The sequence below is a fragment of the Lontra canadensis genome, unplaced genomic scaffold (genome assembly GCF_010015895.1).
Source record: "Lontra canadensis isolate GAN:19392208 unplaced genomic scaffold, GSC_riverotter_1.0 scaffold3, whole genome shotgun sequence".
NCBI classification, from domain to species: domain Eukaryota; kingdom Metazoa; phylum Chordata; class Mammalia; order Carnivora; family Mustelidae; genus Lontra; species Lontra canadensis.
Window position 1 is genome coordinate 30,934,780 of NW_022630997.1, and position 71,102 is coordinate 31,005,881.

The window sequence follows — 71,102 nt, forward strand, 5'->3', positions numbered from 1 at the left end:
CAAAATCTGCCACGCCATCACTGTGCAGCCCCAAATGAGCCAGGGTCTGGCAGGTTCAAATGAGGCTTTGAAGGATCCAGGAAGGGACCAGCAGCTTCGATAGCAAGGTGAAACCTGTTCAAATGTCTGCTCTCCCAACATCCCACTCCAGAAGCTCCCCCAGTCACATACAAAGGGTTCCTGTCTTCCTGGGCAACAACACAGAAGCCTACAGGCCAAGCCACCAAATCCTTGGCATGGATGTTGATCCGACACCTGTTAAAGCTCTCCACTGCTCAGAAAGGACACAAAGAAAAGAGTGCACAGAATGGGGTCCCCAGTAACCCCAGTTTCCCTGGGCAAGAGCAATAGGACATCAGCAAGTCTTCACAGAGTCAACTGGAGGAGAGAACGCTATGCTCAGAAGGCCATAGGTTAAACCCTGGCTCCTACTCTACTTACCCATTTGATTGCCAACTTATCACCAAACCTCAGCGCCTCCAGGTCTGAATCGTAAACATTAGGTCAAGGCTACTGCCCCTTGCTATAAAGACTGAGGGAGAAAACATGTAAAGAGTCATGAAGAGCAGGACTTGAATGCAAGTATTTCTTGGCAGGGACATTTCTGCATCATGCAGGCCTTACAGTACACACAAGGCATTTCCAAGTAGCCTCAGAGGTCCCTCCAAGCACACTGAGCACTAAGCAATTTTCTCATCCCGCCTTTTATTCAGTGATGTTATCGACTCCAGGTCTCATAATTTGAAGTCCTAAACCCCAATAGGAGGGTATTTGGAGACAGGGACTTTGGGAGATAGTTAGGACTAAATGAGGTCATGTGGGTGGATCCTCATAGTGGAATTGGTCCCCTCATAGGAAGCGGCACCAGAGCTAATTCTCGCTCGTGCTTGCTCTCTCTTCCCCCACCACGTGAGGACAGAGAGTAGGTTGCGTCTACAAGCCAGGAGGAAGGTCCTCCCAGAATCCAACCATGCTGGCCTGTTGGTCTCAGACTTCCACCCACCAGCACCCTGAGAAAACAATGTCTTTTATTAGGCCGCCCAGCAGGTGGGGTTTTGTTATGGTGGCCCAAGCAGACTGAGATGAGGAAGAAACCATTTTCTCTCACTTTAATTAGGAACGCATTCCCTGTTTCTTAAAAAAAAAAATGTAAATGTACCCAAGAACATTAAGAGAGAAATGTAGTTCTCCTTACAGAATGGCTGAGAGAGAAAATGGAACAGTGCGTGTATATTGAATAGCCAAGCTGGCTGGCAAGATGGCCACTAGCCACAGCTGGTTACTGAGCTCTTGCAATGTGGCTGGTCCAAGCTGAGATGTGTAGTAAGTGGGAGCTACACAATGGGTTTCCAAGACTTACTCCAAAAAAGAAGGCAAAATTAATCATTTTATATTGATTACCATGTCCGACTGCCAATATTTTGGATCCACTGAGCTTTAAAAAATATTAATGGAATTATTTACCTGGTTTTCCTTTTTTTCATGTGGCTATGGGAAAATACAACATTACATATCTGGCTCATATTTGTGGCTCTCATTCTGTTTCTATTGGATGGTGCTGGTGTAGAGGCTGAGGCCACAGACAAAGCCTGGGCCTTTGAGTCAACAGCTCTGTACTCCAATCCAAACTGTAATTACCAGCTTTGTCAACAAGGGCAAATGATTTTACCTCCATGACCCCAGGTTTTCCCGTGTGTGGAATGGAGATAAGGATGCATTTCACCTTGTGATGGTGAGGATCAGGAGGAGTCAGGCACATAGAAGGCCTAGCAGGAGTTGTTACCTAGGAGAAACCCCATAAATGATTGTTTCCAACTCCCTCGCTCGCAGAAAGGGAAAAGCAGGCTATCCACACTCTCTTTCTTGGCACCATGGCAGGGCTGGGGGCCTCACAAAGATGGAGCTCTGAGCAGACACAGGGAGTGAGCACAGGTTAAACCACACAGGGAAAGTCCTCAGAGTTATTCTGCATGAAAAGGTTTGAGTTTTGAGGGGAAGATTGTATTTGACTTAATCTGCTTGTGTTTCTTTAAAACATGGATTTTGTCCTTGATAAGTAGAGAATTGTGACAGATCAGTGTTGTGGCTGTGTGTTATAAAGGAGGATGGTCTCCTGCCCACCCCACCCCCCACCCCTGCTGCCATGAAGCTCAGAAGTCTCACATGGGGCTCTCAACTCCTGGTCACGGGGGCCTCACAGTGGCTCTAGGAACCACACGTGATGGCACTCCTTGGAGTCTGGAGATAGACAGCCTCATACAGCCAGTCTGCAAAATATAATTGAAATGAAATACAGTTGAGATACCCCAAATATCCCGTCATGTTTTGTCCTGGCTGTGACTCTAAGCTGGGTCTAAGACCAGGCTGGGCTGGACTGTGGCTGCCCACACTCCTTGATGTGGCAGATGGAGTCTCGAGGCCTGGGGTGTCCAGAACATGGGTGCCAACAGCTCCAGTGGCCTCATCTTAATGACTGTTTAGCTGTCCACACCACATTCTCAGAGGGAAATTGAAGAGTGGAGCTTGTCCCAAGGAAGATAAATAGTTAGGAACCAAGATTTGTGGAAATCGTTGGAGGAATGGAGTGTTTCATTGAAAAGAGTTGATAAATGTTGGAGTCACAGCATGTGAAGAAAGTTCAAGCCTCACTCAGCTGGCTCCTTTGGGTGGGAGAGTGGCCAGGAGGTGGGCTCTCTGGGAGACAGGTGATTTGCTCCAATAAGGAAGAATGTATTTATTTACTTATGCTCCCCCCCACTTATTCTTGAAAAGATTTAAAGTACATGAAAGGAGCAGGGTGTTTGCCCAAAGCAGCAAGCTGTTTTGGAGCCCTGTGTCACTGGAGACATCTGAGTGGTGGCTACGTGTGCTCCAGAGGGAAGGCCTCTGTTGTTCAGTGAGGACCTCCAGTGAGGACCTTGGCTTGTAAGTGCAGACACAACTCCTGGCAGTCTTTAGAGTGTCTCCATGGAGCCCAGAGGACCTACCTGTACCCGTTCCTCAGTATCCTAAGCATTGGAGCCCACCATCAGCACCCCCTGCATATTTGTGAAGTTAAGAAGGTGGCTTGGAACTTTCTTCTCTCCTGAAAACTACATGTCCCTTTTATAAAGTTCACTTTTCCCGTTCCTTCTCCAGACCCGAGTGACCTGAGTCTCCTGGTCCCTCTATCAGGCTCATAGAAACTCCCAGACCAGCCCTTCTTCCAGTGTCTAAACAAAAGGGAAAATTAAAACCAAGAGTGGAAAATGTGGCGCCTGGTGTGGAGGGGGGAGAGAATCTCTGATAGGTGGGGGCGAAGCCACCATGAGTGCCTGGCTTGGCCTGGATGTTGTTTTTGCCAGCCCTGCTGGACCCTGGACCAGGCAAGCCCCAGGGATGGGCTTCTGTTTGGGCAAGGTGGGAGGTGATTTCAGTGTTTTCAAAAAGCACTTGCTTCTGGCAAATAGGAAAAAATGAGTCAGACATAGCTCTTTGAACCTGGGACCCCTGGTTTGAACTTTCAGGAGACAGGAAGGCACTCTGATTGTGTGGGGCCATGCTGCGAGGCAAGACCTGCTCACATGTGTTAGCACCACAGGCCTCTCCACGGGCAGGTACCAGCACACTCAGGAGCAATGGCTTCTGGTAGAATTGTCCTACACAGGCCAAGGACCACCATCCCAGAATGCTCTTCAAGCCCTCCAAAGACCATGGCTACCCACAATTATGGATAACAGAGGAGAATGGAGAGAATGGGAAGAGGTGGAGGGGTCATTTGGCTGGTCTAGGACAAAGGGATAAGAGTTTTGTAAGCAGAGGACTTTCCCTATCCCTTTGCACACATGGAAAGTGGAATCCTAAGGTCAGCTTTTCCCACAGGAGATGAAGAACCCAGAAGTGTTCATGTCCTTTGATGTAACAGCTCCACTCTGGGAACTGACCCTAAAGAATTAAAATTGATTTAATTGTTAAAAATTAAAATACCCAAACACCAAAGAAATACAAACAATTATAAGAACATACTATGAGCAACTCTACGCCAACAAATTTGACAATCTGGAAGAAATGGATGCGTTTCTAGAGACATATAAACTACCACAACTGAACCAGGAAGAAATAGAAAACCTGAACAGACCCATAACCAGTAAGGAGATTGAAGCAGTCATCAAAAATCTCCAAACAAACAAAAGCCCAGGGCCAGACAGGGGCTTTCTACCAGATATTTAAAGGGGAATTCTACCAAATATTTAAAGAATAATTAATTCCTATTCTCCTGAAACTGTTCCAAAAAATAGAAATGGAAGGAAAACTTCCAAACTTATTTTATGAGGCCAACATCACCTGGATCCCAAAACCAGACAAGGATCCCATCAGAAAAGAGAATTACAGACCAATATCCTTGATGAACACAGATGCGAAAATTCTCACCAAATTACTAGCCAATAGGATCCAACAGTACGTTAAAAGGATTATTCACCATGACCAAGTGAGATTTATTCCAGGGCTGCAAGGTTGGTTCAACATCCGCAAATCAATCAATGTGATACAATACATTAATAAAAGAAAGAACAAGAACCATATGATACTCTCAATAGATGCTGAAAAAGCATTTGACAAAGTACAGCATCCCTTCCTGATCAAAACTCTTCAAAGTGTAGGGATAGAGGGCACATACCTCAATATTATCAAAGCCATCTATGAAAACCCACTGTAAATATCATTCTCAATGGAGAAAAACTGAGACCTTTTCCACTAAGATCAGGAACATGGCAGAGATATCCATTATCACCACTGCTATTCAACATAGTACTAGAAGTCCTAGCCTTAGCAATCAGACAACAGAAAGAAATTAAAGGCATCCAAATCAGCAAAGAAGAAGTCAAACTATCACTCTTTGCAGATGATTTGATACTATATGTGGAAAACCCAAAAGACTCCACTCCAAAACTACTAGAACTTGTACAGGAATTCAGAAAAAGTGTCAGGATATAAAAACAATGGACGGAAATCAGTTGAATTCTTTATACCAACAACAAGACAGAAGAAAGAGAAATTAAGGAGTCAATCCCATTTACAATAGCACCCAAAACCATAAGATACCTAGGAATAAACCTAACCAAAGAGGCAAAGAATCTATACTCAGAAAACTATGAAGTACTCATGAAAGAAATTGAGGAAGACACAAAGAAATGGAAAAATGTTCAATGCTCCTGGATTGGAAGAACAAATATTGTGAAAATGTCTATGCTACCTAAAGCAATCTACACATTTAATGCAATCCCTATCAAAATCCCATCCATTTTCTTTTTCAAAGAAATGGAACAAATAATCCTAAAATTTATATGGAACCAGAAAAGACTTCAAATAGCCAAAGGAATATTGAAAAAGAAAGCCAAAGTTGGTGGCATCACAATTCTGGACTTCAAGCTCTGTCACAAAGCTGTCATCATCAAGACAGCATGGTACTGGTACAAAAACAGACACATAGATCAATGGAACAGAATAGAGATCCCAGAAATAGACCCTCAACTCTATGGTCAACTAATCTTTGACAAAGCAAGAAAGAATGTCCAACAGAAAAAAGACAGCCTCTTCAAAAAATGGTGTTGGGAAAATTGGACAGCCACATGCAGAAAAATGAAATTGGATCATTTCCTTACACCACACACGAAAATAGACTCAAAATGGATGAAGGACCTCAATGTGAGAAAGGAATCCATCAAAATCCTTGAGGAGAACACAGGCAGCAACCTCTCTGACCTCAGCCGCAGCAATTTCTTCCTAGGAACATCGCCAAAGACAAGGGAAGCAAGGGCAAAAATGAACTATTGGGATTTCATCAAGATCAAAAGCTTTTGCACAGCAAAGGAAACAGTTAACAAAACCAAAAGACAACTGACAGAATGAGAGAAGATATTTGCAAACAACATATCAGATAAAGGGCTAGTATCCAAAATCTATAAAGAACTTAGCAAACTCAACACCCAAAGAACAAATAATCCAATCAAGAAATGGGCAGAGAACATGAATAGACATTACTGCAAAGAAGACATCCAGATGGCCAACAAACACAAAAAAATGCTCCACATCACTCAGCATCGGAAAAATACAAATCAAAACCACAATGAGATACCACCTCATACTAGTCAGAATGGCTAAAATTAACAAGTTAATTAAATTAACAATGACAGATGCTGGCGAGGATGCGGAGAAAGGGGAACCCTCCTACACTGTTGGTGGGAATGCAAGCTGGTGCAACCACTCTGGAAAACAGCATGGAGGTTTCTCAAAAAGTTGAAAATAGAGCTACCCTACAACCCAGCAGTTGCACTACTGGGTAATTACCCTAAAGATACAAACATAGTGATCCGAGGGGGCACGTACACCCAAATGTTTATAGGAGCAATGTCCACAATAGCCAAAGTATGGAAAGAACCTAGATGTCCATTAACAGATGAATGGATAAAGAAGATGTGGTATATATATATAATGGAATACTATGTAGCCATCAAAAGAAATGAAATCTTGCCATTTGTGACGACGTGGATGGAACTAGAGGGTATTTTGCTTAGCGAAACAAGTCAATCGGAGAAAGACAACTATCATATGATCTCCCTGATACAAGGAAGTGGAGATGCAACGTGGGGGGTTTGGGGATAGGAAAAGAATAAATGAAACAAGATGGGATCGGGAGGGAGACAAACCATAAGAGACTCTTTTTTTTTTTTAAGATTGTATTTATTTATTTGACAGAGAGAGACACAGCAAGAGAGGGAACACAGCAGGAGGAGTGGGAGAGGGAGAAGCAGGCTTCCTGCCGAGCAGGAAGCCCAATGTGGGGCTTGATCCCAGGACCCCAGGATCATGACCTGAGCTGAAGGCAGATGCTTAACGACTGAGCCACCCAGGTGCCCCCCATAAGACACTCTTAATTTCACAAAACAAACTGAGGGTTTCTGGGGGTGGGGGTGGGGAAAGGGTGGTGGGGTTATGGACATTGGGGAGGGTATGTGCTATGGTGAGTGCTGTAAAGTGTATAAACCTGGTGATTCACAGACCTGTACCCCTGGGGATAAAAATACATTATATGTTTACTAAAAAATTAAAAAGAAATTAAAATGCCCAAAGATGGTCACTGCATTATTATTTATAGCAGCCAAAGCTTGAAATGGATTAGTTAACCAACAATCAGGATTGGCTAAACTACTACATGTCCCCAGCCATTGCCTGTGATATTTAGGGAACATTTGTAAAAAAAATAAAAAAAAAATCATGATATGAAAGTGGACAATTGCGTAATCATAACTGTATAAAGAGACAAAAACACAAACAAGGAAAGTCAAGGATGGAATGCTGTCAAAATGTCATCAACACTGTGTGATAGGAATGATGATTATATTTTTTTTCTTTTGGTATTTTCCAAACTGCCTCTAATGAATGGATATATCTGATAGTTTTTTTGTTGTTTTGCAAGTAACTTTAGGCTTAAAGCAAGTCAGCAGCCTTTCCATGCCTCTGTAAATGGCCCCGTGGAGGAGGAGCTGGTAGTAGAGAAGCTTTTCAATGCAGGAATTTTGCGCGTTGATGGAGTTTGATGGAACCTGAAGACTCATAATCCATAGAATGCTTCCTGAGGACAAAAGTGCTAGTTCTACAATATGGACATTGGTAAGAGCTTCAGCTTGTCCTCCTGACAGGAGTCCCCATAAGGCCCCAGAGAAACCTGACCATTCTCCAGGGGTGATGCTTGGCCCCCATTGGCTGCCCTTCTGGGTGCCTCTGGAAACAGCCCCTGCTGGACAGACCCAGACAGTGAACTGATGTATGTTCTTAATCCATCTGATCTCACCTCTCTGTCCTCATGTTGATGGCCACAGAATGAAAAACTTCCTCACTCTTCCCATGGATCAGAGAGACACTATTGCCACATTGTCTCATTTACCATCCCCAGAGACCCTGACCATTGTTCGAGAGGAATGACAAGATGACTCATGTGTGGCAGGACTTGGCACACTTCTTTGGTTTCTTCATCACCACTGTTATTTTCCTGTTATCCCCACCAAGAGAGGATGTTTTGTCCTTCAGTTGGGTGTGCTTCCAGACCCCGCAGACGTGTAAAAAAATAATATTATAGTCCCCAAAAGAGGATCTGTCTCTTAAGGGATTAAGAGCCATCAGCAAAGCCATTAGCTACAAAATCTCCTACTGATCAATGCAAAGACTCATTTCCAACTAGGACAGCTGGAGATCTGAGCAAGTGTTGGGCCCTTTGGGCCAGAGATCATTAGAGCTGCCTACTTGGGGCATCTTTATGCTGTGAACTTGCTTCTCTTACAGGTGGGAAACTGAGGCTTGGGAAGAGGGTAGTGGCTGGCTCAAATGCCTTAGAGAAGTAGGGCAGGGTCTAAGACGTATCCTACCCTTGGCATCCTGAGGACTGAAGGGCCTCTGTTCACTTGCATGTAGTCCCGCAGGAACCCAGGGAACAGATACCTAGAACTTCATGTATCACTTCTGGATGGTGAAGTCCTTCCAGAATCATAGGCTCTTCAGAGCTCAAAGAGTTCCAGCTTTCACCCTGGAAGGTCTATCATTGGTTCCAGCCAGTGGTCCACTTACACCTTCCTTCCCTCCATGTAAGGACACATAAAGGAAAGACATTCCTTATTCCTCCATCCTTCTCCATAGTGCTCAGACCCATAAGTTCCTGTGTGGAAAAAAACTCACCTTCTGCTTGAAATCTGAAGGTGAGAGAGTTCCAACAGTGGGTCTGGAATCTGCGTCTGCCCCTGAGTAAGGGGGTAGAACTGCTGGGAGAGACACCCCTAGATGCAACCCCAGCAGATGCTGCCCTACAGTGGGTCACAGTGCCAGGACTGGGGCATGTCACGGACCTCTCCAGGATGGTGCTGAGAAGCTGGGTTATGTGTCCTTAATGGAAGGGAAAGAGCATCGCGTGAGCACCTACCATCTGGTCCCTGGCTTGGGAAGGGGCAGTGTTGCCCTTTCATTTTTATGACTAGGAGAACTCAGGCTCAGAAAGGGTAGAGGACTTGGTCAAACTACCTAGTTTGCCTGTGGTAGGGCCAGACCCAAACCCGGGAACGTTGGCCTTCAATCCCATCCTGCCTCCCCACAACCAGCTTTCTCCAGGAGCTCATCACCTCCACATTAGGGAGAAAATGATGGGCTGTCCACTTCAATCGAACATGGTGGGTAGATATGGCCTTGTGTCCACTTACTCCCCAAAATTCCAAAACAAAAAAATGGCCAAAAGGAATGAAAGCCATCCACCTATAATGGAAAAAAGAAAAAGGGATGACGATAGGTTAGAGATGTCAATATAACTGGGAAAGTTAGAAAAGTGGAAAAATAAGAAATCCGCTGATTTATCCCACAATAAAACATGGGGAAAGCTCTGGAACTGGAGGTCCTGGAAGAGTGAAGCTGGGGATGAGGAGTGGGGCTTGAGGACGGGGTACTGTGAAAACCCAGAAGGTTATCTTGTCCCATCCTTGCCCCACCCAGCACAGCCAGAGGCCCTCCCTCAGAACACATGCCGTGTCCTCTCTGGGGAAATGGAGGGGAAGCAGCTCTGAATTCAGGGACAGCAGCCACGGCCACGGACTTGGGGGAGGCCCGTGAGTGAAAGGGAGGAGACTTCTAGAGGTGAAGCTTTTCATCCTCAGCCCTTCCCCCCTCCACTTGCTCAGCCTTGGCCACCACCTGTGCCCATCCCCAGAGAGGGGATGAGGGCCCTCCTCATCTGCCCACGAGAAAGCGAATGGACTTTCTGGGTCCCCCGGGGTAACAGCCAGGTCTCTATGTGATCACACCACTTGGAAGGCCCTCCACTGGCCAGCTCCAATCCTCACCCCCCGACACACACCTTGTACCCAGAGTTTCTGATCCATTTTGGTGCCTCAGTCTGGGTGTCAATTTCATGTTTGGTTCTGATTTTAGAAAGACAAAGTTGAGTACATCAAACTCACCAGTCAAGGGCCCGCTACGGGTCCATGCATGCCCCTCTTTGTGTCAGTCTGTTTTACCTGCATCCATAATCCACAGTCTCTTTCCCCTATCCCATCCCCCCATAACAGCCGTTCTGATATGTTTAATATAATTTCTATGTTTCACCCAGTCTCTGCAGGTCTCTCCTTCCCAGAGGGCCCCAGACCACCCAGCCACCGTCATGCTCCAACAGATGGCCCTGATTCCAACATTTCCTAGAGCCCACCCTGCTGGAAAAGATCTTGTACTTTGTCTGCTTATCTCCACTGGAATAAAAGGTCATGGGATGGGACCTTCTGCTTGTCCCAAGTTTCCAAGGCCCAGCATTGGCCATGGCCAGGGGGGTTGGAGAAATCTGGCTGAATGGCCAGATACCCTCCTGCACTAAGATGTTTGCAGCCCTGAAGCTCCCCATCGGCCCCAGGCCCCCAGAAGCCTGTCCTCTGCCTGCACAAGAAGACAGAGCAAGTTCCCAGCTCTGGGTCTGCCCACCCCGCCTTCTCCACTCCTGGTCCTGGCTCAGGCTAGCCCTTTCATGAACAAATGGAAACAAGTATCTCAGGAGAGGAAAGCCATAGCCAGGGATGTTTGGGAGAGCCTGGATCCCCTTATTCTGTGGCTGGGACACACTGGGCTGGGCCTGCTGGCATTGCCCCAGGCCCTCTGCTCTCCGTGCAGGCCCAGCCAGGAGTTCCAACAGATGCCTGCAGCCACCCGTATGCCTTGTCAGACACAGATCCGCCTGGCCCCACCATAAAACCCTAACTAGGCACATAAGAGCCACTTGCCTGCCAGCCCACTGCTGGATGCCTCCGCGGGCTACGGAGGCTCTGACCAGCCCTGGAGACAGGTGGTGAGGGTCTGGGACACAGTGGCACCCAGCTCTGTGGGATCACCAGACACCTGGCACCTTGGCAGAGAAGGCTGCCAAGATAAGGCTGTGGGGGCAGTTTTTGGGAATACCACCCGACTGCCCTCTGTCCTGGAGGCAGAAGAGACCTGGCACCACCACAAGTGATTTCAGGAATTATGTGGCAAGCTTGGCACGCACCAGCAAGACACAGAGCTCACCAGACACACACACACTGTGCTTGGGAAGTTCAAGGTTGTCCAAAGTCACACAGACAGCAAGCAGAGGTTTGTCCTCTAACCTTGGCTGTCTCATAGGAATGGCCATTCTCCCTGCCTGCTCCCCGCCTTGGACCAGGCATCAGAGAACATTCTGAGGGTCTGTGAGAGGCCAGACACCCTTCCCAGTGAGAGCAGAAAGCTCTAGAATCCCAGTCCCTGATAAAGCTGTTGAGAGAGTGGATGGATGGCAAGACTGGACCCGAGTCCTGCTTCATGCCCCACTCAGTTCCCTGCCCTGCAGGAGGACCCCAGCCCCATGCCTCCACCCACAAACAGTCCTTGTGTTCCTCTGAGATGTACTGCAAAGCAGCTCTCTCTTTCAGCCAATGCCGCACGCCTCCTCCTCCTCTCCCAGTGGTCCAACTTTGTGGTCTTGGTGGCTGTGATTGTTTGAAAGGTCTGCAAAGTCAAGGGTACTCTTGCCTCTCATCTGACCCAGTTATTTGACTCTCCTGGGAAGACTATGTCTATTCCCTCCTCCGTCTCCCTGTATTCTGAACCCTTGACATGGAATGCTTTCTCTTCCTCTTTCCCTATGTTGCTTCCTTCTCAGCCCAGCCACCACCTCCTCCAGAAAGCCCTCCCAGACTTCATCCCGGCTCAGTTAGGGTCTCCCAGTGAGATATCTATGCTTGCTCCTTACTCCACACCCACCTTTGTATCCTCACCTGTGCCCCCCCCACCCCGCCAAGAGCCTTGCACTCCCTTGCTCTTTGTTTCTGCACCCCTAGAACTGCCTGCCCTGGAGTTCAGCAGATTGTAGAACTTTGGAAAACATTGCCAAATGAATGTTAAGAAGGAAAAACCTCTAAATCCCATTGAGTGCAGCGAGAGTCCAGAAGCAGGACTCCAAAGGGCCAGCTGGGGTGAGGGTAGGGCCAGCACCAACCCGAGCTGCTCGTGAGGGGCATTCTGGCACCGGTGCACCAATCTCCTTTTGTCTGTTTATGGGACCAGAGCTGGTTCTTCCCCCCAGAACCCACACTGGCAGAGGCTGCCCAGGATTGGGGGGTAAGGGGACAGCCTGAATCCTCAGGGAGCTTTGGGCCCCCCAGGATGAGGCGGGGTGGAGGGAGGCAGAGAAGACAGGCTGACCACACGGGGGGATGCCTCCTCTGCCACAGGGGTGTGTGGGCTGCCCCTTCCACGGCAGAGCTCTGCTGGAGGGCTCCATGGAGCATGGCTGCATCTCGTCCTTCCTCACAACCCTGATAGGAAGGCCTCTGTATCACCAGGGAGGACATTCAAAGGCTGAATGATGGGCTCAGAGGAGGAAATGTGGCTCAGGATGTCTGTTTCTGCCTGACCTCCGTGCCCCAGGTAAGAGATAAGGCAATGATCCCAGCCCACTGCCATACCTCACATGAGAAATTCTACCCAGACCAAACAGCAAGTGAAACAATATATAATAATACAAATGAAATAAAATACACCACACAGGAAGAAAGTGTAATTTAATATTTAACCACTAGGTGAAGGAATGTGACAGGCTTAGAAGCATCAGTGGTACCAAAAGAACCAGACCTGATTTTATAAAAAACGTAAAATGTGGTACCTTAAAAAAACAAATCCTAGCAATATCACTTTTGGGGGGGAAACAGTTTAAAATATGTGTAAGATCTGTAAATAATTTACTCTTTGATCAAATCATTCTACTTCCATAAATCTGTTATTTGGCATTATTGAGCAAATTACTTGCTGAAGCCACGATTCCAAAAGTGGGGAAAAATTTATTGCATAAAGATGTTCCTTTCAGTATTGTTTATAATTTAAAAAAACTTCAGTAATCAATAAGGGAAGATTGGTCCGCTGAACAGTGGTAAAACTAACTAGTGAAGTATGCTTTTGAAAAGTTTCTTGTGATATAAAGAATGTTTAGTGATAAAGCAAAATCCAAAGATATGAACGTAGAAGGGTCTCAGCTGTGTGAAAAGGAAAACATTCACAGAGTAGGGATGGAAGAGAATTGAACAACCTACCCACAATGACTTTGGGTGGTTCAAAAAAGGGCATTTCTTTTATCTCTGCTTTTTATATTTTCTGTGTGGTCTTCAGTGAGTTTTAAGTGTATCTATAATAAACAAGCAAACACCTTTTCTCAGCCAAGCTAAAAGGATTCTGCCCAAGTCAGCATTTCTGCTTGACAGTCTGATGCTGTGCTGAGCTGGGACCAGTACAGCCATGGGCTCAGGGACCTTGGTCACAAAGGTGCCCCCACAAGCAGGGACAGACACACAGATTTGCATCGTGCACAAAAGCAAGCACGAGTGGGCATTAAACCACACAAAGGAATACATATTGAGAAATCCTACATCTGGTGGATTTTACCTGAAGTAGATGAATGTAATAAATACTGGGGTTCTAGGTTGGGTAGAAACAAATGTTCACAAAGCAGACATCAGGGAAAAACTCCCAAGACATTACCACCAATCTTGTGGGAGGTGATCCTCTCCCGTACCAAATGTTAACTTGACTAATTTGAATTTGAGGTGAGGGCACCTCTGGGCACACCAGCACCAGGACGGCCTGTGAGTCCAGTTTGCTCCAAGGGGGACTGGCTTTCACTCTGTCACACTCAGCCCTGGCAATAGAGAAAGTGGGAGAAATTGAGGGTCTTGTAAACTGGTATAATGCGTGGAATCCGCAGCCCTCGCCAGGTGCTATGAACAGGGGAGGACAGAAGGCCTACAGTCTGAATCCTTTCCAGGGAGCAGGCAGTGGTGGTGAGGGGCAGTTCCTCATGATCTCCTTCTTGGAACCCCTGAGGCCCAGGCTGTCTGCAGTCAGTCCTCCAAGCCCCTCCTAGTCAGCCCGTCCCTGTTCACAAGCCTCCCATGGCTCCCACGTCCACAGAAGCTGCGGCCTGGCCTCGACCTGCCTTGTCAGTCCAGTCCTTCCCAACCTGTTTCACCCAGGGCTCTCCATGTCAAGCCCACCAAGCCATCTCCTCTTCCCTGAAAATAGGCATCACAGAAGAGCCCAAATGGGTGTTATCAAGAACAGAGGAAATCCTGGGAGGCAGCACCTGCAGGGGAGGCAGGGGTGCAGACAGAGCTTGGCTGGGCAGACGGGTTGCACGATGCCTGGCAATGCAGTGGGATGCTGGGGAGGAAAGAGGGGTGGCTGGGAGGCGGTGGTTTCCAACGGCACATTCACCCTGTCTCTGGCAGGCAGGCCTGAGCACCAGCATGAACACGGGGGAGCCTGGACTTAGGCTTAGTGGCAGCAGGCATGGCCTCAGCCCTTCCAGCAGGGTCTGGATCCTCCTGGGACAGGCCAGACTGGAGGGAAAGCCAAGGCTGAGTCTAGCACACAGAGGCTACCAGACCATGGGGTCTCTAGGATCTTAACTCAGCAGCCAGGGAGCCCTGGGATGGCCTGGTAAAGTCTCGAAGCTGGGAATGGGGGTGGGTGAGGACATCGGTCCCTATGAAAGGGCTGCACTGGGAGAGAAGGAAACCAGAAAGGATGACTCTGTGGCATATACTGCAGTGTCCATTTGTCTGGGGCTGAAAGATCCCTGTGGGGGGCAAGACTTTTAGTGCTAAGACTGGGAAGGTCCCGGCCAATCAACATGGTGCCCTCGTCCTGTGATAAGCCCAGAATAGTGCATATTATCTCAATTGTTATCTCTTCACAATCACCCTGTGAGGAAAGTTCATTATTATCTATACTTAACAGAAGAGGAAAGAAACAGGGCTTGCCAAGGTCCCACACCTGTTCCGGGATGAAACCAGGGGCCCGACCCTTGTCCACTGATCCCAAGGTGGTCTCTGTCTTATGGGCCATGGTGCTTTCCAGGGACCAAAATTTAAGTAAAACATGCTGAGGCCTAAGCTGAGGCCAGACGTGCATGGAAGCCAGAGAAGGGAGAGCAGGCAGCCATACCAGAGGGGCAGGCTGACCCAAGAGGTAAACTGGGCATGGGGACCTCAGGCAGCCAGGGAAGAAGACAGAGGGCAGGGACTCCTCCTGGGACACTAGGGCACCAAGGTCTCAATAGTCTCAATCCACAGGACTGCTAGCCTGGGCCAGGACAGATGCCCACATCTGCACTGGGCTGCACTAGGTCCACAGGTACTACCATCAGGGTCAGAAACAGGAAGGTCACAGAGCACATCTTTGGCCATCGTAGGGACTAACTGGACAGGAGCTTGCTCGTGCCCCCTAGAAGCCGACCTATTAAAGACAGGAAGTGGGACCTGGAGAAGGGCTGTGGGGAAAGGAAGAAAAGTCAGTAAGAGACCAAGTAGGCCCAGGAGACCAATAATATGAGTCCATCTGGATGAAAAAATACCAACTGGGAGAAACAGATTCTAGCTCAAAGCGTATTTACAAAGGTAGAAAGTGGTCAGGGAACCAACTAAACTCTTAGGAGGAAAGCATAGATGATGGGACATGATAGGTGAAAAAATCTGGGTTTTTAAAATCATGTCATGGTAATAATCAAGACTGGTATCACAGAAGCTGACTTATGTTCAAGGGATATAGAATATACGGAGCATTGATGATCTTATAGATCTCAAACAACATTTTATATACTTTGACCTAAGGCACAGTATGTCACTCTACCACCAGGAAGCAGTCAGATAACCCCTCCTACAGGTCTCTCTTGAGATTGCTCCAGAGCTGGGCAACAGACAAGTCAAGCCAAAGTACTCCACCAAGATTTTCAAACTGGGCTGGTAGGGAGCCATATGCCTTTCCCCACTGGCTGTGAGCTATGGAGGAGAAAGGCCATAAGCTATGCCGCTGGACCCATGACCCCTCCACTCCCCGCTCGCCATTATTCTGGTATAGGAGAGAATGAGCTGGTATCTGAGGCAGAAAGAAAATGTCCACACCAGGAGCTGACAAACTACAGCTTACAGACCAAGTTCAGCCCATCACTTAATTCTGTAAATAAAGTTTTATCGGCACACAGCCATGCCCATTCATTTATATATTGTCTACATGACTACTTTTGTGGGCAGAGTAGATCATAAGGCCCCCAAAGCCTAAAATATTTACTATCTTTACATTTATAGAAAAAAAAATTGCCTACCCTTTGTTTAGATGGTAGCCAGAATGTTAATAGGGTTACCTTATAAATTGTTCTCATTTTTTAGTAACCAACTAGTAATCATATAACCAGTTAACATGAAAGCTGTTTTCATTTTAGAGCAGAAGAAAGGAAGGAAGGAAGGAAGCAGGGGGAGGGTGCTAGCAACATAGAAGTCTGGTGTTTGAGTTTTCCTCAGGGCTGGCTGCACAGCTCACCCTGGACAGTCCGTTTATCTGAGCTGGTCAGTCCCTCTTTCTCAGCAGTGCTAGCTTAACTTAGGATTCTATCGATCTTCAGTAAATCATGGAGCCTAGCGCCCCTTCTAGAATCAGAGGAAAGTACCAACGTGCTCAGAGCTGAGAAGCTCTGTTCCCTTACTCTTCCTCCTTTCTAGTTTCTATTCAAGGGCTTAGAGGGGAGGCAAGAGGGAACCAGGAGCAAAGAGCAGTGAGTGACTGGAGAAGCATCACGCCCAGGCCTCTGAGTCTCCCTCTCTCCTTCCATAGCCCTAGAGCAAACCCATCTTTGCCCCCTGGGCACCTCCATAGGACAGACTCTCGGCAACCACTGTCTCCCCAGGAAGCCCCAGTGTACAGGGAAAGGTCACACATGGGAACCCCTCTTTACAGAGCCATCTGGACCAATTCCTATTCTGAGGGTAAAGAAAGGGCTTTAGAAGCTTGGGGGGCTCTGGGAGGGCTTCTGGGGCAACATGGAATGACCCTGAACCTTGAAGGTGGAGAAGACTGCACAGGTAGGTCTGGGATAGGGGGATGTTTTAGGCTAAGGGAAGTCTTGCTTGGGAGAATGAAGGGCATAGGCAGGAGTGAGAAACAAAACCAAGGTGCCAATGGGAGAGTGTGTGGAGGCAAGTCAGGGGGTGTCAGGACTAGCCTGAAAGGGTCTGTTGTGCCAGGGGTGAGGGGAACAAGTAATGCTTTATAAATAGGAGAGTGACAGGGTCAACTCTGACATGAGGAGGATTACTGTGTTGTCCAGGAGGAGGGGAATGAAAGGGATAAAGTCATGATGGGGACAAGAAGCAAGAGCTGACAAAGGCCTGGAGAAGAAGATGGCCATGTGCATGGTTGAGCTTGGTGATTAAAGAAGGGAGGACCCAGCAGTGACCCTGAAGCTTCAGGTCTGTATACTTGGTACCGCCCATCACAGGAGAAGCAGCAGGTGTGGAAGGGAAAACCTCAGACCCAAGAAAGGGGTCCAATGCCCAGAAGCTGATGGAACATACTGGCCTGTGATCCAGACCTAGGTCTGGGTTGACATGCAAGACTGGGGATGGAAAGAGAAGTAGAGGAATGCCAGAGAAGCATGCACTTGGCATCTAGCAGGAAACAGAGACACTCAGCTCAACAGCCCATGAGGAATTGAGTCCTGCCAAGGGCCTCATAGAGGGAGTTTTGAAGCAGATCTTGCCTTACTTGAACCTCAGGATGACTGGACACAGCCAACAGCCTGACTGCAGCCTTGAGAAAGACCTCTGAACTAAGCCACATTCAGATGACCAACACACAGAAACTCTGAGGTATGTACTCTTTTATGTCACTGTAAGTTTGGGGGTAATTTGTCACACAGCAGTAGATAACTTCCTGTCCTCCCCTCCTATCTTCATCTCTGCCCTCTCCACCTCTGCCTCCCTCAGCTGGCAGAGGTCTCTTCTGGTAGAGACGGGCATCTCTCTGTTACAGCGAATGTGGCAACAACAGCTAGGTCTGGTCTTAAGGTCATTCTACCCGAACAACGCGATAAATGGGGCTTATCCCATCAAATCCGTTTGGAAACATGCTATCAACAATGACTGACCCAGTTTGGGATAACTCCCTGGGATTCACGGTGCCCTGGACAGGTGTCGGACTGGCTCGTCGCAAACTGGACCCACTGATACAGCCAGAGGGTGGTCTCTCAGACACACAGCCCCACTAAGCCACATGTGGGCTTTGGGGGCAGCCCTCCTCCACAGGAAGCAGGGGTCTCTGTCGACAGGAAAGGGAGAAGCCCTACAGGGACCTCAGTGTACTCGGGGGTGTAGATATTGGGTTCTCCATTCAGGAATGGGAGGCTGGGCAGCTGAGGAGCTGGAGGACCTGCAGAAGGGGTGAGACCTGTTGGGACGAGCAGAGAGGAGATGCTGGGGTGGGGCTGGCGGGCTTAGGAGCCAGTGGCCTGGGCCTGGTGTGGGGCTCTGAAAAACCCAGGGTGGGGACAGGCAGGGGGCCTGGGGGAGATCCAGTGCTTCTGGCTGAAGGCCAGGTAGATGGTGGAAGCTTGGACCATCCCAGAGAGGCCAGGCCATCCTGGGTGCTCAAACTGAAGGTCAAGGATGAAGGTCTAGGTGGGGCGGTGAAGAAGAGGTTCTCCATCCTCAGAGGGCCCACAAGAGCTATCATGGTCACATTCAATTCCCAGCTCAGATCTTAAGTGGGGGGGGGGGCAGGCCAGGGGGAGAGAGGGGATTGGAATGTCTTTTCCAGAATGAGCCATGGAGTGGGTACACAGGACAGTGTCCAAGGGTGGGGCTAAGAGGGCCCCTTCTGAAATGATGGAGAGTTATGCTCAGGCCTGTTCCTCATCGACACCAAGCAAGCTCAGGGGGCAAGTCACAGGATTCTGCAGATGCTAACCTTCCCCTCTCGCTTACCCCATTTCCTGTGGTGGGAAAAGCCCACCAGTCCGATGACTGACAGGACGCCGGTGAGCAGAGACCTGCCCAGTTCCTCTGCTCATGCAGCCACTGTTGACCGAGGCTGCCTGCCCTGCTGTCTGCTATGGCTGCATTTCCACAAATGCAGTGGCTTAAAGTAACTCACGTATCTGATCACATGGCCTTAGCAGGGGTCCAGAGTCTGGCATGGCTCCTCTGGGTCCTCCCAGCAGGGTCTCACAGGGGGCCACATAGCTGCTGGCCAGGCTGCAGCCCTTTCTGGAGCTTGAAGTCCTCTTCCCAGCCTCCTCTGGTGGGAGACTGAGCTCCCCGCTCTCTTGCTGGCTGTGAGCACCTCTCTCCTTGAGGCTCCTCTTGGTTCCTTCAAAGCCCTCCTCACATAGGTGCATCTTGCTTCGTCAAGGCCAGCAGAAGGCGCCTTCTGTGTGTGTGTGTGAAGGGCCCAGGCCTTTTAAATTGAATTTAAAGGGTTTTGTTTTATTTATTTTTTTATTTTTTTAATTTGAGAGAGAGGGAGAGAGAGCACAGGAGCCATGTGGGGAAGGGGTAGCAGGAGGGGCAGAAGGAGAGGGAAAGAGACAATCTTAAGTGGGCTCCACACTAGGCATTGAGCCCAACTTAGGGCTCCATCTCAAGATCCTGAGATCATGACCTGAGCCAAAATCAAGAGTCAGACACTTAACTGAGCCACTAAGTTCCCCTGGACTCAGGCCTTTTTGAAAAGGGCTTTTGCCTGATTAAGGCAGGCCCACCTGGGATAATCTCCTCAATTATCTCAAAATCAAATGATTTGGTACCTTCGCTACATAGGCAAAATCCCTTTAGCTTTGCCATATAATGAAGGCTAATTATAGGAATTCCATGCATCCTCCAAAGGCCCTACCCCCACTCAAAGAGTGAGATTATAAAGGACACTGCAGGGCTCTAGGACTTTCCAAAGAATGGAATTGTGGAGCTGGCTCTTATAGGGTCCTTACTGCCCTGATGCAGAGGGGTGGCCCTCCACGCACAAGACGTCACAGAGCAGGTGTTTCCCACATTTCCACCTTCGAGAAACCATCTTTCCTGTTCCCGCCACAACTACCATTTCCTTAATATTTTTTTCTTCAAACCAACTCAACGCCTTTTGACTTAAATTGACTTTAAACAGAACTTTTCTGTCTTGAGGATAAATAGAAAGTGGGCATTCCTTGTTATGAATAGAGGTAAACCATAAACATAAATAAAAGATTCCTGGGCTTATGAGGTCCCAGGTATGAAACTGTGGCCTGCTCTTCTCTGTTAAAAAGAGGAATTTGCAAGCATAGCCTGGGTGGCTCAGTGGGTTAAGCCTCTGCCTTTGGCTCAAGTCAGATCTTGGGGTCCTGGGATCGAGCCCTGAATCAGGCTCTCTGCTCAGCAGAAAAAGAGAGGAAAAATATTTTTCCTCTGAGGGCTGAAAGGGAATACGAAGTGAGCCGTTGTTATGTGTGGGGACCCACAGTGTCACTGGGCACACCTGAGGATGGCATCTACCATCTGCCTTCTTAGGAACTTGTGTCCATTTGCCTCTTAGCATAATTCTACCCTATCTGGGAACTGCTCCCAGGATTTCGCTTGGTCTCTTGTCCTGGGAAACCTTAGAAGAGGAAGGTTAGAGGGATAAGGCAGGTTAGCTGGGCTTAAGACCCCTGGTACTCATCATCTTCCTCCCCTAATACACATTCCGGATGATTCTCCACCCCGGCTAGCACCTCTGCTAGACTAGGTCTGGCCTGGTGGGGTGACCCAGATGTTCACCCTTGGAGACCGTCCTGTCCTTCTCAAGCTGTGGCTCCTGCCTGTGTCTATTTGCCATTGGAATTGGGGAGAGAGTCGCAGGAGATACCCCACTGGGTCCCTGGGTGCTGAATGGAGCCTCTCTGCCCCAGTGTATGACAGCACAGGACCAATTACCAGTGCAGAACGTTGATTTCTGTCCTTCCCCACTGGCCTCTAAACACAGAAGCTGGGAGGGGCTGGGTAGCACCTATTGCTGACTGTGGAAAGGGAATGCTGTTCTGTGGCCTAGAAGAAGAGATCCTCCCATTAGTGCCAGGACATCCAGAGATAAGGGTTCAGGAGCACAGTGTACCCTACTGAGCCAAGGCCAGTGACCATGACCATGCCTTTCCTCTTCTACACCTTGGATCCTGGACCTATGAATTCCACCAGCTGAAGGCCCAGCATCACATATCGGTCATTGATCTAGGGTATGTATTACACTCTGGAAGATGGCACCCCATCCTCTCCGAGTATCGTCCTAAGCTGGTAGCTCAGCCATGCTTGCCAGTGCTCTACCAGGCTTCCAGCAGATGACTTGTGACAGAACCACAGGGCCCATTGGCCCACATCCACTGGTGTGCCTCTTCTGCTACAGAATTAGTCCATCAGTGCAATGCTACATTCCATAGGACCTTGTCTCCATGGACCAAACTCTCTGTAAGTCTGGCAGAGCTGGCTGAGTCTCTGAAGGCAGGGTGAAAAGAATTCCACTTAATTATCCATCCACCAAATACCTTCAGCTCATCTGGGGATGGTGCCAGAGTGGAGGACCAGCATCAGTCTCCCTGTTGGTAAGCTGGACGGTGAGAGTGGCGGTTGGTGGCTTAGCTGTGGCCAATGGGCACTCAAGCTCTCGCAGTATGCGTGGCTTCCACTGCTGCTCTCCACGCACCCGTTGTCAGCCCTGAGGGGATGGAGGACAGAGGCTGGTGACATCAACGGACCAAAGTGTTCTATCTCCTTGGCTGTTCCATGCCTCTTCTGCCTCTTCTGCCGTGAGAGTTCTCTGACAGACGCTGACAAACACAGCAAAGGTCTTTTCACTTCCTGCCCCCTCCTGTATGTTATCCGTGTGTCTCTTCCTCAGGCCTCTTTATGCCTGATATTTCAGCCTGTTTTGTTCAGGTCCCCATTGGACCAACCAAGCCACATGTCTACCTACACTCATACCTTAGGTGGTTTTCCTTCTGCACAAGGTGGTGACCAGCTGTGCCCCCTAAAGCCCTGCCCATAAGGAGGACTTCCTCTCATTACTGGCCTTCAGGACCAGCCCCGAGCAAGGCTGTGCCAGTCCATTTTCAGTTGGTACCCACATACCAAACCTTACATGGCCAAGGACGATTCCCAGGCATTTTCCTTCTCCATCGGTGGATAACTCCAAATGGTTACAGCTGTGCACTGATGGAGAGAGACAGGTGCAATGGTGGTGGGTGGCACAGAGGTCTGAGCCACTTGCTCACACAGCTTCGTCACACCCTTGGCTCTACTCAGTACTTGGGCCCAATCTCAGATGGAAGTGTCCATCTTTGAAGAATTACTCCTGCACCCACTCAAACACATGGCTTGATGGGTGTAAGAGAACATTGCTCAGAATGGACACTTCTAGTTGCATGATCATCAGACGTGGCATGGCTAAGCTTTCTATCCTTACTGGTGCCCAGCCACAAATCAGGAGCTGCTTTTCAAATGGCCAGTAATTCTTGGCTGCAGACGTCTGGCACTTGCTCCAAAACCTTGCTTTTATTGGGTTTTGCCCTCAATTCCACACGGTGTTTTCCCTCCAGTTCCCTCTAATGCCATAGGCATTAGACAGGTCATATGGTCTAAGCAGTAGGGCTATGGAAACCTTTTACACTCTGGGTCCCGCTCAAGGATGGAAGCTTTCTGTAAACCTCTGGGTCAAAGCAGTTGAATTTATAACCTTCAGAACCCAAAAGTCTAACCAGGAGTTGAACTGCCTTTTCAGAGATAGACAGTGCAAGGTACGATAATGTGTCGTCTACTTTCATCTACTTTAGAGGGGCTGTCCCAGCATGCTCAAACCACTAGTTACCTAATAGTCTCATTGATGTGGTAGACCCCTAAATATTCATGGGGTTTATCTACTACCCTTGGAGCGCAGGTCTCCAAAGTACTTGCTACTTCTCACTAATTCAATCTGATTAACACTGTGTCATCGATACAAAGGACCAATGGGACACTCATGGAATATCCAGATAATACAGGCCCATTTGGTCTATTGTGACAGAGACAGTAGAGTTAACATGGCCCTAGAGAAAGAAATACACACACCAGTAAATGTGTACTGGTGCCTTCCTACATAAATACAAACTGAATCTAAGTCCTTCTTGAAAGAGATGGAAAGGAGAAAACTCACCAGACCAAAGGCTGCACCCCCTGTCCAAGGCCACATACTAGTTGAGATATGGCTGAGGCACCATTGCTGCAGTTGGAGTATTTAACCCTGAACTTGATTGACTTTGTGGCCATCCACTGTCCATTCTCCAGCATCTGTCTGGTTTCGGTATGGGCCAGTCTGCTGAAGCATCATCCTTGATGTTTTTAAGGAGGATACTAAACTTTGGGATACAATACTGATTTTGATTTTTTAATTTGGCCAGGGCGGGAGTGGGAACAATTTCAGAGGCCTCCAGTGGGACTTCCCTACTGGAAGCTTCTGCTTGCCTCCCCACTACCGTGCCGTTTGCACTACAGACTAAGAAACCAATGTGGAAGTTCTGGTGGCTACCAAGGATGTTCATTCTAGCTATGCATTTGAGGAGTAGGGGGTTATTATATAAGACTCTGGGCCCAGTGAGCTGGGCTGGACCAGGATCTGTTTCCCGCCTAGGCCCCACAAAACTCTACTCTAACAGAAGGCCAATGATGCTTTGGGTACCCAGTATCAATGTCAACTTGGACCCTGTGTCCATCCATCCTTGAAGTGTCTTGATGCTCCCCTCCCCCCATGTACAGTTGTTCCCTGAGTAAATGGCCGCAGGTCCCTTTGGGGAAGGATGAGAAATCATCACCACTCATCCTCGCTGTGCTGTTGTAGGCTCCTTCCTCCTGGAGACCAAGTCTTTCTTGTCAAAGTGGCGTAAAAATTGGTCTACATTCAGAAATCAGGTGAGGAAGTATGAATTTATGGGGGTAGCTGCCCTCAGCCTTGTTCCTCCATCCTCAGTTTAGTTTTGATTGTACACATTAATTGAACAAGTAAGCAATACTGCAGTTGGCTGTCCATCTGTCTGTCCCCCAGGGCCTCCATGTTCTCATAAGCACTTCATAGCCCTGGGTGAGTTAAGCACTCCGACAACACGCCAAACATGCCTTCTGTTTTGAAAATTGTGTTCACTTTGATTTGGACAGTTAAGCACTCTGTTATTTGCGGATCCTTTGGTCCCACTTCTGCTAGAGATCGCAGTTCGTTAATAGCATCTCCTGCCCTAAGCCCTAGTCCACGGAGAACAGCCATCACCGAGCTTTTTAAGCTTTGGTGTTCCTCTCACCACTGAATTCCTTGTCACTTCAGGAAATGGAGAGTCCTCTGAGCCCTTCTACGGGACACATAGGCTTGAGGTTTTCTGGCCTTATATACTACTCTACTGCAACATGTCGACTTCTCTGAGCCTTTAATCTGTTCCTCCATCATTAACCGTGGCAATTCGTCACTGGTACTTCCCTTAATGCAAGCCATCGCTTTGCCCAAGCAACCAAGAGCCAACCCAGAAGCATGTTGGCCCCAACTACTGGGGCCCTTGCCATGGTGTAAATCCAGGACAGTACTTCTACAGTGAGAAACACTCCCCCATCCAGCTTTAAATTCCCCCTTGATCCAGCAGCCCCAGGATCCAGTCCAAATCATGTTCTGCTCATGCATGTTGACTCTGTACTAAAACACTCCAATCTATAGTACCTTTCCCTACTGGTGCTCCCAGCACTCTCCTGGCTGAGTTACGTGGTGACATGATCCCAGTATTCATCTGGCAGCCAGGAAGGGAGGTATGGGTAGATTGCAAGAGGGACACATGTTATATCTGCATCTTCTCCAAGCAAGGGGAGTGTGAGCTACTTCTTCAGGCCTGGAGCATGCAAGCGGGGGTAGAGTTTTAAGGTTCTTGAGAGCATTAACCAAGATGCCCCCATCCGAAATCTCAGGGTCCCACCCCTTCCCAATTAGTACCTTGACTTTAGCATAACAGATTTGCTGGGGTTGAAAACTCGACTGTCTCTTGAGCTCTGCTACCATCATATTGAAGTCCTGAGCCTGATCCTCAGCCACACCAGCTGTAAGGGGTTCTTAATGTGCTGTTGGAAAAGCTCTCAGATTTACACACGGGCTTAAATTAATGATTGGTCACCCTCAACCTTTCATGATCTATCTCCCAGGAACCCTTCTCACTCAGCAAGAACCAACACTCTCCATTGTCTTTATAATGATGACTTTCCCTGAACCTTTCATATCTGAGCCCCCAAACCCTCAGGTTCACTACTACACACACCAAGGGCTATCTGGACTCTAGCCACACCAGTCAGAGAGAGTCCTCTTTGCCATCATCAGAGTAGATGACCCTGTCCCCAGGTCCCATGTTAGAGCCCACTTCTTCAGATCTCTCCTGGCACCAACGACCATGGGTCAGGTGTCTTGGGAAATAGACTCTGAGATGGAACTGTGTATGCAGAAGTTCATGGGAATGTGCTCGTGGAAACCGGGATTCATCACACTGGGAAGGCGAATGTGATATGGTTAGGACAGGGGTCCTGGCAGAGCCCAGGGCAAATCCTGGAGCCAAGAAGCCTTCAGAGCTGACCTGCTTCAGGGCTAGCATGTCGGGTCTTCACACCCATCTGTGCCCAGGGGTTGCACTGGGGCTGTCGGGGGCAAGGGGACAGGTTTGGGTGAGACAGTCCCTTGGGAGGTTTTCAGCAGTGGGCCAGCAGCAGACCACCACCCTAGCAGCCTGGGGAACGAGCACCCGGGCTGGGGAGGGGGTGTTGGGTGGTTAGCACACCAGGAAAGCACTGGCAGAGAAGGCTAGCAGTTTTATCAAGAGGATGCGTGTCCTTCTGAACCCAGGACATAAGACAACCGGTGGGAAGAGAGACTAGAGAGACATGTACCAAGACAGAGGGGGTATGCAGGCCAGACCAGAAGGGCTCAAATGCCAGGATAAGGACATAAGCCTCTGTCCCTCCTTCGAAGGTTCTAAGAAGGATTATTCTGGGGTTGTCAGGAGCACAGCCAGCCTTGAAGGGGGAGCTAACTCCCAAGTGTCTCTTTGGCTGCGTCTCCCGCAGCCTCACTCTGGCCCCCTCACACACCCCACCACCCCCTCCCCCAAATCGGCTGCCTTCAGATTGTCACTCCCCACAGTGCAGCATTCATGCGTCAGTTCTAAATAGTCCCACTGTTCAGCCTTAACGAGAAGTCATACCAATTCTCATGTTTGCTCAGAGAGCACCATATTTCATCGAACCAGAGCCCATGCCGGCTCAGATTACTGACCGAGACAATGTTCTGTAATCCTGCTTTATTCACATGTCACGGCTATTTTAGCAAAACAGAAATGAATGGCCCGAGCCACCCTAGGAAGTAACGGGAGGGTTGGGTTCCCGCCCAGGGGAAGTCATGCTTTCTCCTGCCACAGTTCTCCGAGGAGCTGACTTTGATTCTCTGAGCTTTTCCCGACTTTAAGAAAGAGAATATGGGCCGAGGAGGAGTCACAAAGTGGGTAGTTATTTCCCTATAAAACCTTAGCTCCACGGATGGATTTTGCCAGAGCAAAAATAAAATCTGTCATTGATTATAAAGTCCTTTGTGCTTGTTATTTCACAGATTTATTACACTCGGGCCCGGCGGCCTGGGGAGGCCCTGGGATTCTTGTCTCCAGCGCCCCTGCAAACTCTTCAGCTGCTTTTTCACAGCTCATACCCCAAAAGGGAACAGGGACTCACTCACAACTCTTTTGTCCTGGAGGGCCAAGAGCTTTGGAAGTCTAGATGAAGAGCCATCAGTCATCCCCCCCAACTGCTGGACAGGGACCCACAGATACCACCGGTAGAGGTCTGTGACTTCCTAATCATGGAAACATTCTCCTTCTTTTCCTTTTCTTTTTAGCTCTTGGCACTGTGCACTAAGAAATGCATTTCCTCTGCAGAGCAAGCCTGGGCTGAACCTCTCACCAAATCTCCCAGAGTCTGGGTCCGCTTCAAATAGGCTACAATCTCTTTCGAATGCACAAGAAATACAAAGAGTAATAACAGGATTAATGTTATTTAGTTCTATCTTGTGCTAAACCCTTACTAATGATCCTCAGAATACCTTGCTCCTGTCCCCATTTTAGAGCTGGAGAAACTGAGGCCTGGAGAGCTCAAGCAACTTGCTGAGGGCCATACAGCTAGGTGGTGGTGAAAACAGGCACACAGACCTAGTCACATTGACTCTCTCACTTCCAAAAAAGGGTTGGCATGAGGCCACAGACCCAGGAATACAGCACTGTAGCTGAAACAGAGCTCAGGGCTCAGGCTTCTCACGTAAACGGGAACGTCTAGGGTTCCAAAGAGGCAATGGGGCTAGTGGCAGAGCTAGCAAGAGCTGAAAACTGACTCCACCCCATGTTAACTGGACAATATCAAGAAACAGTTGCTCAGAAACATTTCATGGGGTGTTTATTTGCGGAGAGATTCAGAGGAAAACAAATGAGCTTGCTTCTTAGAACTGTCCCAGGCATGGGGCTTCCTAACCATTGAGTTTCTTCACTTCTTCCTCGGGATTTTCTGAGTGTAAGGAACCCAGAGAATTTGTCAGACAGATCTGGGAGACTAAGGGCCCCCAAGCAACCTCTTATCTCTCCTGGGAGAGCCCTTTCTGTCGCAGCAGGCAAGTCCAAGACCTCAGTGCTCTTGGTAAGAATAGTGTATGATACTCCCAAGACCCCGATCCTTTTAGGAAGAAGCTGTCAGAAATCACAGCTCTTGGGACTTGAATCCACAGTCCGCCATCTCAACTCTTATTTTGAGCTACAGCCTGAGCTATTAAAAACAAAACATTCTCATTGGCAACTCCACAATTAGCCTCATTTCCACGCTAGAAACCCTGTTCTGCATGAGCTGAATTGCACAGCGATTGTTTCTTGTCTCAGTGATGCTGTTTGCAGGCCGTGCTGAGAGCCAGCGAGGATGTGACCCAGTGGTAATCTGAATTGCTTCACCAAACACATTTTTATCCCATCATCTCGGCTACATGAAAGGGAGCCATAGTGCTCCAGTGTTCAAGACTTTACAGTCCCGCTGTTCAGCAATAAAATGAGGCAAGAAATATTAGCCGTCCCTGGCTGATGCCTTAATTCTTTCCTAACAATTCAGAGTATCTGTACCCTACAGGTTTTAGGGCTGGCTAAAGCCTGACCCTCAGGCTAGCTTGAATGGAGGGGGAATGAGTTAAGGAGCGCAAGAAGGCTTTAATGGACACAGATCCCGAATAGCCCAGCTTGTCCCGGCCTCCTGCAGACTAACCCTCCTTTTCACAGGCCTCGATTGTGTATGGCCCCAGCAGAGACAAAACTACCCATGAGCAGAGGTTACCCCCAGCCGGTACAGGTCAGAGGCATTCTGGGGGAGAACGGGAGAGGAGGGGAGAGGGGAAGTGAGGGGCACACGGAGAAGGAGGGGGGTGGGGGTGGGGATGGGGGAAAGGGAGAACTGAAAGTCGGTGCAGATCATTTGTAAGGACAGATTGATCAGGTCTAAGACTGTGACTCTGATCATCTCACCTCCAGGCAAGCAGTTTTGGAAAGCTGTTTCACAGAACAAACGGGAGCTACATTGACGGGAAGTTTAATGCCATGTGAGATAATTATCAAAATAAATAAAATGCTTCTCTATAGTTTTCCAAAAGCTACAGGCTTGAGGTTCAGAGGCTTTCAATAGGATAGCCTCTAATTGGACACTGCAAGATTTAAAAAGAATTACAAATAGGTTGTATTTCACACACCAACAGAAGCTTTTTCCAGCAATTTTTCAATTATTGCATTGTGAGCCCTCCAAGAAAAGTAACGATTCTGGCTCACAGAGCCCAAAGTTACCAAGTAAAGGGAACAGGGTGTTCACAAGTTTGCAAACAGTCCTTTGAAATGTAGCATAGGCAGTATCCTAGATAGTTCTGAAAGAACATGGGTTTGAAGAGGTCCTTTCCTTCCCTCACAAGAATTTGTAAATATTTTGTGTGGCCCTTGGATCCCTTTCTCAGTCTGATTAAACCTGTGGACCCCTTTTCAAAAGAACGTTTTTAATATACAATATTACCAAGGAAGCCAATTACATTAAAGTATACTTACCCAAATATTATGAAAAATAACTTTACAACATAGCAATATATCTGCCTTTTTATTAATTCATGGAAGTCACAGACATAGTTAATACCATTGTGGTTGGTTGCTTGCATTTCTAATATTAGGAAATGCTAAGTTTCAGTTACAGGTTATTGAAAATAAAAATGTAAATTTTCCCCATCCAAGTTCGCAGGCCCCCTGAAATTCTATCCATGGACAAGAAACCGCAATGAAAGCATGATGAAGTTCAGGACCTCCTGCCCCAGGGCTAAGAGGAGGAGATGTGGGGCAGGGATTCACTGTACCCTCACTTTATTGTGAAACCTTGGAAAAGCTACTGCTTTCTCTTCTCCTATCCTGACGCTATGGAAACGTTTTGAAAGGCAATTTGAAAAACCACGTCCTTTTCCAGGACAATCCTGATGACTACATGTCCAAAGATTAATAAAGACCTTTGATGTGCTTCTTCAGCAACTGGAATCATTGTTGCTAAAACCAGAGTCAGTTAATGGACTAATTCCGAATTTTAATGTGGATCTTCTTCCATTTGTCCTGGGTTGGCTGAATTTTGGGGTTAGGATTTCTCTTTTCAGAGGCTGCCCAGAGAGGGTCCGTGTTCCCCTCACTCTTGCATTTTGGATACCCTGCTCAGAGCCAGCCGGGGGCACACACATCCCCTTTCGGGTCCTCACGGGGGACCTGTCATCTTGCAACCACATAGTCATCACATGCCATTACAGGGGCAACCCGGCAGGCGGGACCCCCTCCCAAGGCCGCCCCAGCCCCCGCGCAACCCTGCCCAGGCTGCGGCGCCAACACACAGGAGCCGGCCGGGTCCTGGGTCTCTGTCTCTTCGCAGGGGAGCGGGGAGCGCGCTCGCCCACGCCCACGCCCCCCACACTCCTAGGCGCACACTCGGGCGCACACCCCTGCGCGCGCACGCCGCCACACACGGGCGCACGCACACCGCAGCCGGCCCAGGGACTACCTTGTCGGCGGAGGCCCCGCGTGGTCTGGGGCGCACAGCCGGTCCCCCTGAGGGCGCCGCCGGCCGCCCCGCCCCGCCCCGCCCCTCGAACCCGCCGAGCCGGGCGCGCTGTGGGCTGCAAAGTTTCGCGGCGGTAGTCCGCAGGGGCGTCGCGTCGGCTCGAGCTTGGCTCGGCTCCACGGGGCTCCAGACGGCTGTGACCGCTGGCCCGGGGCTCGCGCGGCTCGGACAGACCTGAGCGCTCGGCTCCCACCCTGCTCCACTCCGCGCCCCGCGCGGATCTCTGCACCCAGCGCCCCTCGCGCCCTCTCGCCACAGGGTCGGTCCGCAGCCTCCCGTGCGCCCGCACGTTCTCTCTTCCTCCCCGGCTTCGACCCTTCGCCGCCGCCACCCACCATGGCCCGTGGCCCTGCTCAGACGACCCAACTGCTGCTGCTGCTGCCTCTGCTTCTGCTGCTGCTCCGGGACGCGGGATGCAGCCACCAGGCACCAGCCTGGTCCGCCCCGCCTGCAGCCGCTGATGGCCAGGCTGGAGTCAAGGACCCCTGGCGGTCCCCGGGGGACGCCGCCACCACTCTGGGCCCTGGCGCCCAAGACATGGTCGCTGTCCACATGCTCCGGCTTTATGAGAAATACAGTCGGAGGGGCGCGAAGCCGGGAGGGGGCAACACGGTTCGAAGCTTCCGGTCCCGGCTAGGTAAGTAGAGGGGGTCCCAGACACCCCCTCCTCTCCTTCTCCCCCTTCCTCACTTGTACATCTTCCCCACCACTACACCCACTTCTCTTCCTTCTTTTCATAGATTCATTCATTCATTCTTCATTCATTCCTCATTCACCAAGCACTCTGTGTCAGGCCCTGAGCCTCCAGTGGGGACATCAGAGTGGCAGTGACACAGAGTTCCTGCCCCTAGGGTGCTGCCAAGACTGGGAGGATGTCCCCCTTGCTGGTGTAGAATACCTCATAGACAAGGCTTTAAGCACAGTGTGGAGATGGTTCTGGGCTGGGGAAGCTCATAGGGCTCAGCTGTACTGGCACTTGGCTCGTGAGAAGGGCACAGAGTGGGACCAGTCAGGTGGGCATAAGGCAGCTGGCATGAAAGTGCCTGACCTGGGCTCAGGCAGGGAGCGTGCAGCTCTAGCTGGGGGCACTTAATAGATTCTGGGCTGGGCAAACAGAGTGAATGGAGAAGGGCCCTGGGGTCTGGTCTTGGGTATACACATTGCGGCCTGCAAGACACTAACATGAAATGTTCAGACCACGCGGGGTTGAGGAAGGGTCCAGAAGCTTGGGGAGTGGGAGGGCTGCACTCTCCTCCCACCCTTGCTCCACCTGGGCAGATCCTTTCCCCTGTCCTCACACCTTGGATGGAGCTGGACAGAGGTCACTTACAGAGTCCTCCCTGCCCTGCTCCGAGAGCACTTCCAGCCTGCGGCCTCAGTCGTCTGCCAGCCCAGCTGGCCTACGCCTGCGGGGCCCTGGGCAAGCAGAGAGGAGGTGCAGCCCGATGGCAAGGGTGGCTGGAAAACCCTGGTTACCATAGAGACCACCCATGGTCACAGAAAGCCATTCCAGAAAGTGTGGGTAGGGGTCCGCAGCAGCCCTTGTGAGGGAAAAGGCCACTCATCGGGAGAAAAAAAAACTCTTTGTCTCTAGGGACCGATCCCTCCTGAGGTGGAGAGGAGCAAGCCCAACATTGGGGCCAGTCTGGGATCAGGTCGGCCAGCTCTCGACTCTGGTTGTGGGACTCAAGGTGACACCTGTTGCCTGGGAAGCTTGGCCTTGCATGATGGTGTGCTGGGGAATACCTGCCACAAAGAGGCCTGTGCCCCCATCCTCCACTGAGCAGACCACTGGGTATGGTTCCTGGACTCCATCCTCCCTGGTACTTTTTCTTCATCACATGGGGTCCGTTTCCAGAGCATCGTTATTAAATTAAGCCACTCAAGAATCATCTAGCATGAACATGACCTTGGGAAAATCATTAAACCTCTGTGGACTTTACTGTACTCATCAACAAAATAGGCAAGTCATGCCAGTGTCTTTCCTGTGGGGTTGCCCAGAGCCTAGCACTGGCCCATTAGGTGTCCGTGCATGTTGTCCCCGTGGAATTGCAAAGCATTTGTGTTCATATAGGTGTCCACCTGACCTTGCATCCGTTACTCAGTCCTCAGAGCCTTGTAGCTGAGGAAAGCAAGGTCAGCGAGGTCCGTCCTGCGACAGGGTGAGCATGTGCATCGAGCACATTCACTGCTGCAGCCCCCGCCCCCCGCCCCCACATGGAGGTGCTCGATCTTGTCTTTCTGCTTGCACAGAACAGGGGTAACACAAGTAACACTGACACATAGACGTTAACCCTGAAAAGGACCTGAGGACAGTGCTTGACATCCAACCCTCCCATTTTACAGATAAGAAAACTGAGGCTGGGCTAGGGGGTCATTCACAGCAGCAGGGGCTGGCATCTCCCATGTGCCAAGCCAGTGCCATTCCTGCTGCTAGCCTCCTCTTCCCACCTCCATCAGAACTCAGCCCAGGACTTAGGACACAGAGGGTACAGCAGACTATTCTCTGGGAGATTAGGAATATTGTGGACCAGTCTGCGACTGTCTGACAAATCCAGCATGCTTATCTGGAACCATCTGACAGCCATGGGTACAAGTCCCAGCTCTACCAGCTTTCTCTCTCTGAGGGTGGGTTTCTGTGCACACAGCGCAGAGGGGAAGGGTCAGTAAGATGAGGGGGATTTGTGCCTTACAGCATAGACGCAGGCAGTTTGGTTCCTCACCTCCTCCCTTGATTCACATTATCAAGTGGTTCACACCCTGCCCCCCTCAGAGATGCCTGCTTTGTGAGCCACTCCCCGGGGGCTGTGAGGAACAGTGAGCCTGGGCAGGGACCCCTCATCTTCTGGATGAGGCACCAATGGGGGGGGGGGGGCTTTAGCTCCGGTCCTGAAACATTCCAGCACCATCCTGTGGCATGACAGTGGCCTCTGCAGCCTTGGTGCGGTAGGCCCTGAGGCCCTGGAGGCAATGGAGCCAGTCGCTCGCCGGCCACCAGGCAGCATGGCTCAAGTTCAGAGTGCTGGCCATGAGCTGGGCTGTGAGCTGGACTGTGGAGCTCCAGATGTTGAGTCTGTGACTAGGGCAAGGGGCTAAACTTGGCCATGACTCAGTTGTTCTTTGTGTTTTGTGTTTTGTGCTTTTTCACTTCTAAAATGGGGCTAGCAGTGCTCCTTCCTTATAGGGTTTTTAAAATGAACTGAGGTATGTCAAGTGCTTAAGACAGTGCCTTGGGTGTGGGTTCAGTAATTTATTAGATGCTATTACTATTACCTTAGCCACCCCTTCCTCCCTCCCTTCCATTGCTCCCTAAAATGTGTCTTGTTCCTTATTAAGCCTACAGCAGTGGAGAGCGCTTCGGAGCCTGACCCTAAGGCTTAAGGTTAGACCTTCCCCCCTGTCCTAAACAACTGTGTTTAACGCTAAGCTTTTCCACTGACCTGTGTGAAATTGGGCAATTTACTTAACCTCTCTGAGCTTGATAGCTTCATTTTTAAATGAGAATAATAACACATACCTATCTACCCACAATGCCAAATGTCACGTTTGTTCAGTTCCCTAAGTATTTCCTGAGCATCTCATTATGTGGCAGGTGCTGTGAGCTTAGAGGACACAAAGATGCACAAACCCTTGGCCTTGTCCAGAAAAGTGCACGAGCTGGGGGGAAGTCAGAAGTAAGCGGGAGAGTATGGGCAGCAGAACAGGGGACACAATGCCATGGGGAGGGGCTGTCGGTCTGCTTGGGAGCCAAGGGAGGACACTGACCCAGCAGGGGGAGGGCTGGCGGGGAGGGGCCAGCAAAGCCTTCGCGGAGCATGTAGGGCTCCAGATAGACTCTGAAGGGCAGGTGGTGCTTGGCCGGGTGTAGAAGTGAAGCAGCCTACCGTGTGCTGGGGACCGTGAGTTATTCCGTTTCCGTGAAGAAACAGTGAGAGCAGAGAAGCAGGAGCTGGAGGTGGACCAGCAGGCCCAAACAGGCCATTAAGAGTCTTGATGGGCCTGAGTTTGGCTGCAGCAGTGGGACGGTGTACGGTGTGGAAACAGTGGTGGGGGAAGAAGGGCAGGGAAGGGGAAGAGGAAGGGGAGAGAAAGAGGGAAAGAGAGATGCAGGAGGTGGTAAGAGAAGAGTATGAAATCAATTCACACTTACCTGGAAACCATAGAAAATCACCGTAAAGAAAAGAAGTCATTCCTAATCACAAACCCAAATATGACCAGAGTTAATAGTTTAGTGGAATATAAATAATAAATATTATATGTGACATAAATATATTATCATATTCTATACATTACATATTATATATGCATCTTATTTTACCTTAGTAGGATTGTATCTTTAACATGTAGGTAAAACTTGCTATATCCTAATTTACTTATTTTTTTTTAAAGATTTTACTTACTTATTTGTCAGAGAGAGAGCGAAACCGCACAAACAAGGGAGAGCGGCAGGCTTCCCGCTGAGCAGGGAACCCGATGCGGGACTTGATCCCAGAACGCTGGGATCATGACCTGAGCCCAAGGCTGATGCTTAACCAACTGAGCCACCCAGGCATCCCGCTATATCCTCATTTAAAGTCACTTCTTTTTTTCCATTACTGGTCATCCTGAACTGTTTTTCATGCCTTTCAGCCATTGTAATTATTCCTATGGAAATGGCTTCCTCCTGTGGTCTTGACTTTTTCTTACTGACAAGTAGAGGGTTTTTTGTGTAGTAAGGAGGCTGACTCTTCATCTATAATAGATGATTTCCTTGTGAAGCATGTGGGTGACATGAGTGGTGACAGGGATCTGGGGTTGCAGTGGCAGTGGAGGTAGGGCCACGGGTGAAGACAGTGGTGGAGGGACACAGAGTTCAGGATAGTTGTGGTGAAATAGGACGCCAAGCCAGCAGGAGCTGGGATTGGTTAGATGCAAGAAGGGAGAGCCCATGGGACTCTAGCTCCTGCTGGAGGGGTGGACGGTGGCAATGCCTCCCACTGGGCATGAGGACAGGGAGCAAGGACGTGGTGCCTTGAGAGCAGTAGCAGCTGGTGACACCACATGACCAGTATGCTCTGAGCATGTGTTGGGCACCAGGCACCATGGTGTGAGCTCAGCAAAGATGATCTTACAACTTTAGGAAGTGCCTACAAACCCTCTGCCCAGTTTACAGATGTGGAAACTGAGACCCAGAGAGGCTCCATGATTTGCCTAAGGCTCCGCAGCTAGTAAGTGATGTAAGCAGGATTTCCTCTGAGGCCTGCCTGAAAATAGACACTTGATACTTTGTCATTCTCTTCCCTTCTGTGCAGCACCCCTGGTGACCCATGGTTCCCTTCTTCCAGCTTCCATTGGTGATTGAATCTTTAGCCCCACATTCCCACTCTGGTCATCCTGATGGCTGTTTCCAGGACAGTGGATGAAGGGACAAATCTCCACGTGGCTTAGATTCTATTCCTGTAAGACAGAGCAGACGGAGAGTACTCTTGGCCTGAAGGTTTGCCAGGAGGGTGCCTGGAGCGCCCCATGGATTGGAGCCACCTCTTCCCACCTCAGATTCCCTGCTACTCTTAGGAAGAAGACTGCATGCCCACAGAGTGGGCCCAGTTAGGATTCTAGGATTTCTAAAAGTCCAAAGAGAGAATAGCTCATCTAAATAAAGTTAGTCCTTTCTTTCTCAGAGAGTTAGAACTCCAAAACATCCACATAATGACTTGTGTTTGCAAAATGTTTTGTACTTCACAACACCTGGTCTTTGTTACATTCACTGTTAGGTAGATCACCATTTCGACCCGAGTAAACAGGGGAGCATGGCCTTGGGATCAGACACGCCCTGGCCTGCCCCTTTGCAGCTGGGTGACTTTCAGCAAGTTAGATATCCTTCCTGAAGCTCCATGTTTTTCCAGAGAATGAATGACCCAGCTGCTCTCCTCTTAGTGAAAATGGGGAATCAAGCATGCATACACACTTGGACCTCTATAACTGGTAAACGATATTATTCCCATTTTAAAGACAAGAAAACTGAGGCTTAAGCGGAAGTCACTGGACAAAGATCCTGCTGCCCAATGTCTCCAGTTGATTTTGTACCATTAGCTCCATCTTCCCATAGAATGAGGTTTTCTGGACTTCTTTCAGAACGCGTTTGCTGAGCCTGAGGGCAGCAGGCCAGGGATTCCCCTTTGTTAACTGAAGCAGATCTAGCAAAGTCTCCATGCTTCCCCGCCATTCACCACTCACTTGTGGGCACGGCCTCTCACTCACTCAGTCTTGGGGCTAGGATCTGGGGATGCAGCCGCGCACAGAGCTGGCAAAGCTCCACTCCCTTGGAGTTTGTGTTCCACGGGGGAAGAGAAATAACAACAAAGAGATACGTATCAGGATGCTGAGAAGTGACATGAAGACAAATGAAGCAGGGAACACAGTGATGGGTTTCTCTTCGGGCCACAGGAGCCAAGGGTGCCCTTTAATAGAAATGCCCTTTGAGTGGAGAGCTGAAGGCGAGGTAGTGGCCCCGGAGGAGGATGGGTGGGACGATGGCAGAAGGAGCAACCTAGGCAGAGCCCCTAGTGGGGAAGCTTTCTGTTGGAGGGACCAGGAGCCAGAGTGACTGAGGCAGAGATGGGGGTGGGGAAGGAGGAAGGCCAGGTCAAGCAGGGCCTAGGCAAGGGGTTCCATTTTGCTTTCAGGGCAACGGAGGACTGTGAGCAGGGCAGTGGCCTGGGAGTGAATGCATCCAGCATTCCTGGGACCTCACTTGGATAGTGCTCTGTAAAGCTGTGACACGACAGTAGAAGGGCATCATCACGATGGCCCATCCGTCTCATCCTTGGGCTGAGCCCCTGTGGTCAACTTTTCCAGGACCCCAGTCTGTGCAACACTGAACCCAAAGTAGGAGTTTCCTAAATGTTTAGCGAGAAAGGGAGGGAGGCTGAGAGAGAAGGAAGAAAAAGAGAAGGAAAAGGACAGAAGGGAGGGAGGGGAAGGGAGGACCTTTTCTTGCTGACCATGGGACATGGCACCAGCACACTTCACAGGAAATAGGGACAGCTCTTAGGGGCTTCTCCTTTGAGGCTTGGGCTTATGCAAGCTGGAGACTTCATGTAGGTTCCTCTTCTCTCGTCACAGCCCAGAGACCCCTGCATGGCGGGCATGCAGACACAGAAAGCAGAGCCAGTCTCTGGCCCTTCACATGCTGGGGAATGGACATGACCCGTCTCCTCCTCCTTCCCACAGAGAGGGTCTCCAGGCAGCATGCTGCCTCATGAGGGACAAGCTCCCTATGGCAAAAGGTGTTCAAGCCACACAGGAGAAGGACTCCTGTCCTGAGTAGGATTGATCAGGCTGGGTGACCTCAAACGTCCCTCCCCCATCAGTCTCAGAGCACACTCTCCATGGTTTTCTGGCTGAAAAGGAGCTGTATCTGCTGCCCCTCCCCCACATCCTGTTCAGGAATGACCTTCAGGGAAGGCCAGTCCCCCTTCAGGCACTTCTTGCTCCTCAGGGGCAGGCCTCCCAGCACCGTCCTTGGGCTACACCTGCCTCAGGCCAAAGCTGCTGTTCCTGGTATGGTGGTCACAGTCGACCTTCTTCATAGACCTTCCAGTCCGTTAACTCATCACTGGGAGGGTGGCTGAGCTGCCTTTCCACTGTGGAGGCTGATCCCTGTTGCCCCAGTCTGCTGTGCCCTTCCTCACCAAAGGCTGGAAGTTCCCAGGCCAGAGATGCTTGCCGCCTGCTGCAATGGGCCAGCTCTTCGGAAAGTGTCCAAAATGTCTGTCCTAGAGCCTCCCAACGCATTTCCTAGCAAGGAATCTGTAGCAGACAATAGACTTCAACTAGATGAAAGACAAAAAACACTTTATCTGCCTTGTTAGCTGGGTTACAACTCAGATAATTTGGATCACTGGAGGGATACCAAGTTGGTGGAGGGAGAGCTTGCTTGCTCTGCCAGCCTTGGTCCTTTAGATGAAAGTGGCAGGGAACCATACTTAGGGGCTCCTCCTTGGTGCCCAGCATACTATCTATGCTATTTATTTAATCCCACAAACAATCATGTGACACAGAGATCCCACTATCCATCTGAGGCAGATGAACTTGGTGTAGTCCTGATGTGGCCTAGAGACCTGGTTCCTAGGACCCTGTCTAGCTTGGAGGATGAGGGGGTTGCACTCTTAGTGACTTTTCACCCCACCCACACATCAACCCTAGATACATGACCTTTCCTGATGGTTAGAGTCCTCTGGGATGCTGGCTAAAACACAAATCCCTTGGCCCCATTGTCCCAGACCCTCTGAATCAGCATCTCCAGGGGAGCAAGGCAGAGAGCAGAATGTTGGGGAAAGCGCAGATTTGGAGCCCGAGACACCGAAGGTTGCAGCGTCTGGAAAGGCCAAATTTAATCGGCCGTCAAGGCCCTGCGCTGCTCCTTATGTGTGGAGCACGGTGAGGGGCTGCCACTCTTGTCCCGTGGGTTTGCTCCGAGGGTCAGGTTAGGCAGGGTCTTTAGAGTGTCATCTGAATCTTGACTAACATTTATCAGGTCCTCCGTGGATATGCTATTTCCTTCCTTCCTCTCTTTCATGGTCCCTCAAGAGTACATGACAGTTGCTAATCGCAATAGAAGGAAACAACCTTAAAAGGAAGATTTTGATTAAAAAAACAAACAAACCCCAAAACAAAAAACAAATCTCAGCTGATTCTGTGGGTGCAGGTGTCCGGGAACCAGGCCCTTTGAGGCCGGCGTCCCTGCACACATACACAGTCCTGTGCTTCGGAGCTCTGTACATGGGGCAGCTTTACCCAGCAGTCTGTACCTGCGGACAGACACCTGGCAGCAGGAAGTAGAGCAGTGGGGGAGGCAGCTACCCTGGCAGCTCTGGTCTCCTGCCCGCCTGCAGGATCACAGCGAGGCCTGGGAACAACTCCTCCCTCCTACCCGAACCCTCCAGAGGACATGGCCATTCAGAGAACTCATGCAGCTGGGGCTCGGCACAGCTTTCTGGGGCCACAGATGAGGGTGCTGTGCCTCCTGGCCCTGGGGTACACCTGGGAGAACCAGGCTAGAAGGAAAAGGTGTTTGACAGCCCCAGGGATGTCGGACCTGGAGCTTTCTCAAGCTGCAGACTGGATGTTTGAGGAATGCCAGGCCTTCTCATGATACGGGCCTTTCGAGAGCAAAGCTGGTCTTTGTAGACTTTGTCGAGTGGCCTTGTGCAACCCTGAAATTGCTCTTCCTTTGTCAAACAAGCTTGACAAGCCCTTGGGCAGACCACGTAGCAAAAGCCCAGACCACTGCGCCCTCAAGTCCAGTTTCCCTCAGAAGGCACTCGACACATGGGGGAGTCAGGGGTGCTCAGCCTCACTCACCTCTTTTGGAAGAATGACCGCATTTAATATTTGTGAACTAGAGGGCTGGGTACATACGGTGGGTGAGGGGGCGCTCTCACAGGGCTTGCACCTGGCTCAAAGTACCCCGAAAACCTGACGCCACCTTCTCTCCTCCCCAGAGGCATCAGTGGCATTTGTGCATTTGTGTGTTGAGGGCGCTGGAGTGCGGGAAGAGGACACACAGAGGTGTCTGAGCACCCCCACCCCCCATCTGCTACCTTTTCCTTTTTATAATGGGATAGTAATAAACCCCAACCCCTCTGACCTCAATTCCTCATCTGTTCCTTGAGGATCAGTAAGGGCGCCCTCCTCAGTTTACTGTGAGGATGACCTGAGATAGGAAGGCCTGGCTGGCCTGGAGGGGCTCCCTAAATGGACACACTTCCTCCATCCCAGTCCTAGGTGGGAGACCCCGTGAACACTGGGACGGACCTATCTAAGAAGGAACCTAACCTGTTGTGGTCTATCCTGCCCTCACAGAAATGGTCGACCAGAAGGCTGTGTATTTCTTCAACCTGACTTCCTTGCAGGAATCAGAAATGATCCTTTCAGCCACATTCCATTTCTACTCGGAACCTCGGTGGCCCCGGGCACGAGAGGTACCCTGCAAGCAGCGGGCCAAGAACGTGTCATGCCGCCTCCTGCCCCCGGGCCTGCCCACAGGCCAGCACCTGGTCTTCCGCAGTCTCTCTCGGAACACGGCCACACAGGGGCTGCTTCGCGGGGCCATGGCCCTGGCACCCCCGCCACGGGGCCTGTGGCAGGCCAAGGACATCTCCCCCATCGTCAAGGCAGCCCGCCAGGATGGCGAGCTGCTCCTCTCTGCCCAGCTGGATTCTGGGGAGAAGGCCCCAGGGGTGTCCAGGCCAAGCCCCCATGAGCCTTACATCCTCATCTACGCTGATGACCTGGCCATCTCAGAGCCCAACAGTGTGGCAGTGACACTGCAGAGATATGACCCCTTCCAGGCTGGAGACCCGGAGCCTGGCACGGCCCCCAACAGCTCGGCGGACCCCCGCGTGCGCCGGGCCACTCAGGCCACTGGGCCCCTCCAGGACAATGAGCTGCCAGGGCTGGATGAGAGGCCGGTGCCCGCCCCCCACGCCCAGCACTATCATAGGCACGAACTGTGGCCCAGCCCTTTCAGGGCCCTGAAGCCACGGCCAGGGCGCAAGGACCGAAGGAAGAAGGGCCAGGATGTGTTCATGGCATCCTCACGGGAGCTGGACTTCGACGAGAAGACGATGCAGAAAGCCCGGAGGAAGCAGTGGGCCGAGCCGAGGGTCTGCTCCCGCAGGTATCTGAAGGTGGACTTCGCAGACATCGGGTGGAATGAATGGATCGTCCTGCCCAAATCCTTTGATGCCTACTACTGTGCGGGGGTGTGCGAGTTCCCCATGCCCAAGGTAGGCTGTCTGAGCAACACCGCTGCGTCCAGCCTCTTGCCTGGCTGTGCCTCCCAAGCTCTGCCCCTCCTGGCAAGTCTCACTGCCTTGTGACCTATTTCCCAGCTGTGAACTGGGCATTAGAAGACCTCCCTTCTCTATTCAAGGTGGGAATGGGTAGGCAGAGGTCCTCGGGAGTCAGCCTGTCAGGGGAATACAGCCCACAGATGGATGTAGTTTGGCTGGGCTTTTGAAAGGGCTGACTTACTCAGTTTGAATTTCAAATCTGAACATGTCTTCTTTCGAAAAGCAGAGAATCCATCCCCACAGGTGTGTGTTCCCACATAGCAATGGCCTTACAGAGCTTGATTACATGCTGCCCAACCCACACTCCCTACACCGTAGGCAAGACAGGCCTCTGAAGCCCCTTCCTCCGCAAGGCTCTCATTTCTGTTCCTGGCCTGGACCTCAGGGCATTGGGATCTATGACCAGCAGAGTTGGCCTCAGTGGCTTCCTAGGGACTCCTCCCCACCCCCACCCACCCCTGCCTCCCTCAGAGGAATGGAGACCCAGGGGGCAACTAGCTCTCACTGCACACGAGTCTGCAGGCAACACGGCACGCGGCTGTTTCATCCACCGTGCTGGCCCTGGGTTTGCAGAGTCTCCCCTTCCCTGCAGGCTGGGTTGCGGCTCTGTCCATCCATCTCCCCACAGCCAGAGCTGGGTGGGCTGGCTGCCAGCTGAGGTCGGCCCTCCCCAAGGAGTGCACACTTTCCTCCTGCTTAGCTCCTCTGCTGAGTTCCAGGTCATTCTTTCCCCTTCCAGAAAGGAAGTCCGTGCATAAATCCCAATTTGAATGTAAATAAATCAGTCGCTGGGATTTCCAGCCGCAGACATGGGGCAGCATTAACCTGCTTGGGAATTAAGGGGCTTTTCTTGCATGTGCAAGGGAGAGGAAGGGAGGTGATGGACAGAGAGGCAGGTGTGGGCTGGCAAAACCTAGCACAGGCCTGGGCAGCTGCCAGATGAGCAGTGAGCAGGCTCCAGCTGGCTGACCCGGCACTCACCTTATCAGTCTGGCTGGCTGCCTGCCGCCTTCCCTGACAGCGGCCAGAGCCCACAACTCAGACATCCCTACCTTGCTGTCCTCCCCACCCCTCCACGCAAGGGGCCTTTCTCATCAACGCGCTACATATAAAACTTCCTTTGGCCTGCAGTGAGCTGAAACTCCCATGACTTGGTCCTGTTTCTCTTGTTGGAAGTGCTTGAGAACAGCCTTCTCTGTGTTTGTGGCTGGGCCCCCGACTCCTCTGGGTGTCGAGGCTGCCCGGGGAGGGAAAGAAAGCCTGCACGGCACATGGTTTCCAACTTTCTATGACTTTTGGATGTTTCCTAGCTGAGGGGTCTTGGTCAAGCTACTTAGACATTTTTTTTTTAAAGATTTTATTTATTTGACAGAGATCACAAGTAGGCAAAGAGGCAGGTAGAGAGAGGAAGGGAAGCAGGCTCCCCGCTGAGCAGAGCACCCTATGCAGGGCTCGATCCCAGGACCCTGAGATCATGACCTGAGCTGAAGGCAGAGGCTTTAACCCACTGAGCCACCCAGGCACCCTTTCTACTTAGACATTTTAAACCTCCCCTTATTCACAGGTAAAATCAAGGTAATGCCACCCCATAGAGTGGATACTATGACAAGATGGGGTGGTGAGGTGGGGCAGCTGCTGACACCCCACAGTTAGACCCATCTGGGAAATGTGCACTTCAGCCCCCTTGTGCTGGTGCACACATGCCTGTGGGCCTTCCCCTCCAGGACTAAGAACACGCTCCCACGGGAAGCGTCCAAGGGCTCCTTGGGGATGTGCGATACGCAGGTGCCCCCAAGTGGTCATTCATGTAGGGATGTGACTTCCCTCCGGGAGACCCAAGGGGCAGGAAGGCCTGAGGCTTTGGCACACCTCCCTGGGACTCAGTCTGTGGCTGACTTCAGAGGAAATGTGTGCCCCTGGAACCTTACCTTTTCTTCTAGGTGGACACCTTTTTCTGTGGCCTCTATCGGGGATGTGCCGGTGGCAGAGCGGGTGGGTGAGGGCTGAGCGCCTAGGTAACTGTGCTCCTTTCCTGCCTGGCAGATTGTCCGCCCGTCCAACCACGCCACCATCCAGAGCATCGTCAGGGCTGTGGGCATCGTCCCGGGCATCCCAGAGCCTTGCTGTGTTCCTGACAAGATGAACTCTCTTGGGGTCCTCTTCCTGGATGAGAACCGGAACATGGTTCTGAAGGTATACCCCAACATGTCTGTGGAGACCTGTGCCTGTCGGTAAGACCAGCCACTCTGGGGTGGAAGGAAACCGCCCTGCCCCATTTCCAGCAGGGCAGCATCCTCAGGGCCTTCCAGGGTAAGGGCTTCATGAGGGATACAGCTGCATATACAGGGCAGAGCTCACAGGCACCCTCACCGGGTTCCAGAAAGATCTGTCCCCCAGGGCCCATTCTGGAGTCTCTCATTGCTGATGACTTAGCCCTCCACATGCCAGTCTGAATCCCCTGAAGGGAATTAGCCCTTGCCTGAAGGCTGCTCATGGTTCATCCCCTCTGCTCTGAAGACCCGAAAGTCAAATGTGGCCACCATGTTGGCTTTTGTGACCATGATCTCATAACCAGGGAAGAAGGCTGCAAATGTGAGGACACCTGCTCTCGTCACAAGGAATGAACCTCTGTTCAGACAGTTAGTTGAAAACACTTTGGGCCACATACTGATACTGAGACGCAGCGCCTCAATAATGATATGAACTTTGAAATTCCACTACAAAAGCTTTCACACATATAGTATGCACGTATAACCCATTGTGGTTTTTTTTCTTAATATATATTTTATTTTAAGATAAAGAGAAGGGAGTGGACACCATTCCCCACAGAGGTAATCAGGCTGGTTAAGTGTACATTGTTTAAACCTGTTTATTGAAATAACACGTGCAGTAATATGTTGGAATACTAAAAAATAACCAAGATTTTTATATTTTTGTAAGTTAAACTTTCTATACTGTAGATTGTGTATGTTATGTGTTTTATGGAAAGCTAATAAATTGAAGGTACAGTGGTATCTTGAAAAACTGAATGTCACCCATTTCAGAATATGGATAGATCCCCACCTACAAATATGCCATCTTGGTGGCCGCTGGGCCTTGGTTAGGAGCAGAGACCCCCTAGGCCTCTCTACACCTTCTTGTCTCTATCCTAAGCTCTGGAAACCAGCTGCCCCATGCCTTCCAGCATCCTACCCGCCCACTTTGCTGCACAGATGCCATCCTGGACTCATCCAGGCAGGACAGGGCCCCAGGCAGGCACAGAAGCCCCACAGAGCTTCCTCACCTCCTTAGTTTCAGAGGGGACACTGAGCAATGGAAAGATGTCTAAGACATTTAAAGGAATATCTGAGGTGTCCTGGGTAGAGAATTCTTACTTGGGGTAGTTCAAGCAAGAGATTCAATCGGAAGCAGTCAGGAGTATCTCCTAAGGTCCAGGGGCTCCTCCTTCCCCATCAGTAGCCCCATCCCAAAACAGCTTCCCATAAATGATTTTCTTACCCCCGAGCTGACATCACCCCAAGCAGACATCAACTCTAGTGCCCAAAGCTGACTGACCAGCATTTCTGAAGGAGAATCTGGGTCCGACTTGGGGCAGGTGTATAATAGCCCTTCAGGTGGGACCTGAGACGGTGATGCAGCCCCAAGTGTTACTCGGAGGAATCTGAGAAGCCATGAGCAGTGCCCTGAGGGGACACAGGAGCAGAAAAGAATCCCATGGCATCTATCTTAAGTCAGGCTCCTGAGCTGAGTGTGTCTGGGCAAGGGATAGATGAGGAAATGCTCCCAAGAGAAATAGGCAAGGATGGGGGGAAGCTGGTCAGGAGGCCAAGAAACCAAGCATCCCAGATCCTGGCTCTTGTGGGAAACTCTGGAGCTTAATTATAACTCAGGGTTCGCCCAGCCTTGAAGCGAGGGAGCTGGACATTCAGACCTCTTCTCCAGGCGGCGCCCAGTGGGGAGATGGAAGCTTCCAGTTCTCTGGCCCTCTTCGTGGTAGCTCTAGAAGCCCATGGGGCCTCTGAAGAAGGCTGTGGTGGCTGCAGCTGAGAGCAGAGCAACAGACCCTGGAAGGAGAGCCCAGAACAGGTAGGTGGGGGAGGGAGGGGTTGCGGGTCCCCCAGCAGAGCCCAGCAGAGTCTGCCTAGGGTCTCCTCCGAAGCATTCCAACTGGTCATGAGGGGACAGCAGCCCTGGACACGCAGCAACCACCCCCCCACCCAGCCCCACAGGCAGAGATCAGGTGGTCCTCCGCACACATGCTGCCTGATTCTTGCAGGGACTGCGCTGGGCCCACAGGACCCGGGCCCTGGGTGCTGGGCTGTCTCAAGCTGATCTGCACACGGAGTGTCTGGCTCGCCACATCTAATCCTTTTCGGAATAGAACAGGATATACATTAATAGCAAAATGAGTAAAAATATTGCAACTTAATAAGGCTCCCAAGGCCCTTCTTCTCAATATAGATTCTTGCTTATTCCTTGAGCCCCTCAGTTTTTTCTCATACACTCCTCCACTTCTATTTCATGATGGAGCTGGGGTGTCCTGTAAGAGTTCTGTCTTGTGCTTTCTGGCCTTCACCGTTCCTGGGAGATCTGGGTCACTCCAAAGCCCTACAGCTTCTGCGAACCTTCATGTCCAGTTTGCAAGGCTGGGGGGCAGGCTGGGAGGATCGCCCCTGCGTCCAGCCATGCAGGGGCTCCACGCTTGTGCCAGGATGGATGTTCCCCAGCAGTGATGACTTTGGAGTGTGCTGGAAGGAACTGGTGTCTTCGGTGGCTGCTAACCTTTATAAAGACGACACGGTTCAGATACAGCGTCTTGCAGGTTCACAGCAACTTAACTTCCTAATTGGTGGAACAGAAAAACAGGTCCAGGACAGATAAATAATAGGGCCACCAACTACGTCTTAACTAAACCATGGACAATGTCGGCTTTCACATCCAAGGCTGCCTGATATAAGGCCTGTGTGGCTGGTGCTGCTCCCCAGCTTCCCAGAGAGTGACCCCCTCCCCACAAGCTGATTAGGGTTTTCCCAATGGCACTGAGTGACCTTACAGTAAAGCAATGTTTAGAAAGAAATGTTTGTATGAAACAATTTTTTCTCCCTCTTAAAAGCCAAATATCAGGGGCGCCTGGGTGGCTCAGTGGGTTAAAGCCTCTGCCTTTGGCTCAGGTCATGGTCCCAGGGTCCTGGGATCGAGCCCCACATCGGGCTCTCTGCTCAGCAGGGAGCCTGCTTCCTCCTCTCTCTCTGCCTGCCTCTCTGCCTACTTGTGATCTCTATCTGTCAAATAAATAAATAAAATCTTTAAAAAAAAGCCAAATATCGGTATCACATTGTCACAAAAGTAAAAGGCTCCAGCACACAACCTAGATGTGCATGGATCCCTGAGGTCACGCATCTTCATCGGTGTCAGCTTGGAGGGAGCAGTGTGGTGGCCTGCCACTGAGCCCTGTTCCTGAAAGCTTATAACCTCTGAAAGGGTGGGACCTCATAGTTTAATTCATGTGACAGTTAGAGACAGTACAACTGAAAGGTAGAAACTTTAAGGCAGCCGGGGTGCGGGGGGGGGAGACTTTGGAAAACTTCTGATGTAACCTTTTTTCCTAACAAATGGGGAAACTGAGTCCAGGTGCCACCAAGTGTTTAGCCTTGGTTTAGCACCAACAGGTGCCTCTGTATGTCTCAGTCACTCATAAAATGCCACATGTGCTGTGGCCTATCGCTAATGCTTCTGTGGCCAGGACATATGCAGGCCAGACTGGAAGAGTTTGCAGAAGTCTAGGGTAGGGGTGGGAAGGTCTGAGGAGGGGGATCCCAAGGGAGAGGAATGGAGTTGATTCCACCAGGATGGAAGAGCTGGATTGGCTGGGGCATAGTGCATTGTGCAAAATGCATTTAAGGGCGGGACGGGACTCTGGGGGAAAGACCAGCAGGGCAGGACCAGCTTGCCAGCCCTGTCTCTTCAAGGTTATTTCCTTCTACCAAAAGCTGGAAACATAAAATCCTTCACTGATAAACTGATGCACCTGAGATTTTTATTCCCTCCTCTTTTCTACTCTCGGAGAGAATGATGCTCGTTCCAGCCTTACAATATTTTTCTTCCCTCTCCATTCTAATCCCACCCGAAATCCCTCAGTCTGTGCCAGCAGTCCTGTCTGTATGAGTAGGGATGAGCAGAGGAATGCACCTGTTTGTTCAATTATTTAGCTGCTACTGTGTGCCCAATCCCATAGTAGGCAATATTGACATGCTTTATCTCTTGGAAGGCTCGTACCAATTTCCTCTTTTATCAAACCCAATGTGTAGATTTGAATGTGCATCAAAATCAGATGGAGGTTTGACTAGGTTGCTGGGCCCTACCTTTAGAGTTGCCAACCCAAGGCAATATTTTGCATTTCTAACCAGTTTTCAGGAGCTGCTGTCGGAGGTCCAGGAACCACACTTCAAGAACTACTCTTCCAAAAAATGCAATGACCAGCTGAGCACAGTCCTGGGAAAGGCTGTTCACATTGGTTGAGTACTTACCATGTGCCAGATGCCAGCAGGGTCTCACAGAGGCTAGGCCCAGAGCTGGGAAGAGGCATAGGGTCTGCTCAACCCGACTCATTCTCTCTCCTCACAGCCTCAGGGTGGGTCCAGTTTTCATTTGCTGGGCAATGTGTGGGTAAATGTAGAGTATGAGAAGCTCACAGAGAGAGGTGTCTTCATGGCATACTTCCTGGGACAGAGGGGTTCCACCCCTTGGAGGCAGCTGTGTCACAGAAATACAGGCAGATCTTGTCCCACCTCCATAAATGAAGGCTGAAGTCTGTTTGTTAGAGAGATGAACTTCAACGGTCCTTGAAATAAATAGCTGAGTCAGATACGCCTCTCTTGTTCATTAAATTGTACCACTCCCATAGCAATTGCATGTGCTGACTCTATTTTTGTAATTCACAAGTCCTGGGAGGGATGGTACTACACGGGCTTTGGTTAAATACCACCATAGCATAGTAATGCCAAACTGTCTGGGCATCAAGTACAGATAGGGGGACAAGGCTGTGTCAGCACCCACCAGGGCAGAGCCAGCCTGACCTACACAGGGCCAGGAGTACCCAGAAGTGTTCAAGGACATGTGCAGAGACGACCATGGAGGCCTGCCCGGAGGAGTTGTCCGATCCACCATGAACACAGGGCCCACTCTCTGGCCATGTCAAATTGCCGGAAGGATGTGCCACCTCAAGCCAACAGTAGAAAGTGGTCCTAGGGTCTGTCACAGTGGTTGTCAGATGAATCCAGATGTCTGAGTGCTGTCACTCAGAACACAGAGGCTAAGCAGTGGAGGGCAGTCCTGAGCAGGCACTAAAAGGCAGGGGGTACTGGCCCAGGTGGAGGGCAGTGAGGAAGAGTATGAGGCATTCTAAACTGAAAGCACAGCTAAGGCAGGGGCTTTGAGGAAGGGAAGGGCAGAGCCGCTCCAAGGGTAACCAAAACAGGGACAGAAAGATTGGACATTATACAGACAAGAGCAAGAACAAGTACTTGCTGAATGTTTACTGTGTGCCAGGTTCTGTACTCATGGCATTCAGTGTTCCTTAGGAGCACGCAGGCCTCTGTGGATCACTCCAGTCCTCTCCCTGGACACACAACATGGAACCAAACAAGATTCCTGAGCACAGCCCTGGACCAGGTGTGGGTATGGGGCAGCTACCACTGTACCTTCTAGAAAGTTAAGTCCAGACCCTGTGGAGTGGCTTATCAAAACATAGAGAAATAAGGTCCTGTTAGCTAGCAAGGCAAGTTAACACATTTTTTCATCAAATTACTAAAGACTAGAAAAAGCTACCTCTGAGGGGTGGTAAGACGGGTCCTTAGGCTCTGCTAATGGAAGTGAATAGTAAAAGAACATTTCTGGAAAGCAACTTGCGATGTTTACCAAGAGCTTTGAAGTCGTTTGCATACACTTTGACTTGGACATCCCTCTTACAATGAACTGTCTCCAGAAAGTAATATAAAATTTAGCCTATAACAATGTGCCTTGCAACATGTAATAAATACCCCAATTGTCCTACGGCTGGAGAATGTTGGATACATTAGGATAGGTCCACACTGTTGGATATTATTCAGTCACTAAAAGTGAGGTATATGAAAATTTTTCATGGCATGTGAAGATACTGACACCATCTTACCATCTTTTAGTAGTGGCTTCCTCCGGGGACCAGATGTAGATGTCTCTCAGGGATTATCCCAATCCGATTCTCATTCCTCGCTCTCAGCAGCATCACCCCCATCTAAGCCAATCAGAGCATTGCATTCCCCTTGTTCACTGTGATTGGCTAGGGCACGGACAGATGACCCAAACAGGACCGAGAAGCCACACTGAGACTAACGGGGACTTCCTAGACAAGAGACTTTTGTCCTCACTCTACCCCCACCCGGCGCACTGGATGCAGTGTGGACCTGCTGCAGCCATCTCGCTAAAACAGGGAGGCAGAGGGTGAAGACCACAGAGTGGAAGGCTGCTCTGGGCGTGAAGAAAACACCACTACAACTTGGTCTGTACTCTGGACAAGGCTGGGCTACAGCCAAATCTTCCCTGGACTTCGCAACTTTCATTAGTTAGCCGTAATCCTCTTTGCTTACAACTGTTTGGATTCTGCTTTTCTGCAGTCTACCACAAAAAGAACTCTAAGTGATATACTTTTTAAAAATTCTTTTTTTAATTGTGGTAAAATATACATATCATAAAATTTACCATCGGCAGCTCAGTGGCATTGGGTACACTGACATTGTTCTGTAACCACCACTGCCGTCCCTCTGCAGAATCCTTTCATCCTGCAAACCTAGAACTCTGTTCCCACTCCCCCTCCTAAGAGGGTCTCTGAAATCACACCACCTTGAGGAGACTGGGAGGCTGAGCTAGCAGCACAGGCTCCCCACAAGAACCTAGAGGTTTGGAGAGAGGGCAGAATGGGATCACAATATGGCCATAGATGTCTTCTTCTCTTGGTCCAGATACCTGCCTTTGAAGAAGGGTAAGCCTGGGAGTGTGCGTAAGACATCAGTTATCTCAGTGCCCAAAGCGGGGACATTATGGAGACCTGGGAAGAAACCTGAACCAGTCAGGGCATCCCAGCACCTGTGCTCAAGCCCCTGTTAGGTATGTGGGACCCATCTCCAGCAGCAAAACTAGGTGTCATTGAAAATGACAGCAGGCGGGACCTGCTAGAACCCCTTTCTCCCTCGTCACTTCTAGCACTAAGAAGCTGGACTGTTACCATCCCACCTCTACCTCTTTGGACTAAACAAACCTGTAGGGCACTTGGACAGTTTAAGAAATGGATCAGACTTCCTGGTGATACGGATCAAGAGGCCTGATGCCATTAGTTGAAAACAGTAAAGGAAGGACCCATGGACGTAGCGATACCCTGAGCTCACTGGGCAGATAATTCCAGAAGTACACGGCTCTGGGGGCATCACCCACATTACAGGCAGGGCTCCTGAGCAGCCTCCATGGCCAGATGTGGTGATCCCACATGTAAACAGGTCCACAGTCCTTTATTTGAGATCCCAAACCCAAAACTATCAGAAAACCTGAAGTTCCTTTTGACTCCTTTTGTGGCAAAACCTGATCTGAATGGGTATGTGTGTTTTTATTTGTTTCACTGCAGAAACGTTAATGTACTTGATTATAAGGTATTGACCCCACCCCCATTGGGAATATTACAGTTTTTATGCCATACCAAATTTCCAAGATCCGAACATTTTTGAATCTCAAAACACTCCTGGCCCAAAGGGTTGTAAATTGGGGATTGTGGAGCTCATATCCTGGATTTCAAAATATTAACTGTGGGCATCACTGGTGAGTGAGACTGTAGGTTATTTTTATTTCCTTCTTCACAATGTTTTGCATTTCCCAAATCATCTGCCTATATACTACTGTTACAACCAGCAAATAAGATCTACCCTGTTTTTAAGAAAACATCAGGTAGCAGCCCCTTATGCTCCCCTGACCACATTCAGGCCACTCCCATGTGTCCCTTGGCTCTGCCTCTTGAATGTGGCCTGTTTCTGGGCTGCCCCCAGGAACTGGAGCACCATAGGGTATGCCTGCCTGGCTCTCCAGCTCCTCCCAGACCCTCCTTGCTGCACACTTCAGCTCCATTTCCAGGCTCTGCACCCCTTCCTCCTTCCCCTGCCCTAGCGAATTCTTGCACTGAGCTGGCTCAAGGCCCAGCGTGCTTCCTGCCGCCACTCCAAGCAGCCACTTCTGAAGCTGCACCCTTTCCCATCCACCCTCCCTTGACAGTGTTCCCAAAGGATGGGGACAGCAAGTTCTGTCCAGGCCCAGCAAGTCTGAGGCCCCTGGTTTCACCCTGCCCCCACTAAGGGTGGAAAGAATAATGCTGGGCACACACTGGGATCCTTGACCTCCGCCCGCTGGCCGGCGTCGCCCCTCCTCCATCTTCCTGAAGCTGCTCAGCTCAGCGCTCCCTCTCCCCAGGAGGCCTGCCAGCACAGAAAGACTCCATGTTCAAATCCCCCTCTGAGTAGACCCCTGAGATGTGCAACTACTCCTTTTTTTTTTTTTTTTAGCTCAGTCAAACCCACACATAATGGGAATGGACAGTCTACTCATGGGCATGATGGTTTTACCATAATGCAGACCCCAGGACCTCACAGACCCCTAGTGGGCTGCAGCTTGTTGGCCTCCTAGGGCCAGCAGGACAGTTCTTGGGCACATGCTGTCCTCAGGGTTTCCCTGTTCCCTTTCCTTCCTTTCCCCAGACTGCTTGCTTCTCCTGGCTGACAAGTGTGGCCCAAGGAATCACCCAGCTAACACAAGCAAGGACCGCCCCCAGCCCCAAGCCAGGGACAGAGCTCTTCTGAGGGCTGGGCAGCAAGTATCAGGATGGGTATGGTGTCCTCTGGAGAGCAGGCTGAGGAGGTGCAGGGAAGTGGCAGCCAGAATGTGCCCACCCAGCTGACCCGAGCTTGCAGACACTGCCATGAAGTTTTGTATGCGATCATCTTTGATTTCTCACATGTCTTTTCTAAACCCGAGGCTCAGGGAGGTCAAGTGACACTTGTGGGCAGTCAGTAAGGGAGCCAGGATTTGAACCCTCCTCTTGGGGACTCCAAAGCCTCCCTCACCTGGTGCTGCATTCCTCCATGATCCCTAGGTTCAGGACTCCCTCCACAGATGAGAAAGCATGCAGGTTCCTCTCCATCCACACACACAGGCAAAACAGTGTGCTCCCCAGGGAGCAGACCTCCTGTTCACCCAGGGAGACCCCGGCATCGACCCTACCCACCGTTTGCCAAGGTCTTCTGAGAGTTTTGGGTCGGTTCTATATTTGGAGGACTTTCCGGTCCTGTCTGTTTCCTGGATTCTCTGTGTGGCCCAAGAGATGGAGCATGTGTCACCCTGTCTCAAGATTCTTCGGACCAGAGCTGGCAAGGAAATGAGAGAGGATCCTAATTAGGGGGTGATAACCCCACGGAGAAATTCGGGCTCTCTGCAGCAGGCCGTGTCCTTCCCACAAGCCCTGCGTGTTTGTCAGATGTTTATAGAGCCTTCATTAACAGAGAGCTCCCTTAGATAAGAGGTGGGAGCACGGCATCGAGGGCCAGATAAGAGCAAGTGGAGGCCACTCTGGGGAACTGCGGGTGAGAGCCTGTGAACTGGCCCCGGGGCTCGGTGCTGAGCCGTGGGCAGGAAAATGCCGGCCCGCTCCTTCCAAGCCTCTCCCTGCGCCCGCTAACACACCCGCGGCCACCGCCCGCAGTCTCCCGTTAAGGGCGACAGCGCCGTCCCAAGATGTGCTGCGGGGCGCTCTGGGTGGCCCTGCCTGTGCTCTCCCTGCTGGCGGGCTGCGCGCCCGGGAAACCCCTAGAGAGCCGGGGAAGGGCGTCAGCCGGGGGAGATGCCCACCGCTTGCTCCCGGGGCCTGGAGGGGAGCGGGAGGGGGGCGCCTTCGACCTGAGGATGTTTCTGGAGAACATGAAGGTGGACTTCCTGCGCAGCCTCAACCTCAGCGGCATCCCTTCCCAGGACAGAACCCGAGCGGAACCACCCCAGTACATGATCGACCTGTACAACAGATACACCACCGACAAGTCCACCACCCCTGCGTCCAACATCGTGCGCAGCTTCAGCGTGGAAGGTAGAGTCGGCTCCGCCGGGGCCCTCCCCCTGGTTGGGGGGGACACAGGGATCAGGGCTGCACTGCCCGGTCCGGTAGCCACTGGACATAGGAGGCTCTTTAAGTTTTAAATTTAAATGACTTAAAATGAAATAAAATTAATAACTTAGTTCACTGGTTTGGGATCCGTCGCTCCATAGTCATGTGTGGTTAATGGGTACCTTATAGGATAAGGCAGAGTATAGCACATTCCCACCCTGGCAGCAAGTTCTACTGGACAGCTCTGCTATAGAAGGTTCTTCTCTGGGCCCCGGGCCAATTTTACATATTCCGTGCCTACGGGAATGCCAGCTCCCTTTCTTCCATCCCTTCCTTCTCTTCTTCCCCTTTCCTGCTTTGAAACAGACAACCTATTTAGCCTTCAACCGATGGGTGTATTTTTTAACTTTGGGTTTGTTTGGGTTTTTTTTTAAGATTTTATTTATTTATTTGACAGAGAGAGATCACAAGTAGGCAGAGAAGCAGGCAGAGAGAGAGAGAGAGAGAGAGAGAGGGAAGCAGGCTCCCTGCCGAGCAGAGAGCCCGATGCAGGACTCGATCCCAGGACCCCGAGATCATGACCTGAGCCGAAGGCAGCGGCTTAACCCACTGAGCCACCCAGGCGCCCCTATTTTTTAATTTTGAAAGAATGTCTGTTTCTCTTCCACCAAAAGGTATCTACAAGTCCAATAAATTTTTTTGAGAGGACAACTTATTTTCTAAATAGAAAATGATTTACCTGATTTGGAAGGGCTGAAAGGTAACAAACCCTTGTTTCACACTGCCCCCACTAATTCACCCAATGTAAGTGAAATGATTTTGTGAGCATGGAAGCCAAGGCTTGCAGATGCTGGGGGAACTTGCCCAGGTCACGTAGTGGTCCGGCAGCTGGATTCTGCCACAGGCCCCATGTGCCTACAAATCTTGGGCTTTTCCTGCTGCTGCTGTCTCTTTGAACACCCATGCACATGGGGCCTCTCTCCTCCCAGGTTTGACACCTGCAAATCCCTAAAAGGGCTGGCTTGGTGCCATGGCAGGTCACCCAGCCTGCAGAGCACACGCCATGTCTGAAGGATGCTACAACCCGCAGATCACCCAGCGGCTGCCAGCATCTCACCATGCTCCTGGGGCATGTCTGTTGCCTGTGCTTTAGGAAAAGGCTGAGTTTCATTGGCTGGACCTAATCACCAAATCCCATAGTCTCAGAGTCCAGCGTTTGGCACCATCTCGATGATCAGCCCCTCCCATGTCCAGCATTTTCCATGTACCCAAAACAAGTTTTCTGACTCAGTCACAGCTGTGCCTATGGCCAGCTCTCCTGTGAAGGCCAATTACGCTTTCCTCCATGGATAGTCCAAGGGAAGCTCAGGTAGAGAGGCTGTTTGTTTTCTAGATGTGTGATATGGTCCCATAGTGATTTCAAAGCATGGCACAGTAAGAGCACAGTAGGCCATTAATGCTCATACACACCATTCACTATTCACAAATGTTCTGCAGGAGCCAGAATGTCAGGCACATCAAGACTGGGTGAGGGGCCATGTGCTTTGAGGGGGACATGCATGTTGGGGAGGAGGGCCTGGGAAGGACACAGAAATATTGACTAAGCATCTGCTATGAGCCAGGGAAAGTGACAGTAAGTTCTGTGTGCCATCTTGTGGAAGCCTCACACCAACCCTGAAAGACCATTAGGATGAGCCCCTTTCTACAGATGAGGAGACTGAGGCACAGAGAGACTCAGGACTTCTCCAAGGTCATAAGCCTAGGAAGGGGTTGAGTCCAGATTAGCAAGGCAGTCTGTCAGACACTGCTGGATTTCATAGCACCACACAGACTCCCCTCATGTAATGACTTCATATTGGTGACCGAGCCATGGCACAATAAAGATGTCCTGATGACTGTGTGCCAGCCAGGAGAAGTTGGAAACTGAGACAATTGTATAGCTCAAAGCTCAACCTCATTTTTACCTAACATGACAAAGCAATCAAGGCTGATCTGTTTTCTTTCTTTATTCTCGTCAAACGTTTAAAAAAATCCACTTTTGCTTTGCTCAGAATAACAATTCTGTTTCTATGCCATTAAGTTGCTGAGATTTTTCACATTGTCTTAATGTTGGAAATTCACCATCCCCTCCCAGGGTATCTGCTTTAACATCGCACACTCGGGATTTGCACTCTGAGGCTGACAATATGCTTTGCTATGTCATTTATTTGACTTTTTTTTTATTTTTTATGTGAAGAGCTTTACAGGATGTGTGCACTTGGCAGTTAAACAGCCTAAATCCAGTCTCCACATCTGTGAAAGTGGAATACTAATTAGATCCTCCCAGGGCCACTGTGAAGAGTATAGAATGCAAAGTATAGGGCATTATAGAATGCAAAGTGCCCAGTGCAATGCTGGGCAGAGTAGATGCTTACTAAGAAGTTGGATCTGACCACTCCAATGCAAGGCTTCTCTTGTCTCTGTTTTGCTTTGGAGGGTCCCACATGTACCTTTTGAAATTCTCTTCTACATTAAGGGCTTGAGTGAAACCAAATGAAGACTTGACAGAGTCAGTCAATGTCATCCTGGATGCCCTCTGACCCAAGTCATGAGTCTCAGTTTTGGTGTCATGGAAGATGACCATCCCTGTGTACTTGCCTTTCAGATGCTGTCTCTATCACAGCCACAGAAGACTTCCCCTTCCAGAAGCACATCTTGCTCTTCAATATCTCCATTCCTAGGCATGAGCAGATCACCAGGGCCGAGCTCCGACTTTATGTCTCCTGTCAAAGTCATGCAGACACTTCTCATGAGCTGAGAGGCAACATGGCCATTTACGATGTTCTGGATGGAGCAGATGCTTGGGAAGCTTCTGCAGACACCAAGACATTCCTTGTGTCCCAGGACATTTCGGATGAGGGCTGGGAGACCTTTGAGGTCTCCAGTGCTGTGAAGCGGTGGGTCAGAGCAGACTCCACCAAGAGCAAAAATAAACTGGAAGTGACTGTGGAGAGTCACAGGAAGGGCTGTGACAAGCTGGATATCAGTGTCCCCCCAGGCTCCAAAAACCTGCCCTTCTTCGTTGTCTTCTCCAATGACCGCAGCAATGGGACCAAGGAGACCAGGCTGGAGCTCCGGGAGATGATTGGCCATGAAAAGGACAGTATGTTCAAGAAGTTGTCCAAGAATGGTCTGACAGAGGCAGGTGACCACAGGGATGAGGAGGACGGGGAAGGTCACACGGCCGCAGCGTCCTCTTTAGCCCGACGGAAGAGGAGTGCCGGTGCCAACAACCACTGTCAGAAGACCTCTCTGCGGGTGAACTTCGAGGACATTGGCTGGGACAGCTGGATCATCGCACCCAAGGAGTATGATGCTTACGAATGTAAAGGTGGCTGCTTCTTCCCCCTAGCCGATGACGTCACGCCGACAAAGCATGCCATTGTGCAGACCCTAGTGCATCTCAAGTTCCCCATGAAGGTGGGCAAGGCCTGCTGCGTGCCCACCAAACTGAGTCCCATCTCCATCCTCTACAAGGATGACATGGGAGTCCCCACCCTCAAGTACCATTACGAAGGAATGAGCGTGGCAGAGTGTGGGTGCAGGTAGTGCTGGCCTGAGGGGCAGGGGGGAAACAGGGTGGAGGGCTGCTGAGTCCCTCTGGGCATCATGGGGACTAAGTCTGCCTGCATGGCAGCCTGAGGGAGGAAAGGGAGCTGCCATGTCCTGAAGGTAAATGCCGGCCCACACCAAGCATACACCACTGGGTCTAACCGCAGGGGAAGGCAATGGCCAGGGATGAAGGGTGGGGATTGGGGAGAAGAGGAAAGCCTAGAAGGATTGTTGGGGGGCAAGAGGTGACAATGGAAAGAGGACAAGAGAAAAATAATCCGGAGTCAGCAGAAAATAGCACAAATGAGGCAGGGGAGTATAGACAGTTGAGGTACAGAGATTTACGGGGATTAAAGGAGGCGAGAAGGGTAGGGCACATTCCAATAACCCCAGGGAGTGAAGGGGACAGGGACAGCATGTGCTCGACACCCATCATTTTATGGATTCCCAGAACCCAGTGAGATGGGTGTTATGAGTCCCAATTTACACATGCAGGAGCCAAAATGCAGGCAGTTGAAGTAACACTGGTCAACGCTGTGATTTCAACCTGTAGGTCTGCATAGGTCTGTCCACCACCAAAGCCCTGGGGCTTCTCAAATACCCCATCCAAGTTTATTGGGTCACCTTGCAGCGAAAGAATAATTAGATTCTGGGAGGCAGGGAGCGTGGGGCAAGCTGGATTCAGCCCTGGCCAGTACCACCAGTATGACTGGGCTGTTTGGAGCACCCCGGGCCCATTCCAACAGCTCAGTGCCTCTGCTGTTTCAATGGCGTAATGATTTTTAAGATGACCCTCAAACCATTGAGGAACACTCCCCAAACCAACTGCAGGATGGAGAGAATGTGTGCCAGAGCCCTTGGGTTGCAGTATGCACTGGGGTTGGAGGGACATGGGCCCTTTCCCACCAGCATCTCACATGCGACCACCAGCTGCCCGTGGCTTCGAACTTTGAGATGGTTTGGAAGGAGCAGGTATGATCTATCCTGAGGGACAGGGCAGCCTACAGCTGGGGTGGCTGCTGTTAATTTACTCAGCATAACTGGCTCACCAGCATAACACAACTGTGGGCTTCCCTCCCACCAGGACTCTGTGGGAGACTGAACCTGGATTTGAATTTGCTGGAATAAATGTGTCCTTGCTTTGGTATTTGCGATGTTTTATTTTTATTTCTTGGTGACAGGTGCTCAAATGATGACATCCAGCCTTCCTAGGTGAGGGCTCCTAGCCACTGAGGAACTCAGGTCCTTATTAGCCATGGCCAGCTCTGCCTGCACCTGTGGCTTTCTTGAGCTGTGTGTCCTGGCTTGGGCCCCAGGACTGGACTCAGCACCCACTGATCCCGAGAAAAGACAGTTTCCATTTCCTTTGAGTTCCATTCTCTCCTCTGACTCTAGAGGTCACGCATGGAATGGGGTGGAGTGAGGAAGAGTCTGGAAGTGGTGAAGATTCCAGTCCATGGCCTTTCTGGCCACTGGCCAGAGAAAAGCCTGTAAGAGGCCTGAAGAGACCCAGGCCTTTCCCACTGGTTGAAGCTCCCAGTGTATTTTTTTAAAAAAAGTTTGTGTTAAATGTTTACGTGGAACCAATGAAAAGCTTTAACACAATTAATACAAATTAATGAATTTAAATACAATTAATTACTGGAATTGTAGAAAATACTAATTCCTGGTACGACAATGTTGCTGAATCTTAAAGACAGACGAGGAATGTCTTTTAGTCCTGGTGGTGTACTTCTGTGCCTGCATCAAAGTTTCACTTCGAAATAAAATCAAATGTCTAAACTGTGGACTTTCCTGAATGTGAGACCTGGGCAGGATGGTCCCTCCATGCTGTCCCCTGCCCACCCCTCCCCATAGGCCCTTCTTTCCCTGGGGAGCAGGGAGAAAGTGTTGCCATAGCAGTGGGAGGACTCACGGGGACAGTGTCTCTGTAGGCTGGGAGAGTGGAAATGTCCATATAAGGGCATGTATGGGTTCTGTGAGAGAGTAGACATTTGCAAGTGGGCAACAGTTAGGCCCATGTTTTCCCTGATCTCCCCCATGCCAGGGGAGGGAGGTCTGGGCCATGAGTCTTCCCCTGCCCAGTGGCCTGCGACCTGCCCCACTCTTCCAGCACCAGCTCCTACTATGTCCCTGCTCAACGCTCAGCTCCAGCCACACTCCCTCAGGGCCACACCCTCAGTCTCGGAGGCAATTGCCCTGGCCATCCGACTCCCAGCTGCACAGCCCAAGTCACCGTCTGTGAAGACCCAACTCTAGTGGAACCCCCTCTGGCTCCTCTCCCTATGCCTTGGCTCTGATATTCCTACTCTGAGGAGCACTACAATGCTTCTGTCTTGTGGCTGTTATGGGCTGGGCATGGGGACCTGCTCACCTCTTGTCCTAAGCCGTCTATGGCACAACATCTGCTGGGGACAAGGCCTGAGAGCCTCTGGACTGGGTCACTCTCAGAAGGCTGTCATGGGCTGTGACTCAAGGCTGACTGACTTGGACGGATGTGATGGGAAGAGAACTTCCAAGGAGCGCCCCCAAGAAATGCTTTCTGGCTTCCCTTTCACGAGTTATTCTTCCCACTGGATTCCCCAAAGGGTTTTCACCCCCAGCCAGAGAATGAAATGCAACAGCGCCATCCACTGGACGCTCTGTTACATGGCTATTTAGCCCTCTGCCTAATGTCTGCTTTTACTGCTGCACGCCTAACATTTCCTAAAGTCTGTTCATTTTTGTCATATCGTGGGGGGAGGGGTGTGATATTATCACTACCATGAAGAAGCTGAAGCCCAGCAAAGTGACCAGTTGGTAGGGTTGACGGGCTGTCCCCTGTTCTGCCAAGCAGAAAGCCACAGGCAGACACACTGAGTTGAGGGGTGGTGTGGATAGATCATGAGAAGGGCCGGGGATGAGGCCTGGGGGATTCCCTGTGCAGCGGGCCATGCTGGGAACTTGCACTTGGTAGCTCAAACAACAACCACAGAATAAAAGACCTTTTTATCCTGACTTTTGCAAATGAAGCAGAGATGGAGGCTTTTGCAGGCTTCACACTTTGCTCAGAGCCACAGTCAGGAATTGCTGGAGTCAGGATTTGAACCCTGGTTGTGATGCTAACCCCAAGTTCTCTCTGTTGCACAGGCCTCTCTCCTGATGACCTTCTTCAAGGTAAAGGTCATGGTCTCATGAGCAGGAAGAATCAGAGACAAAGCCTGTGTTCTTTTGGGCAAGTGCTGCCTTCCTGTGGGCTCGGCCCTCCTTGGTCACTGCCTCTCTTGCCTCACTCATGTAGGCTTCCCTAGTCATCCAGGCATCCATTCGGGGAGAAGGTACAGAAGGACACCCTTTTCCCTTTGATTAACGTTCGGCTGGCATGGTCACGAAGTGACAGAGCAGGCAGCTAGTTAGACCCGAGCTGGAGGCAAGGACAGTGATAGTTTATGCATTAGATGCCTGCACACACAACATCCTGACTTTGTGGTCTCCAAGACCCCTCAACATCCTGACATTGTGGCTCCCAGGACCCCGGGGCTAACAGACCAAGAGCCACAGGTGCAAAATACGCGCTCTTCTCTTCCATCTCTGCTATAGGGTAACCCCTAGACTCATTATTATGCATTTGCATTGCAGTTTTGCTCTCTCCCACCATGGGGGAAGGCCGCCATGATAGTTTGGGTACAAACTTCGTAGGGTCAAAAACAGCCACTCCCATCCTGTGGGAGAAGTTTCGCAAATGATTAGAAGCAGCCTCTATAAGAGACCACCCTGTCTGTCCATGACGCAAGACCCAGCTCACATAAAAAGGAAGGACCCCTGCAGCCAGGGCAGTCACCACCTCTGGGCCTGCCCACTGTCCCACTTCGAGAGTGTACTGCCCTTAATTAACTCTTTCGTGCGTGCTCCTTTCCTTCTGGCTGTCCTTAATGGAGTACGGATCCTCACGTAAATCTTTCTTGGCGAATCCAAGAACTGAGACCTCCATTCACACAACACAGACCTTCCTACTGGTAAGAGAAATACTGTGGCTTCTACCTCTTCCAAAATTCTATCAAAATTGGGAGAAAGCAGGAATCCCTGGGTCAATCCTTCCTTGCAGCTTGCTCTTTCCAAGCCCAACTGAATTGGTAGGGCCAATACAGGCAGGTGTGTGAGGTCACATCTCTCTGAACTCAGAAACTCTTCCTCTCCCATGTTCAAAGGCTGCGATTCCATCTAGCTCGTCTGACCTGTGCCCTCTGTCCCGAACATCAGTTCCTCCCCACGGTGTAGTGAGGAGTCTGGCGCGAGCCTGCCCCTGTGGGTGCTGCCCTCAGTGGACTCCAGCCTGTAGCTATGATGGCACTGAGCCACATGAGCAGAGGCCCCTGCTGGCCTCTTCTCCACAGGGAACCCACACTTTCACACTCTAGAAGGCACACCAGCACACGGTGTATCCTGGGTGGCAGCATGGGGCCTTCTTGGTTTCATGATTTGCAGTCGCCATCTTGAAATCCATAGTGACTTTTGATCAAGGGTCTCATATTTTTATTCTGCATTTGGCCTCACGCATCAGTGTAGCTGGCACAATGCATTGTGCAGTCAGCATCTTGGTTTCCCAAGTCCCAGGGACACCCTGGAGGCTACTGCAGGCCTCAACATTGACGTGATCCCTATGTGCCAAGGAGTCTGAGCTTTGCTGCTGAGAGCTTGCCATCGGGTCTGAGTGAAAGGGTCGGCCTTGCCCTCTTCTCCCATGTGCATGCTGAGGAGGCCCAGAGGCTTCTCCAGCATGTGACCAAAGCCTGTTATATCCGTATGGCAGCTCCTGGGGGAGCTGAGGTTGCTGAGAAAGTTTGGAGCATGGGGTGTCTGGGTGGCTCAGTCATTAAGTGTCTACCTTCGGATCAGGTCATGATTCCAGGGTCCTGGATCAAGCTCCGCATCGGGGTCCCTGCTCGCTGGGAAGCCCGCTTCTCCCTCTCCCAGTACCCCCACTTGTGTTCCCTCTCTCGTTGTGTCTTTCTCTGTAAAATAAATAAATAAAATAAATAAAATCTAAAAAGAAAAAAAAGAAGAAGAAGAAAGAAAGTTTGGAGTAGCTTGACATGAAGGGGTCTGAATTTTCCCAGACTTGCGTTAACGTGTGGAGACCGGAAACTACACAAGACAGACAGACAGCAGCACCACACACAGGTGGGTTACATTGGATCAGACTGAATAAAACTTCCAGAAATTCTTTCCTTCCCAGATCCCCTTGGGGAACCAGCCTTGCCAGCCTCTACTTGGGGCCTGTCAAACTCGGGCCCAGTTGTAGCCTTGGTCTCCAGAATCTGGCCAGACCACCCTGGTGCCTCCATCGTGCCTCCCCTGGTCCTCCTCTTTCCTGCTTTGCAAACTCTAGACTTTGTACACCAGCTTCTAGCAACTATGTACCACAGGCCCACGGGGGATGTTTATTCCTCTCTGATTTTGACACTGATCCTCACTCTCAGATATGATTTGGATCATGTTCTATGTCTCCTCATATGACTGGTGATGCCCTGCCTTCTGCCTGGTCTGTTGGACCCATACCCGCAGTCCATCTCACTCCTTGCCCGGAAAGCACCTCACATCAATGAGGTGCAGAAGTCAGGACCAGCCTAGCAAATAGCAGGCACACACACACCCACCTGGGAAGAAACACAGCCTGAGAAGCACTGAAGGGGTCATCTCCAGAAGGAACCCAAGAAATGGCTGTGTTCCTGAGTCCCCAACCTGGGGTCTCTAGGCCTCCTCATGCAGGTCTGTCTGAGCCAACTGCAGTGCCAAAATGGACCCCAAATCACCTAAGTGTTCACTGTCTTCTTCCTTTCCCCATTTTCTTGGGGAGAAAGTGCCCTTGAGGCTGGTTTGGGTTGCTCTGTGCTAATGCATGTAATGGGTAGAGCTAAAAACATGGAAGGAGCTGGGAAAGCCTGGTTGGTTTCCACTGGAAAAGACACAAAGTTGCACCATGAAGAAAGAATGGACCAGACAGAAGAATGTAGGATCCTAGAAGGCAGGGGTGCAGAGGGGGGGAAAGGGAGCAGGAGCTAGAATGGGGGCAGAAGTGAGTCTAGCCTCACGCCTAGCACTCCCTGAGATCCCGGTGAAAGGTGGCTGTTACCATGAATCAGCAGAATTCAGATCAGAACAGGAAAGTTTTGTTAAAGAGTCTCACAATGCTGATACTCTTTGACATAGCAATCCCGGCTCTGAGTTTACACCTTAAAAAATATTAAATATGGGGAAATCTTGATGTTTGTGGAACGTTGCTTTTCACAGTGAAAAACAGGAAACTATCTAAAATGAACAACAATAGAATAATGTAACAAACTGTGGTTAGTTCCCTTTCTCTTTCTTCCTGGACCTGGTTCATGGTGAGAATAGGCAGCATCAGATTTTTCTCCAGAAGTAACTGGAGCAACAACTGAGAACCAGCGGAAGATCTGCCTGTCCGCTGAGCTTGGAAAGAAAGATTTTGCAGACCGTGTAGTCTCAGGTCACTCCTGAGTGCCAGTCTCTGGTTATGCTCCAAATTACTCAGGGGTTTTTTGTTTTTTTGAAGGATTTTGTTGATTTATTTATTTGAGAGAGAGAAGAGAGAGCATGAGCGGGTGAGAGACAAAAGGAGAAGCAGGCTCCCCACCCACCAAGGAGACTGATGTGGGACATGATCCCAAGACCCTGGGACCATGACCTGAGCCATAGGTAGATGCTTAACCAGTGACTGAGACACCCAGGTGTCCCTCAGGGTTTTGTTTTGTTTTGTTTTGTTTTTAAAGATTTTATTTATTTATTTGCAAGAGATACAGAAAGCACGAGCAGGGGGAGAGGCAGAGAGAAAGGGACAAGTAGACTCCCTAATGTGGGGCTTGATCCCAGGACCCTGAGATCATGACCTGAGCTGAAGGCAGACACTTAACTGACTGAGGCACCCAGGCGTGCCATAGGGTTTGAATTCAAGAAGGGTCAAAGCAGGAGTGGCAGCCGCCTCACCCACACCTGCCCTGTGCCCACGAATGGATACCCTATGCACACATACATACACACCACACATATCATACCACACATGTGTACACCTTATACAGTCATGCACACACACACACACATACACACACACATGCCTTTGACCCAAAGGTCAGCAAAATCTCCAGGAGTTCCTGACACATTGGCAACTTGTGAACTGTAAGAAATCTCAGAGAGGGCCCCTCTTCCTGGGCAAACTGAAAAAGTCCAGAGGAGCAGAAAAGAGGCATGAGGACAGGGTAGTGCATCTTCTACTCGGAGCCAAAGTACAATGTCGAAGAGAGAATTAACCACCTGCAAGTTTTTGTGTTTGGCCTCATTTATTATCACAGCAAAACATTTCCATTTGGAAATGATCATGAGATTCCATCCTATACTCATTAGGCTTGCCAGAGTGAAGCCCTGTGACTCGAGAGCACACAGGCCACGGTGCGGGGGAGGTGAGCACTGTCACAGGAGTCAGGAGGGATAGCCAGTGGTTTGTCAACTTGGAGGACAGTTCAGCTATATCCTTGAGAGTGGAGAGATCCAGAAATTCCTTTTCTTTATACCCACTCTAGTGACAGCTGTGCACATGGGCAAAGAGGCAGGCTCAGAGACAATTGCTGCACACTGTAACCGTAAGTCACTGCAGATGGTCTGGTGCTGGGTGCTGGGTGCTGACCAGACCACCCTTCAGGACCATCAGCCAACAAGTCACTTCTTCCTAGGATTTGTTCTTGGCTGCCTACAAGGAATAACTCACCCAGATTATGTTCCCTCCTCAGGGACAACCTTCATCCAATGACTGATTGTGCGGGGTATGAAGGCCTGGCCCCTGGCTTTAATTTGGGACAACACTTTTTTTTTTTTTTTAAGTAGGTTCCACACCCAGCATGGAGCTCGAACTCAATGCCCTGAGATCAAAACCCGAGCTAAGATCAAGAGTTGGACCCTCAACCATCTGAGCCACCCAGATATCCCCAATTTGGGGTAACTCTTAAAGGGCCATCCCCACTCCAGAGTCCGTCAAAGTTGGCTGAGGTCCCCATGAGACCTGTATCAAATTCAACTTCTCTCTCTGTCCAGTCCAACACTCTCCTCTCCCTGCAGGCGCGGCTCCTGGAGTGCTGCTACCCGTGTGCCTCCTGCAGCCAGGCCTGGCTCACTCTGTTTCTCCAGGAACCTGACCTGTGAGAGAGGAAATCTCCATCAGTGGGGAATCGTCAGCAAAGGGATGCTGCATGCTTATGGTGACGTGAGGTCAGGCAATTAAAAGGCCAACTAGCTGATGTGCACCAGTATGGCTAGATATCAAACATACCAAGCAAGGGAAAAGAGCAAACTGCAGAACGAGATGTGCAGTGTGATCCTAGTTATGTCAATAAAAACCCACCAAGGGACATGCAGACACACGCAGAAGTAGTTTGTGAAAGGATGAGGAGGACATACGGCAAATAGCAGGAAGGTAAGGAATATCAAAAAGACAGCTTGGTTTATCCATAAAGGTTTTTTTTTTTTTCCTTACTTCTGTGATTTAAAAAAGAAAACAAGAAAAGCAGTGATAAACAGGTGTCAAGAGTGTTGGTTTTGGGTGGTTAGCATTGCTGGGTCTGCAGAGCTAGACGGTGAGTATGTGAGCTTGGCCGTCTCAGGACTCCAGTGTCGTGCTCACATTCTGGAAGCCGTGCTGGGCCCCACCTCCCAGAGCCTTCAGGGTCTTCTGTGTCAGTGCTGGACTCTCCTTCCTTTGCTGGACAAGGCTCCAGCCAGGCAACAGCTCAGGGGGCTGGCATGTGGATACAGGGGGGTCTGCACAGGAACTCAGGACTGAGCAGGGCAGTGTCCCAGTGCCACTGGGATTAGCTGTCACACACACACACACACACACACACACAACACACAACACGGCAGGATAACCTTCCACAGAAGATTCCAGGATCCAGAAGAAGAGATATTGGAAAGACATGGCAAGGCTCCACCAACATATTTGACCAAGACCTCCTTTCTTGGAAATTGTGAACTAGGATCCGTGAACAGTATTCTACAAAGGAAACTACTGACAGATATGTGCCACACAAATAGTGAGAAACAGCGGAAGCTGAGAATAAACTGAGACAAATGTTTGTCCCAACATACCAGCTAAATGCCAAACACATGTCCAGCAGCCACAGCCCTGCTGGCCCCAAGGGTGGGGTCCCAGGGCCACCTACCAACCCAGAATCCCAGTGGCAAGGGGCCCGTGAGAGTTACTACCCTACGCAGTCTGCCCAAGGGCAATCCTGGGGACCTCCTAGGAGGCAGGATGGATTATGCACAGCATGTTGGCTACACTGGGAAAAAAATCTGTTGGTCTGAAATTGCAGACACAGGCAGAGGAGCCAGCTCCCAGCCCCCCGGGGGGGATCCCACGTTAGAAGTTTCTTATCCTGCCAGACCACCCAGGGAATGCACGTCCATAACACTGGTAGTCAGTCTCCATGAAGATCCATCAAGCATTCTTTCTTTGGACTATGGATTTGCTCATCAGATCTGGAAAATCATCCTTAAGCTGCAGGCGATGATGACCAACATTCTTGTTAACTGTGTTGCCATTAAGGCAGAGTGTGAGCTGCTTTTAAATTCTTCACTTCCCATGTTCTGCCTCTGACCATTTTTGCCTTTCCCTCTCTCTTTGTTTTACAATAAACATCATTTGTTTGGAGAGATTTAAATTAAATGTAAAGAGACAGGGGACTTGGAGGTGGCAAGTGACATCAGCCAGGAGACAGCAGCAGCCAGGGCTGATAGAGGATGGAAGGTCGAGGGGTCCTTTAGAGAAACAGACCCAGGACTTCAGGAAGACACCCTGTCAGGACCCAGAGGACACAGAGCACAAGGGTTGTTGGCATCATTTAATAGGATCTCAACCGTGGCTCTGCCCTGGGGTGGGTATGGGCCTCAAACATGGCCACAACCTAGTCGCCAGAACCCATGAGTGTGGCCTTATATGGCACAAAGAATGACTATCATCTTAATTACAAGAGATGTGAGGAAGGATTTTGAGAGGAGGTCCATTCTCTGGATTATCCCGGTGGGTCCTAGACGCAATCATGTGTATCCTAATGAGATAAGGAAGAGGATTGACAAAAGAGGAGGAGGTGGTGTCACCACAGAGAGAGAGATTGGAATGGTGCAACCACCAGATGCTGGAAAAAGTGAAGGTCACGTTGTCCCCTAGAGGCCCCAGAGGGAATAAGTCCCAGTCAACACCTTTATCTCAGACTTCTGGCCTCCACAACAGAGAGGGAATACATTTTGTTTGTTTTAAGCCATCCAGTTTGTGGTCATTTGTGACAGGAGCCACAGAAAACCAATATAGTGCATGGCCCTGTCCTGGTGGCCTTGGGACTGGACTTGTGTGGACCAGCTCTGTGTTTGTTTCTCAGCCATGCAGTCTGCAGAGTTGAGCATGTTCTTAAGCATGGAGCATAGACTCAAAAGCACAGTTTGATCCTAACTGCACACAAATGTGAACACACAATTGTACACACATATCTGTGTGCAAACACATGTGTATTCATGTACACTCACACATGCACAATGCCCAGCAGAGATGGGCCATCCCCACTAGTCAGCATAGCCCATGCTCTGGGCCAAACCTGTGAACTGCTGAGTCCTGGGAAAGAGGACAGCACAGTCCATTATTAAAAGCTGAGGATAGAAGATGATGACGCAAACTCTCAAACTCTCACAGGATCACCGAAGAGGAGAGGCTGTGCTAACCCAAGCACAATTCTTGGAGGCCATGGTAGAGCAGATGGACGAGTGAACCCCAGCCATTCTGGAAATATGGAGAACATGGGCTGAGGAAGTCTATATCCAACTTCATGTTTGGTGAGACGTAGGGCACTATTGGGGCTAAAAATCCAGGGACAATGGGATGAGGAATATATGCTTTAGAGAAATTCAAGTCATTTACAGCATGAATTTGTGGCCAATGAAACTATTTTTTTCTGAAACCCATTTGCAGAATACTCAAGGGTTCTCTGAGCTTAGACTGTTCTTGGAACAATCAGAACACCTCATGTGAGTGTAGGGACTGAATACCTTTTTGGAGCTAGTTTTCAGTTCAAGTTTTCACCTGGCTACTTACTGTGCATTTGGGGAAGAATTCTCACCTCTCCAGGACTCAGTTTCTCCATTTATAAAATGGGAACAATACCACCTGTGATGGTTAATTTTTATGTCAAGAAAGCTTGGTGCTACATTGTTTGGTCAAACACTAGTTTAGATGTTGCTGTGAAGGTATTTGTGAATGTGACTAACATTTACTATCAGTTGATTCAAGGTGAAGCAGATTATCCTCTATAATGTGAATAGGCCTCATCCAATAAGTTGAAGGCCTTAAGAGGAAAGACTGAGGTTTTCTGAGGAAAAATAAATTCTTCCTCAAGACTGAAACACAGAAATCACGCCTGAGTTTCCAATCTGCTGGGGCTGGCACTATAAATTCCAAACTTGTGATCCCACAAGTTGTATGAGCCAGCCAATTTCCTAAAAATAAATCATTTATTATCTATCTATCTATCTATCTATCTATCTATACATCTATCTCTGTATCTTGTTCCTTGGGTCTACTACTAAAGATCAAATGAGAAAGTGCTGGGACTACTGGATTTTCACAAGCAAAAGAATGAATTTGTACCCCTACCTCACATCATATACAAAGATCAACTCAGAATGGATCAAAGACCTAAACATAGGACCTAAAACTATAAAACTCTTAAAGAAAATATAAAGATGGGGAGCCTGGTTGGCTCAGTGGTTTAAGCCTCTGCCTTCGGCTCGGGTCATGATCCCAGGGTCTTGGGATTGAGCCCCACATCAGGCTCTCTACTCAGCGGGGAGCCTGCTTCCCCCTCTCTCTCTGCCTGCCTCTCTGCCTACTTGTTATCTCTCTCTCTCTCTCTCTGTCAAATTAAAAAAAAAAAAAGTCTTTAAAAAATATATATAAAGATAAGTCATCATGACCTTGGATTTGGCAAAAGAGTCTTAGGTATGACATCAAAAGCAACAGCAACAAAAGAAAAACTAGATAAACTGGTGATCATCAAAATTAAAAAAAAAATTAAGAGATCGTGCATGTGTGTGAGCAGGAAGGCAGGAAGGGGCTGAGGGAGCATCTTAAGCTAGGTTCCATGCCCAGTGCAGAGCTTGACATGGGGCCCGATCTCAAGATCCTGAGATCATGACCTGAGCTGAAACCAAGAACTGGACACTTAACTGCCACCCAGACACCCCCAAAATTTTTTTAAAGATTTATTTATTTATTTATTTGACAGACAGAAATCACAAGGAGGTAGAGAGGCAGGCAGAGAGAGAGGAGGAAGCAGGCTCCCCGCTGAGCAGAGACCCCGATGTAGGGATCGATCCCAGGACCCTGGGATCATGACCCAAGCCAAAGGCAGAGGTTTTAACCCACTGAGCCACCCAGGTGCCCCCCAAATTTTTTTTTAATGTGGACTTCAAAGGACACCAGCAAGAAAGTGAGAAGATAACCCATGGAATAGAAGGGGATTTTTGCAAATCACGTATCTGATAAGGGACTTGTACCAGAATGCTTATAACTTAGTAATAAAGGGGAAAGTGACCTAATTTTAAAATGGGACAAAGAACCTGAATAGACAGTTCACTAGGGAGGATATGCAAATAGCCAATAAGCACACGAAAAAATTGTTGGCATTGCGAGTCAGTAGGGAAATGCAAATCAAAGCTACTTCACACTCTCTAGGATGGCTAATATCAAAAAGCCAGAGGATAATGAGTGTTGACAAGGATGTGGAGGAATCAAACATTCAGAAGTGCTGGCAGCAATGCAAAATGGTGCAGCTGCAAGGGGAAAATGGTTTGGCGGTTCCTCAAAAAGTTAAACAGAGGATTACTGCATGACCCAGCAATTCCACTCCAAGACATCCCCATCAGCCCCAACAAATGTGCAAAAGATCTAAACAGATATTTCATCTTGGAGTATATACAAATGGCCAATAAATATATTAAAAGATGCTCAACACTATTAGTCATCAAGGAAATGTTAACTCAAATCATAATGGGAAGTCACTCCATAGCCATTAAAATAGCTAAAATTAAAGTCGGACCGTACATACCAATTGTTGGCATTGATGTGGAGGAATTAGAAATCTCATAACACTGCTTGTATGAATTTAAATTTTGGAAAACTGGTTATTTCTTAAAATGCTAAACATGCATTCCTGCCCTGGTGAAAATAAAACCATATATCCTATACTTAAACACACACAGCAGCTGCATTTGTAACAGTTACATGTGGAAGCAAGCTGCAGGTCAGTCAGCCCAGGAGTGGATAACAGATGGCAATAGATCCATACCGTGGAATACCACTCAGCAATTAAATAAATAAACTAACGGTGCCCTCAACAACATAGGTGTGTCTCAAACTCATGATGCTGAATGAAGGAAGACAGGAAGGAAAAAAAAAAAACAGTACACATGTTATAATTCCATTTAAGGTCTGGACAATGAGAACGAATCCACAGTGGTGAGAAGGCAGATCAGTGTCTCCTTGGAAATGGAGATGTAAGGGGGGGTTGCATAACAATGAGGCATGAGAAAAATTTGAGGATGAGGGCAATATACATGATCTTGAGCTGGGTGACAATTCCGTAGGAGAATACACATGTCAAAACTCACCGGACTGTACACTTCAAATATGGTCAGTTCCATGTGTGTCAGTCATACATTAATTAAGTTGTTTTAAGAAAAAAAAAAAAAACAGAAAAAATACACATTTACAGATAACTTAAAAGTTACCATCCCAATGTTCATAGCAGCAATGGTCACAGTTGTCAAACTGTGGAAAGAGCCAAGATGCCCTTCAACAGACAATTGGATAAAGAAGATACGGTTCGTATATACTATGGAGTATTATGCCTCCATCAGAAAGGATGAATCCCCAACTTTTGTATCAACATGGACGGGACTGGAAGAGATTATGCTGAGTGAAATAAGTCAAGCAGAGAGAGTCAATTATCATATGGTTTCACTTACTTGTGGAGCATAAGGAATAACACGGAGGACACTGGGAGATGGAGAGGAGATGTGAGTTGGGGGAAATCGGAGGGGGAGACGAACCATGAGAGACTGTGGACTCTGAGAAACAAACTGAGGGTTTTGGAGGGGAGGGGAGTGGGAGTTTGGATGAGCCAGGTGGTGGGTATTGTGGAGGGCACATATTGCATGGAGCACTGGATGTGGTGCATAAACAATGAATTCTGGAACACTGAAAAGAAATTTTTTTAAAAGTTACTAAAAATATGATAAAGGAAACAAGTGAACAAATACACATACTCTTCGATTCAGTGAGACCAGTTTTGGGAATTTACAGAAACAAGAAACACTAGTCCTTAAGAACACATCTTTGAGAACATTTATAATGATACTGTTTATAGAAATAAAAACAGAAACAAC

At 49.8% G+C, this 71,102-nt stretch overlaps 2 protein-coding genes across 2 annotated transcripts; both read left to right on the forward strand.

The window, feature by feature from the left end:
- Positions 1–30,146: 30,146 nt before the first annotated feature.
- Positions 30,147–43,881, forward strand: GDF10 (growth differentiation factor 10). The gene is made up of 3 exons (XM_032838128.1): positions 30,147–30,666; positions 39,876–40,801; positions 42,911–43,881. Exons 1-3 carry the CDS (start codon positions 30,366–30,368, stop codon positions 43,100–43,102), a joined length of 1,419 nt encoding a protein of 472 aa, XP_032694019.1. The 5' UTR covers positions 30,147–30,365; the 3' UTR covers positions 43,103–43,881.
- An 8,590-nt stretch (positions 43,882–52,471) lies between these two features.
- Positions 52,472–56,988, forward strand: GDF2 (growth differentiation factor 2). The gene is made up of 2 exons (XM_032838143.1): positions 52,472–53,015; positions 55,678–56,988. Exons 1-2 carry the CDS (start codon positions 52,670–52,672, stop codon positions 56,619–56,621), a joined length of 1,290 nt encoding a protein of 429 aa, XP_032694034.1. The 5' UTR covers positions 52,472–52,669; the 3' UTR covers positions 56,622–56,988.
- Positions 56,989–71,102: the final 14,114 nt, after the last annotated feature.

Excerpts from the sequence above, each read along its gene's own strand:
- GDF10 (XM_032838128.1), top strand. The coding sequence starts at position 30,366 with ATGGCCCGTGGCCCTGCTCAGACGACCCAACTGCTGCTGCTGCTGCCT. Across the intron at positions 30,667-39,875 it reads AAGCTTCCGGTCCCGGCTAG|AAATGGTCGACCAGAAGGCT; the intron begins GTAAGTAGAGGG and ends CTGCCCTCACAG. Across the intron at positions 40,802-42,910 it reads GCGAGTTCCCCATGCCCAAG|ATTGTCCGCCCGTCCAACCA; the intron begins GTAGGCTGTCTG and ends CCTGCCTGGCAG.
- GDF2 (XM_032838143.1), top strand. The coding sequence starts at position 52,670 with ATGTGCTGCGGGGCGCTCTGGGTGGCCCTGCCTGTGCTCTCCCTGCTG. Across the intron at positions 53,016-55,677 it reads GCGCAGCTTCAGCGTGGAAG|ATGCTGTCTCTATCACAGCC; the intron begins GTAGAGTCGGCT and ends CTTGCCTTTCAG.